The 69,621-nt window shown below is 42.0% G+C and overlaps 7 protein-coding genes across 8 annotated transcripts; 1 reads left to right on the forward strand and 6 right to left on the reverse strand.

Annotated features, from left to right (window-relative positions):
• Window positions 1-2,627: 2,627 nt before the first annotated feature.
• On the reverse strand, window positions 2,628-5,899 carry LOC133026325 (protein lifeguard 1-like). Its single transcript, XM_061093204.1, has 6 exons — window positions 5,596-5,899; window positions 5,014-5,129; window positions 4,669-4,869; window positions 3,885-4,013; window positions 3,402-3,545; window positions 2,628-2,777 (listed from the first exon to the last, which is right to left on the reverse strand). The coding sequence occupies exons 1-6, from the start codon at window positions 5,897-5,899 to the stop codon at window positions 2,628-2,630; spliced, it is 1,044 nt and encodes a 347-aa protein (XP_060949187.1).
• Window positions 5,900-9,505: 3,606 nt separating this feature from the next.
• On the reverse strand, window positions 9,506-19,807 carry grinaa (glutamate receptor, ionotropic, N-methyl D-aspartate-associated protein 1a (glutamate binding)). The gene is made up of 7 exons (XM_061092468.1): window positions 19,716-19,807; window positions 14,861-15,200; window positions 14,282-14,397; window positions 13,938-14,138; window positions 12,675-12,803; window positions 12,189-12,332; window positions 9,506-11,338 (listed from the first exon to the last, which is right to left on the reverse strand). The coding sequence occupies exons 2-7, from the start codon at window positions 15,162-15,164 to the stop codon at window positions 11,189-11,191; spliced, it is 1,044 nt and encodes a 347-aa protein (XP_060948451.1). The 5' UTR covers window positions 15,165-15,200; window positions 19,716-19,807; the 3' UTR covers window positions 9,506-11,188.
• An 846-nt stretch (window positions 19,808-20,653) lies between these two features.
• On the reverse strand, window positions 20,654-29,091 carry mapk15 (mitogen-activated protein kinase 15). 2 transcript variants are annotated; one of them, XM_061092718.1, is made up of 15 exons: window positions 28,182-28,244; window positions 27,645-27,700; window positions 26,795-26,893; window positions 26,536-26,565; window positions 25,521-25,611; window positions 25,021-25,151; window positions 24,380-24,543; window positions 24,126-24,265; window positions 23,986-24,043; window positions 23,262-23,399; window positions 22,961-23,066; window positions 22,474-22,795; window positions 22,117-22,241; window positions 21,805-21,957; window positions 20,654-21,635 (listed from the first exon to the last, which is right to left on the reverse strand). In XM_061092718.1, the coding sequence occupies exons 2-15, from the start codon at window positions 27,648-27,650 to the stop codon at window positions 21,441-21,443; spliced, it is 1,758 nt and encodes a 585-aa protein (XP_060948701.1). In that variant the 5' UTR covers window positions 27,651-27,700; window positions 28,182-28,244; the 3' UTR covers window positions 20,654-21,440. The 2 variants fall into 2 exon arrangements, with proteins under 2 accessions (XP_060948701.1, XP_060948700.1); XM_061092717.1 differs by lacking the exon at window positions 27,645-27,700 and having other exon boundaries at window positions 28,182-29,091.
• Window positions 29,092-29,963: 872 nt separating this feature from the next.
• vps28 (VPS28 subunit of ESCRT-I) lies at window positions 29,964-34,423 on the reverse strand. The gene is made up of 10 exons (XM_061093041.1): window positions 34,384-34,423; window positions 33,294-33,355; window positions 33,152-33,180; window positions 32,965-33,002; window positions 32,771-32,860; window positions 32,559-32,664; window positions 32,350-32,451; window positions 31,924-31,977; window positions 31,746-31,837; window positions 29,964-31,087 (listed from the first exon to the last, which is right to left on the reverse strand). The coding sequence occupies exons 2-10, from the start codon at window positions 33,331-33,333 to the stop codon at window positions 30,967-30,969; spliced, it is 672 nt and encodes a 223-aa protein (XP_060949024.1). The 5' UTR covers window positions 33,334-33,355; window positions 34,384-34,423; the 3' UTR covers window positions 29,964-30,966.
• A 259-nt stretch (window positions 34,424-34,682) lies between these two features.
• On the forward strand, window positions 34,683-37,599 carry LOC133026033 (aurora kinase A- and ninein-interacting protein). Its single transcript, XM_061092846.1, has 4 exons — window positions 34,683-34,785; window positions 35,122-35,235; window positions 35,502-35,661; window positions 35,801-37,599. The coding sequence occupies exons 2-4, from the start codon at window positions 35,143-35,145 to the stop codon at window positions 36,808-36,810; spliced, it is 1,263 nt and encodes a 420-aa protein (XP_060948829.1). The 5' UTR covers window positions 34,683-34,785; window positions 35,122-35,142; the 3' UTR covers window positions 36,811-37,599.
• On the reverse strand, window positions 37,365-56,109 carry cap2 (cyclase associated actin cytoskeleton regulatory protein 2). The gene is made up of 13 exons (XM_061092845.1): window positions 55,860-56,109; window positions 51,752-51,879; window positions 51,545-51,645; window positions 49,887-49,964; window positions 44,545-44,688; window positions 43,889-43,974; window positions 43,404-43,509; window positions 40,135-40,330; window positions 39,399-39,562; window positions 39,177-39,300; window positions 38,997-39,079; window positions 38,342-38,485; window positions 37,365-38,247 (listed from the first exon to the last, which is right to left on the reverse strand). Exons 2-13 carry the CDS (start codon window positions 51,867-51,869, stop codon window positions 38,164-38,166), a joined length of 1,428 nt encoding a protein of 475 aa, XP_060948828.1. The 5' UTR covers window positions 51,870-51,879; window positions 55,860-56,109; the 3' UTR covers window positions 37,365-38,163.
• A 2,729-nt stretch (window positions 56,110-58,838) lies between these two features.
• Window positions 58,839-68,480, reverse strand: rbm24a (RNA binding motif protein 24a). Its single transcript, XM_061092802.1, has 4 exons — window positions 68,041-68,480; window positions 66,667-66,790; window positions 66,271-66,325; window positions 58,839-60,666 (listed from the first exon to the last, which is right to left on the reverse strand). Exons 1-4 carry the CDS (start codon window positions 68,206-68,208, stop codon window positions 60,312-60,314), a joined length of 702 nt encoding a protein of 233 aa, XP_060948785.1. The 5' UTR covers window positions 68,209-68,480; the 3' UTR covers window positions 58,839-60,311.
• Between the last annotated feature and the right edge of the window lie 1,141 nt (window positions 68,481-69,621).

The following is a 69,621-nucleotide window of genomic DNA, read 5'->3' on the forward strand; positions in this document are numbered from 1 at the left end:
TGTCATTGAAGGAGCTCCGTGAACATTACAGTCCAACTTGCATATAAAGTACACACTTAAAACATCTCATGTTCATATTGCGTTCTGTGACCGATTTCACCAAATGATCACAAAGCCTGACCAGCCTGTCAAATGATGCCATGTTCCAGTAGATTAGTCCCTTTGATCAGTTCTACTTTGGACCTGTGTAACGAATGTGTGCATGCTAAACTGTGACCTATTTGTTTTTATCAAAGAAATTATAATAAAATCATCATCGTTCGTACACTGTTGCAGAATTTCAAAGTTATCGCCAGCAGAGGGCAGTGATGGGGAAACCTCTCTGTTGTCCTCGCCTCATCCTGTTGTCTTACCGACATCTTGTGGTACAAGCTGTGTACAGCACCCATGTTAAATTCCAACACTTCTCCAGTGTTGATATATTGGATAATGTTTGATAGTGTCAAATGCTGCCATTCAAAATCTATCTCGACAGCTGACCAACTACAATAGAAATCATTTAAAAACGTGTCCATTCAAACTTAAATACTTAAATACATGTATGACCTTCACCTGCAAGTAGCTCCAGATTCATCAGCTGAAGATTTTCCTGCTTTCATGATGGTGGACATGGTTTTTATGTAGTTCTACTCTGGTATTGAAAATAAAATTAAACCTGTTGCTTATTTTCACTAGAATGTTGTGTGTGTTTTTATTTCCTCTGGTGAGATTGTTTATAACTAGGGCTGTCAAAGTTAAAGCGTTAATCTGAGAATATTGTGGCCAAGATTAAAGCGATAAAATATTTAAACGCAGTTAACGCAACTTTGTTTACTTCCGGTGTGCGTAAACCCGGCATGACGTGTGCATGTTCGTGTGTGTAGGCCCACTTACTCTCTTCCTCTGATAATATTTTATGCATGTGGCCTAAGCTACTCCTCTCCCTGTCTTCTCTCATTTCATTTGTTTCTCTGCTCTCCCTTTCTTTTCGATGGGGCCTATACTCGATGTCTCCTACCCTCACTCTCGCTCTCATGTCATCTCTCTGTTTTGTTTGCATGTGTGCATGTTCATATGTGTAGGCCTACTTATACTTTCCCTTTGCCAATGTTTTCTGAGTGTAGACTACTCAGTACTCTGTCCCTCAGTTTGTGTCTGTGCTCTCCCTCTGACTGTCTTTTTCTTTGAGTGAGGCCTATATTCGACTCTATGCTCCCTCTCTCTCTCTCTCTCCATTTATGCTTCCACTCTGCTAATATTTTATTTTTTACTGTTTCCCCGTCCTGTGTGTGTGCATGTGTGTGAGAGTGATTGTTTTAAGGCCCTTATTAAAACATGCCTGCACCTTTTATTGCAGACATGTGACTGAACTACTGGGAGGAGAGCAGTATGTTTCCTGCTCAGTGGTCTTACCAGCCTTGTGCCACCTGTCCAGGGTGATGGAGTCATCTGATGATGATCCCATCTAAGTGGTGAAATTCATAGACACCTTTAGTGCAGACCTTGCCAATCGCAAAGAGAATACCAATCTGAAGATGCTGAAGATTGCGACACTGTGTGACCCCAGGTTTAAGGACTTGAAGCGCCTCCGGAAAGAGGTGAGGGGTGGGCTTTACTGTGCAACCTGATGCTGGAGGACAAAGGAGGGATGCGTTCTGGACCTGTAAGAGAGACAGAGGATCCAAAAAAGCAGAGGATGTCTTACTTCTTGTTGGCCTCCTCTGATACAGATTCAGAGGAAGAAGAGGAGGAGTCCATTGACAAAGCTCTGGATCATTACAGAGCGGAGCCAAAATTGCAGATGTGGGACTGTCCACTAAATTGATGGTCAGGAAGACTGCACACACATGAGAAGCTTGCAGGAATAGCAAAGAAACACCTGTCAACCCCAGCTACCACAGTGCCCTGTGAGTGGCTGTTCTCACTCTCAGGTCATAACGCCAGAAGAGGAGAGCAGAATTGGCTCCAGATAATGTTTGTCTGTCTCAGCAATTGGCTGAAAGTCAGAGATGATTAGGCAAAATTCAGTTAAAGTAGCAGAGATCTTCCTGTTTTAATTTTCATGTTTGCTGGCACTTTAAGTTTTGAATGTCAGTTCAGTTTACCAAGGCCACTTGTTATGCTGTTGTGTGTGTTGTTTGATGTTAAAGATGACAGTAACAATGGTGTCTCAATACACCTTTATTTGACTAATCTGGATGTTTCACTGAGGAAAGAAGCAGTGTTTTTGTTTCCAAGGACATTGGGCATATTCTCAGCTGGATTTTCTTTTTTTCCCCCACAATTTATCAAACATGATATTTAAATATATTTTATAGATTAATCGCGATTCAAAATGTGAGATTAATTAGTTAATTTTTTTTAATCTATTGACAGCCCTAGAAAAGACAGATCATCGCATTCTGTCATCAACAGCAATTTGTTAAATAGCGTCCGGCTCATCTGCCTTTTATGAGCAGCTGCATCTCCTCCACATCCCTGCTACCTCTTTCAAAGAAGTGAGTGTATGAGGTAAATTAGGAGTCAAATGGGGGGGAAAGTAAAAGGAGTAAAAAGAGATAAAAGGGCATGCATGTTAAAGACATTTCACAATGATGGGGAGGTGCTCTCTGTCTCCCTGCTTTCTTTTCTTCTTTAAAGATGCAGCCTCATTGACGGGAGTGTCCAAAGATAGCCAGGATGTAGAGGAAGATGTTCACGATGTCAGTGTAGAGGAGGACGGCAGCAAAGATGTACTCCTCTGGACTCAGGGCCATCTTCTTGTTGCCCAAGAGAAGCTGAGTGTCAACAGCCAAAAACTGCAGAGAGGAAGGAGGATGGAATCAGTCATTGCAATAGGTGTAGAAACCTTGGCTTTAAAATGAGGGACATAAAAGTTGTGTATATCTGCAATTATTTTAGATGCTGTAGTAACATATACCAAATATATCCATGTATTGTCATAATCTATGACCATTATACACAATCAAAAGCGACAGGACGAAAGTACCCTCATTATACAGTGTTATTCAAGATAACATTGTCACACAGTCCAGAGAATCTACAGAGTGGACGTGCCAAGGTTTTAAGAAAGGCGTAACACAACTACAACACTTTCTGCACCGTCATCCAGATACTATTAGTGGCACAGAACAGCATTAACAAAGACAGGCACATTTTGAGCGGGCCGTATCATAAGTGAACTAGGCTAAAACCAAGCATATAACTGGACAGTGGATGGTCACTGTGTGAAATAGAGGATGTTTTTTTAAACTGTTGTTGAACAGACTTTAAAAGATATTTTCAATGGAAAGTATAGCTAAAAAGTAGCTTGATTTCTGCTTTACTCTCCTAACATTCTGTCGATGTTATTATCTCTTATTGAGCAGATTAAACTTCTTCAAACTGATGATACATTATAAGTGTGATGTCGTATGACGTACGCAGGTGAAGAGCAGAGCCCCCAGTGAGGAATAGACGATGTGCAGGATCCTGTGGCGGATGAAGAAGCAGAGGATGCCGAAGAGCACCACCACGATCAGGCACACAAACAGCACACCATAACAGGAAGTGAAGTCATACTTGCTCTGTGGGAAAGAATAACAGAGGAAAATGTGCTCAGAAAAGACCAAGGAAAGTAAGGTATTGTAAAATATGAGCTATGATAAAACCAATAAGAGAAATCTGGATTACCCAAAGAAATGTTTTTCAAATGCAGCCTTAATAATTCATAAGAATCTAAGCTAGTGGTTTGAATACTTGTGAGTGTGATTGACTGGTCTGAGCATATCACTGTGAATAACTAATCAGAAGGATTTCTCACTGCTTCCCGTTTAACTCAAGTGACAAAGAACCAGGTTGTGATGTTTGGATCAGTGTAGACATTTAAAATATATTTATTCCAGTGGCAGTCTGTGTGTACTGACCTGTAGCGAGAACAGGACCACAGTAAAGCAGACCACTGCAGTGATGCCCACAGCCATGATGACAGTCTCTGTGTCGTAGAAGCTGGCGATCATACCCACCATGTAGGAGAGGCTCAGGGTCAGGAGGGACTGCAAGACACAGGAAGGAATGCAAATGAACACAACTCAAGATACACTTTCAATGAGTGAGATTATGTGCCAGAGTATACTGGATTAGAAAATAGTTGACATGATTACAATTATTATATTATAATATTATTTATGTACGAAGAGTACAATTTTTTCGGCTCTCCAGGAAGACAGTCTATTCCAGTGTTTACCAAAAAGTTACAAATATGTGTTTAAAACTGAGGGTTCCCTTTCTCACTTAGAAAAAAAAAACTGCAGGAGCAATACACAGGAACTAGAAACCATTGGAAGGTCCACAGGGACCTCAGTCTTAAGTAAGCCAAGGGAAATGTTTTTTACCAAAAATGTTCTGCTCGGGGGGGAAAGTATTTTCCAAAAAAATACAAGACGTTTAGGGCTAGGGCTTGCAGCTCTGAACATTTCTGATAATTCAAGTTCTCCAGTACTTTACTTCATTCACCACTCTTAAAAATCTGCAGCTGCATTTAGAGTTAAATTTGCAGAAGATAGGGGAGTACAGATGAGCCAACCTCTAAGTCCAGGCCTTAATGAGAATTTATACTGAAGAGGAAATCAGCAGGAATTGGAAAGAGTGTTATTGTTAGTATAGTCTTCTCCTTTACTGCCCCCTGCTGGAATGGTGTGAAGTTCTTACCAGTGCAATCAAGTTCCAGGGGTGCTTGCGGCGGAACTCTCCACAGCAACTGAGGACGATTATTAACACAAAGAAGATTGCGTAGGACACATACGCAATCATCGGATTCTGTTGCACAAAGGTCTTGGCTTCATCGACAAAGGTGCACACGGCAACAAATGAAAAAGTGACCATCAGCTGCACTGTGAGAACCATGAAGACCTGATGGGAGAAAGAAATTAGGCATATTTTAGAGTTGTAAAGTATATTTTGTTGGTATTTTGTAGTAACATCACATCACATATGGTATTTAGTCTTATATTAGATCCATTTAATCTCCTAGAAAAAGGAAGGTAAAGGACCTACCTTTCTGATGAAGGCCTGTCGGATGGTCTTATCTTCAAAGCCAGAGTTGGTGAACATCTCGTTGTCGTAGTAAGATGGAGCTACATCACCACGGTTACCAGGGCTGCCAGCAGGTACTGGTGAACAGTAACATGACAACAATTAGAGGTTAAAAAATAAAATAATCAACTGTTAAAACTTGGCTAAACAAGTGGATGGTTTTTCAGCACACTCCACAGGTGGTATTGATCATCTCATTAATTACTTAGTCAAATGTCATAAGTGTGATCTGAAGTGAAGCCAGATATTTTTTATTGTTGCCTGTGACAGCAACGCTATTTTTATATAATTGTGCTTTTAATGTGCAGATCAATCAATCAACAAACAGCTTTATAGAGCAAAGCGATGCAGTTATGTTTGAGCCCATTGAGGTTTATGTCCAATAAACTGAAAGTTGGTATATCAGGTATAGCTCCACAATTTGTCCATGACAAACTTTATGACTTGTGGCGTATTCATGTATCAAGTAACAAAGATTGGTTGACCTTATATATGGTAAAATTCTACTCATCAATGCCTCAAACCTTTAGTTGAACTACTCACCAGTTGGGTCTCCGGGAAAGCCTGGCTGTGGGGCTCCTTGCTGGTAAGGCCCCTTAGGGTAGAGTCCCTGTGGGTAGGGCATCTGAGGACAAGGCATCTGAGGGTAAGGACCTGGGGCAAAACCTGGGCCTGCCTGAGCGAAGCCTGGTTTCCCGTAGCCAGCTGCTGGTGGGTAAGGTTCCCCTGTGGCCTGGCTGTAGCTGGGAGGTGGCATGCTGAAACCTGGCTGAGGGGGTCCGTACACATTGTTATGAAGAGGGTTGGTCTCACCCATACCAGGGTATCCACTCTTGTCCTTGGACATGGTGTGAAGTAAGGCTCACTCTACAGTAAGAAAAATCTGTGAAAACAAGAGAAATATAATTATTCTTCAAAAGCAACATCCACAATAAACAACCATTTGACAAGTAAAGGGGATTTGTATCTGTATATATATCATCAATGCATAGTCTAAGAGGGAAGTCGACAAAGGAAAGGACAGCACAACATCTAGGCCAAACTGACAAAGACCCAAACGCTGCATCTGCCTGATACATATGTATATCTTTGTTTTTGAACGGGAAAATAAATCCACCCAACCGTTAATTCAGCGTGGACAATCGACTTCTTTAATTGCCTGAGTACAACCCAACTAGACCTCAGTGGCCTTTTGATAAGTTTATATTGACAAAACCTTTTGGACCAATAGTCACTACATAAAGTTAAAAACTTTCCTTTGGAATAAAACAAAAACATCCTTTGGTACATCAAAGAAAAAAACCTTCAGTTGGAACATCAAAGTACAAAGCCTTCCTTTGGAATAAAATAAAAAACCTTACTTTGAAACAAAGAACTATAAAACAAGAAAACTGGGAAAGGGAACATTTGTTGGCTTTTGTGGATTTCATGTGGATGTGCATTCTTCAGTGCACGTTATGAAAGGCAAGCTTTCACCGACCAATTAAAAAAATGAACTAAGAGAGGCAACGTTTATTTTTGACTGAAACATCTTTTACACAAATAGCCACTACAACACCAGTGATAGGCAGGCCCTCAGGGGATGATATGCAACAAGCTGTCATCCAGGCGTTGAAGACCTTACAGGTGGATCAGGAAGTGGCAGCAGAGAGTAGAATAACAAGAGGTATCATTTAGACAATGGTTTAATAAGTTAATGGAAATGCATAAAAGCAACAGTAATATGATGATAATCACTGTGATTAGGAAATAATAGAATGCGCTGACAAAATGAATGATTATGAAAGAGTTGTTTTGATGAGCATCATGTAGCTGTGACATCTATCATGTGAGAGATGCACATTTCTTAAATTACAACAACTGAGAATGAGGAAATGAGCTTAATGAAGACACACAGACATTTAGTGCATTTACACTATATTTGTGTGGCCATGCCTGATGGTTGATACCAGGTATTTACACTTTTCCTAAGGCTTAACCTGATCAATTTAATTATTGTCACAGGGCTGCATCTTCATTATCAATTAATTTGCTAATATATTCTATCAATCATTTATACTATGCAGATAGGCCTTAAATTTGTCTTTTACAAACTTGCATTAACAGCTGATGATCAACCAAACTGCCAATTGCTGCACAGCTCCGGTTTTGTCTCGGCACCGATTGAGTGACCACCGGAAACTACAGTTCAAGTACCAGCGTTAGCTTTTAGCTAAAACTTCTGACTTTTTCCACTAAGGTAACATAAATTGTTAAAAAAATAAGATGATAAGATACTGCCACTTACTAAACAGATATATTTCAGCAGTTACTATGAACATTTCTGCCTCTTCTGTCTCACTGTGTTGAGATATCTATGTTTTACCTATATCCTATGAATAATATCAGCTGCATAGTATATATAATCAATAATGCATAATACAAAGTATAAACTGTCACTGTAGCCTGTGTACACTGAAACAACATGTATATGATAGTTGGTTCTTCAAACACACTGTGTGCCAGAAAGGTGGAAACAGGAACTTAATTCCCAGACCATACTTTGAATAAGCTTATAGCTGCAACTGTAGCACACGAACATGTGTCAACCCGATAATAAAATACAGTTTGGGTAATGTTGTGATTATATCAAATGTCTTTTGCTTGCACGCTCATATTCGCTGCTTTAACACACACACAAACAGGATGTGGAATGAACTTATGGGAGCTGAAGTATCGCTCAACAGGGCAGAGGCCTGCGTTATCTAGGCAACTGTCAAACTGCTATTGCTTGCATAGATGAGTGGTGTCCGTTAAAGGTTTCCCTCCACTAGCAGGTATTTTCAAATGCTTCATATCTACACAGAAAAGACGTTGTTGAACTTTCATTCCGGGGTTTGCATGTAGGTAGTGTTGCCACATCTCAAACACCCATTGGAGGACTCAAACCTTCCCACCTCTGAGGTGCACGTCTTCTATTGGACTAAAACCTTTCCTCATGCCAGGTGTACGTCTTCAATTGGACTCAAACCACCCTCATGCCAAATGTACTTCTCCCATCTCAGGCCACACCCAGTTTCTCTCTATATAATGTGTTGTAATTTGTCACTCTGGGCTTCTTCAGACATGATCCAGAGAACCTGGTGACGTGTCCGGCAGAACCCCAGACACTCTCTGTAAGTATTGTTCTTATACAATAAATGTAGTACTGTGAAACTTTTGAACATGGAACTTGTCTTAATTATTAACCTTTCCCATTTGAACCTCGAATTCACGAACACGACGCTGTCCGGTCCAGACGGGACCGGGCTCGATAACTGTTACCGCGTTTTCTCAAGTTCATCTTAGATAGGTGATGCTACGGAGCTGAGTTTTGAAAACTGCATCACCTAAGATTTCTTTGTCATTTTAAATGGATGTGAATCAGCTACAGTCTTTGATTTGTAGCTCAAGATAAATTAAAGACAACTAACCTGAAAATGTGCTCATGTTTATCCACCTGTTTTCCTGACCTGACTCAGCGACTTCACTTCCTACTTCACCCTGAGCTGTGGCAGAAGGGAGGCGGGCAAGAGGAAGCAACGGTTGGCGCCAACAGTTTCTAACGTGCAAACGCACCACAGCAGCAGAATAAGAGACTAATATATATTTATTTAAAGTTGTAAAAGTTACTAGTTACAGATAAAAACTGTAACTGCAGCTTATAGAGAATTAATTATTGCTTCCAAATGCGTTATAAACAGATATGGATCTAAGTCAGTATGTCATTCATTTTTACTGCTGGAAACCTAATGAAGAAAATATAAAAAGGATGTTTTTTCTGAGTTGAAAGGATCATCGACTTGTTCTTTCAGCTTTTACTTTCCGTTTAATTTATTTTGGAGCCATTAAATCTTCTATGTTAAAGTTTGCTTATGACATGTACGGAATTATCCACCACAATTTAAACCTGACTAGTACAGGATTTTGAAAATGTTATCTTCATTAAAGAGAGAAAAGAAGAAGAACAGAGAACACTTAGGTTTAATTAATGCAGTCTAACACCACAGTTCTCCATTGTGAAAGAAGCGATTATTCATCTGTATGATTGCTATGGAGGCTGTAGTTTGTGGAGTGGTTGACTGGTTGGTTGACTTAATTCACGACTCGTGTTTGACTGCATTAGTTTGACCTGGGTGTTCCTAATAACATGACAACTGAGAAATAAAGACTTTAATTTAGACATGGGTTATTTGTACCTGACATCTTATGCAAGAGTGCAGATACTCCTGAATCAACTAAAGTATATATTATTTCCAATTTATAGATGCTCTGATTAAGTCTTCTAATAATAACCATCAAAAGCACAGCCCTCAAAAGAGCTCTGGATGTTATATATCATTTCTCTGATGTGCACTTTCCTGTTCACCAACACAAAGTTAACACCTTGACATTGCATCTGCTGTGATGAAAGTCCAATAGCTGTGTTAAGGAATGTGGTTCAATTTTGATTTAATGCAAATATACAATGCAAACAGACCTACAAAGCCCAAAACTTACTTTTATCTATACACATCAATTCACTAAGGGGTTGTATATACACACATACACGTTAGTTAGATACAAACACAAGATTTAAAAAAAAGAAAAGTCTAACAGGGCTGTCAAACAACAGTGTCTCTGTAATACCTGTACAGTGTGCATCATCAGCACATGCAAACGGGAGGAAAGAGTCATGCAATTGGTGAAAATTCCAAACAGAAGTTACAGAATTAAAAATCTTCATGTTAAATAAATCATTCAAGTTGTGTGTGTTTGTGTGTAGGAGTCGTTTGGCTTCCAGTGCATATTGATTCCTTTAGCCTGCTGCACTTTGTATGTTCTGCAACCAGAATGCTATGGTTCCACAATAAACTAAAGCACAGTCACATTTTAGTGTTTTGTTTTTCCTTAACACCACTTATAGCTACTTCAAAGCAACCCTGCCATCTATTTCAAGCTTAATAAATAGAAAAGATATAAATACCATTTCCTACAAGCTCGGTGTCCATCGACTTCATATTAGCTGTTTTAGAATATCAGAAGCGCTGAAACCTGGATTAGCTTGGTATAAAAGTGGCCAGACATTCCAGCACTTCAAAATTTCACATTTGCAAGGAGAAAAAATAAATATATAACACCAAAATGTCACTTCACACTGATGAACAGACAAGAGGGAGTTTGTGAGAACAGGAAAGAATATAAGTGAACATCTCAGCTTCGAAAGTAGAGTTTTCCTTCCTTTTGAAAAGATAATAACATAATTTACTTCCTTAATGTTAATCTATGTTCATGTTTGTCGGATACATCCAACACCGATCTTCGTTCTAAGCCATTGTCAAGTTTTAAGTAACTATAATGGGTCAGCAAACTTCTGAGACCGGCTCACACGTTTCCCTAAAAGCAGCACATCCATATTAATCGCCCCAGAATGCCTTTCAGTGGCAGGGGCAGAGTGGCATCACATACAGTAATACACGCAACTATTTACAGCCGTGAAAAGCAAGCTAGAGATATTCCTCTGGTCTGGTTAGAGAATCGTAACAGAGCTTTAGTTGTGTTTCCAGTGTTGCCATGCAGAGTTACTTTACACCAGCAGTTTCGAAAAGGGAGAGATACTTTTGGGGAAACAGACAGATTGAATGAAGAGGTATTTCTAGCACTGATTTCCACTCTTCAGGCAAAAACGTTTCGCACTGGTATTGAAGGTTACAGACGCCTTCCCCACTCTCTCTCTCCACCCTGTTTTATCTCTGTTTAATGCCGAGCACTCACAGGATAACAAGTATTCTGCTGTGGTGAAGGGGTTGTGTGGGACTGACATAGACACTATGTTGTGTTAGTGAAAGCAGTTAGTTGGAGCAAGCAATGATCTCTAACTTGAGGAAAAGACAGATCATCGCATTCTGTCATCAACGGCAATTTGATAAATAGCGTCCTGCTCATCTGCCTTTTATGAGCAGCTGCATCTCCTCCACAGCCCTGCTACCTCTTTCAAAGAAGTGAGTGTATGAGGGAAATTAGGAGTCAAATGGGGGGAAAAGTAAAAGGAGTCAGAGATAAAAGGGCATGTTAAAGACATTTCACAATGATGGGGAGGTGCTCTCTGTCTCCCTGCTTTCTTTTCTTCTTTTAAGGCTCATTCACGGGAGCGTCCCACTATAGCCAGGATGTAGAGGAAGATGTTGATGATGTCAGTGTAGAGGTTGAGGGCAGCAAAGATGTACTCCTCTGGACTCAGGGCCATCTTCTTGTTGCCCAGGAGAAGCTGAGTGTCAACAGCCAAAAACTGCAGAGAGGAAGGAGGATGGAATCAGTCATTTCAATAGGTTTAGAAACCTTGAATCTAAAATGAGGGACATAAAAGTTCTGTATATCTGCAATTATTTTAGATGCTGTAGTAACATATACCAAATATATCCAGGTATTGTCATAATCTATGAACCGTTTAACACAATCAAAAGCGACACGACAAAAGTACCCTCATTATACAGTGTTATTCAAGATAACATTGTCACACAGTGCAGCACCCAGAGAATCTACAGAGTGGAAGTGCCAAGGTTTGAAGAAAGGCGTAACACAACTACAACCACACTTTCTGCACTGAAAAATGATTTTAAACGATATAGACGACATATTTTATATGATATAAATGATCAAATATGCATCCTATACTTTGTATTCCCCTTCTGTTGTCCTGAAGTTTTAATTTTCCCAATTTTCCAGATTTTCCCAATCACACAATTAAATGTCCCCCTTTGCCCATCCACTACAGCCACAGCAGATAGACTGAGAGAGCAAGAGAGGGTTGGGGGGGCTATGAAGACATCATCATTTACCCCCAAACCCCTACATTGAACGGGTTACATACTACAACAAGTGGAGAAAGCAGAATCGGGGGCTGACCGCTGCTCAGAGATGCGTGTCCCATTTGAACAGCCAGGCGCCTGCACGCTTGAGAATGGCGCTGCGCAGCGCCATTTTTTTGCCATCTGAACTTTTAGCTACTTTCAATGGAAAGTAGCTAAAAAGTAGCTGATTGTTGCTTTACTCTTCTAACATTCTGTCGATGTTATTATCCCTTATTGAGCAGATTGAACTTCTCCAAACTGATGACACATTATAAGTGTGATACGTACGCAGGTGAAGAGCAGAGCCCCCAGTGAGGAATAGACAATGTGCAGGATCCTGTGGCGGATGAAGATGCAGAGGATGGAGAAGAGCAGCAGCACGATCAGGCACACAAACAGCACACCCCGACAGGAAGTGAAGTCATACTTGCTCTGTGGGAAAGAACAACAGAGGAAAACTGGCTCAGAAAAGACCAAGGAAAGTAAAGCATTGTAAAATATGAGCCATGATAAAACCAATAAGAGAAATCTGGATTACCAAAAGAAATGTTCTTCAAATGCAGCCTTAACAATTCATAAGAATCTAATCTAGTAGTTTGAATACTTGTGAGTGTGATTGACTGGTCTGAGCATATCACTGTGAATAACTAATCAGAAGGATTTCTAACTCCTGCTTCCCGTTTAACTCAAGTGACAAAGAACCAGGCTGTGATGTTTGGATCAGTGTAGACATTTAAAATATATTTATTCCAGTGGCAGTCTGTGTGTACTGACCTGTAGAGAGAACAGGACCACAGTAAAGCAGACCACTGCAGTGATGCCCACAGCCATGATGACAGTCTCTGTGTCGTAGAAGCTGGCGATCATACCCACCATGTAGGAGAGGCTCAGGGTCAGGATGGACTGCAAGACACAGGAAGGAATGCAAATGAACACGACTCAATATACACTTTCAATGTGTAAGATCATGTGCCAGAGAATATTGGATCAGAAAGTAGTTGACATGATTACAATTATTATATTATAATATTATTTATGTACGAAGAGTACAATTTTTTGTCTCTCCAGGAAGACAGTCTATTCCAGTGTTTACCAAAAAAGTTACAAATATGTGTTTAAAACTGAGGGTTCCCTTTCTCACTTAGATAAAAACTGTCCCCCCCCCCCCATGGCTCTTGAATAGTGCTCCTGCTTAAATGTTATATGCAACTAGCACTGATTAGTAATATCTCAACTGCTGCATATCTTTCATCATATTTTATTGGGTGTCATAGCTACTTGTCTCTTTAAAAATGCTTGCAGTACATTATACATGCCTGAGACTTGATGCCCACCTGAGGAGAAAATTACTTCTCTTTACAGGACGTAGGTGAGACAAAGATCTACTTGGCTGAGGTGCAAACTGTTGTCACAGCTCTGAACCTCAAGTATGGCGTAATTACAAGAAATGACCCACTCAAGTTAGTAGTCTATGCAGCACACGTAACTCTGTTGATGCAATTCTATTTAAGTCATTCATCATCTGTCTTAATGGCAGTTTTGGTTTTACACTAACATGCCAATCTTAAACCCCCTGTCTTTACAGATTCATGGTTGAGTGCCACTACAGCAAAGATGGTGACACTCAGCAGTCACTGGCCATTGTTGGTTACATGGTCAAGACCCCATTGTCCACGTTGCCATCAACAGTCATTGCCTTTGGCTTGTATAGTGTTCAGTTAAGAGTTGCAACAGGTCGGTATTCATTTGTTACAAAACCAAATGCAATTATCTTTGCTGGACTGCAGTAAAAGTTTGATTGCCCGTCCTAACAGATAGTGTGTAGTCGAGTTACTTGCCCCCTTACAACCAACTCTTGCGCCTGCTCCTTGGCAAACCGGTGTATCTTGAACTGCGCCTGAATACTCCATTACCAAAGGCCGTAATTCTTGTCAACTACTGTCTAGCGTACCCTTTCTAAGTAAGTATGACTGAGCCCACTGCATTTTATAGTCTTCTCCTTTACTGCCCCCTGCTGGAATGGTGTGAAGTTCTTACCAGTGCAATCAAGTTCCAGGGGTGCTTGCGGCGGAACTCTCCACAGCAACTGAGGACGATTAATGACACAAAGAAGATTGCATAGGACACATAGTATGTCCACGGATTCTGTCGCACAAAGGTCTTGGCTTCATCGACAAAGGTGAACACGGCAACAAAAGAAAAAGTGACTGACAGCTGCACCGTGAGAACCATGAAGACCTGATGGGAGAAAGAAATCAGGCACATTTTAGAGATAGAAAGTATATTTTGTTGGTATTTGTAGTAACATCACATCACATATGGTATTTAGTCTTATATTAGATCCATTTAATCTCCAAGAATAAGGAAGGTAAAGGACCTACCTTTCTGATGAAGGCCTGTCGGATGGTCTTATCTTCAAAGCCAGAGTTGGTGAACTCCTCGTTGTCGTAGTAAGATGGAGGAACATCTCCATGGTAACCAGGGCTGCCAGCAGGTACTGGTGAACAGTTACATGACAACAATTAGAGGTTAAAAATTGAAATAATCAACTGTTAAAAACTTGATTAATGATTAATACCACACTCCACGTGTGGTATTCATCATCTCATTAATTACTTAGTCAGATGTGTTAAGTGTGATCTAAAGTGAAGCCAGATATTTATATTGTTGCCTGTGACAGCAACACTATTTTCATATAAATGTGCATTTAATGTGCAGATCAATCAATCAACAAACAGCTTCCAGGTGGGAACTGAGACAGCTTTATAGAGCAAAGCGATGCAGTTATGTTTGAGCCCATTGAGGTTTATGTCCAATAAACTGAAAGTCGGTATATCAGGCATAGCTCCTCAAACTTTATGACTTGTGGCGTATTCATGTATCAAATAACAAAGATTGGTTGACCTTATGTGGTAAAATTCTACTCATTAATGCCTCAAACCTTTAGTTGAACTACTCACCATTGGGGTCGCCGGGAAAGCCTGGCTGTGGGGCTCCTTGCTGGTAAGGCCCCTCAGGGTAGGGTCCCTGTGGGTAGGGCATCTGAGGATAAGGCATCTGAGGGTAAGGACCTGGGGCAAAACCTGGGCCTGCCTGAGCGAAGCCTGGCTGCCCGTAGCCAGCTGCTGGTGGGTAAGGTCCCCCTGGGGCCTGGGTGTAGTTGGGAGGGGGCATGCCGAAACCTGGCTGAGGGGGTCCGTACACATTGTTATGAAGAGGGTTGGTCTCACCCATACCAGGGTATCCACTCTTGTCCTTGGACATGGTGTGGGGTAAGGCTCACTCTACAGTCAGAAAAATCTGTGAAAACAAGAGAAATATAATTAACAATTAAAGAAGATTTGATTTTCTGCTCATTCATTTATTAATAATTTAGTATTAATTCATTGATTAAACATTTCAGCTCCAATGTCTATTTTAATTAGCAAGGCGAGGTAGGTATTTGGTAGCTTCAATGAATCAGCCCCTGAAGGTTTTAGGTGACTCCTCTAAGAATCATTTTTAAATTACTGTGTTATTCTCAAATTTATATGACAATAACATTATTATGAATTAACCTGATGTGAGTAGAAACCAAAACAAGAAATCACAGAAGACAATCACTCCAGTATAAAACTGTCAGTTGAAGAAATGCACTTAGCTGGAAAGAAACATGGAGCCGGGACGGTGCAAGAGAAACAAGGAGACCAACGGACCAGTACAGACAGTGTTACCATGGACGCAGGTGGTGTCTTGGTAACCAAATGTATTATTAATCTGCTTTGTTTCAGAATGAGACCTGACATACTAGCCATTAACGATGTGTCCCTCCCCACACTAGGCCCTAGTATAACCCAGGTTAACAGGTTTCTGTGCTATTTTCATTACAATCTACATAATGCTAACAATGCAGCTAATCACAGAATGCAAAATTAAACAGAAACCTCTAAGCAACAGATGTCAGAATCAGAAGGTTTTTTAGTGTTTTCTATACTATTTGGGAAGGTTTAATATGAAGGGTTAGTCCAGTCCCCAGAGGAAAACAAGTTGAGCAGGAAGGCAGCCAGACACTATTCCCCTAATTGCTGAATTCAAGAGAAGAGCTGGAGTTGGCTTCGGACTGACTCTTCAGACATGCAAACACACTCCGTCCTCAAAATGCTTCTTTCCAGACACTGCCACTGTTTGTCATATTAAACTCTATCCCTCTCCTCCCACACTGAATTACACACGGTGAGCATTATGCAACACACGTCAGATATCAGCATGTGTCCTCATGATCCCTGACTGATAATCACGGGGACGGTGCAGGAAGAGACTGCAGAAAAAACATGGCGCACGCTTGGCTCTACTTGATAATGACAGTCTCCATTAAGATCATAACAGATTACAACAATTGTCTGAAATCCTTCCTGGCTTTCCGGACAGCAACAGTGGTTGTGTAAGCGAGGGGGGTTGTTCTAAAGGCTTTTTATTTGCTTGTGTCCCACAAGATGTCTGTTAAGTGAACAAAGTTGAGCCCAAGCGTCCTTAAAAGATAATGTGATATGCAACGTGGAGCATGTGATCCACACCCTGTCCAATGTCCATGTAAAGCATTTAAAATACTAAATCAGGAGTTGAAAGAATCTGCCATTCATGTTAGGCCTGGTCAACTGGGCTGAAACCACATGAATTGCTATCACACAGACACACACAAAATAAATAAACTTCTCCATATCTGAAACTAATATTTTTTTGTTTTTCATGATTTGATTAATTGTCTAGCCTTAAGTCCAAGGTGATCACATCAGAGTGTTTGTTTTACACAACAATTGACTGCTAATCATGGTCAATTAATGATAAGAAAATACAAACAAAAGCAACATGGTTTAAATGCAATGAATGATAGATAGTTTATATGATGATTTCACTGATCCATGTAGCTTTAAGTACTAAAGAAAGAAGCTGGTTTAATGAAACCAGGGGCTGAAATAAAAGTAAAAGTAAAAAAGGTTTAGGCTCATCGGTGAAAGGCATTACAAGTTACTGTCCTCTCTGTCACCCATTCATTTCTCAAGTGCACAGGGTCAATTCCACCGCCACAATAGTTTCACTTCCATGTCTGAGAAGCTGTGAGATTGTTTGTACAGCTTTACAGAATTACGTGGGAGATTTCAAATCCTCTTGGGAGAGACGCCAGACACTGTGGAATAAAGAAAGTGACACTATCTCTGGCTTCTGCTGATAGCTATCACTGGGAGAATTAGGTTAAAGGGAGGGATTCAGTTGGCTGGCCAGAGAGCCGCGTTAACACAATCAGGCTAGCACAAAACCAACATGCTATGCGCATGCCTGAACAACACCAGGAAACGGTGACAAAAAAGAACTACCACACAATACAGAGGGGCCTACACAGAGGTCAACATGTCACCATATGTGGCGCCAAAACAATCAGCATGTGATAAGTTGTGTTCTTTGATGGAGGATGTATGAAGAATCCCACTTGTTTCAAAGATGGAGTTTTCAACTGTCTCTAAAAGCAGCAACACAGTTTTGCAACCTGTAGGGAGAACTGTTCCCGTAGGTTGCTACTCTCACACACAGACACACACACACACACACACCCACAAACAAACAAACACTGCAGTAAACACAGAACCAATAATATAAATCCAAACTCCATAAAGCACTTAGAGGGTAATAACAAAATCTAGTGTCTTGATTTAAATTCGACCACCAGGCAGCTAAAATCCTTGGCTGTGTGGCTGTCAGCCTATCTACACTCCAATGCAGCAATGTGGCTGGATATTGTCATCATGCCACCCCGTGTCAGCAGCATCTCTGGCTGTGTCAACCTGCAGCCGCCTCACCTTGGGACAGATGGCTGCACTTTGTGTAAAGTACGACAAAAACACGGCTGCCACAGTGAATGATATGAAGAAAAAACACATTCGGGTACAGTGAGTTCTCATTGTTATTTTGTGTGTCCTTCTCTCCTCCCATGTGACAACAATATACTGCCGTAGCGAAGCCATAGCTCTAACAAATCTATTTTATCATGAGCTCAGAGCTGAAATCGCGTAATCCCTATGTCAAAGCAGTTGGCAAAATAGCTCATCTTCACTGTATGGTTCTTGTCAGCATTCTCACTTCACACACTCACACCCATTTGATTCCATTTTCAGGAAAATCCTGGACTTCTGTATCTATATTATAAGGAGATAAAATTAATCTGCTCCGGCTGGGAGCTGTTGTGAGGAACACAGAGGCTGTTTGTCTGAGATAATACAAGACATGATTGGGTATCTGGCCTTAGCTTCACTCAACACGTTTTAAAAAAGAGAACTAAACTTTCGACCTGTAAATAGGAACCATTTATGGAAGAGTTAGTTAAGACAATAGTGGATCTCGACTATAAACAGCAAAGGACAGTTCTGGACTAGTGAAGACAGTTTATATTTGGGGATGTGTTGATTATTCCTGGGGATGGCCTTACACCAGGCTAGCATTAACAAATACAAATTTAAAATAGACATATTTCAAAGGAAATGTCATGATAATGGCTAAAATATATCAATTGAACTTTTGTTATATTGCTCTTGATAAGAAATGATTTTGCGATATTTATTGTTACCTCTGCCAATCAGTGTTTGTTTGTTGGTGAGAAGAATTTCACAAAAAACAACTGAACTTTTTTCCATGGGTCCCGGAGAAACCAAATCAATTCAAATCAGGGGGCGGATCTGTTTTTTGTATTTTTTAAACTTACTTAAGTTCTGGTTCTTTAGTGGCAACATAGGGTGTCTTTCAACTCTTTCCCTTAATTTCTCCTCAGAAAACAATCCCATGGATAATAAAGAACGATAAGGCTTGTGCAGGGGACTGATATTTATGAGTGTGTGCAGTTTGGTGTGGATCCAAATGAAAATCCAGACCCAGCGAGTTTAAGTGTGGTGGTATGGGGACTGTTGGGCCTTTGCGGAGTTACATGCTCTACTGAGTGCCTTTAAAATTGTTGTTTAATCCTCAAGACCTAACTTTGAGTCAATAACACTTTTTTCAACCATCAGGCAAAGACCGGAGACATATCATCCTCAGCATGGTGATTATCCCTTTCATATCTGAGGGCCACAGGCAAGGGCCCTCGTTAAACAAATATTGCAAATCAATGACTACAACTGCTGCATGTACCGTTTATTAAACATTAATTATCAGTACAGATGGATCACACTGTGGATGAGAAGGCAATCCGGGCCTCCATGACAGGAGCTATATTCGTTGCTTGTGCAGAACACGAAACCAAAACAGAAACTCGATCCCGTTATAAACACCGAGCCCCGCTGTCACGTTGGACCTGCAGCGGGCAGCTCCATCTCTAGGCCTCGGCGGGACAGGTGGTGGGGGGGTGCGACACCGCAATCTTCTGCTCCATCAAACTCACACAACACCACCGCCATTGCTGCAGAACATGGATCAACCCGACATCGATCGGGACCTGGATGCCCAGAAGCAGCTCGCTGGCTCGCCATGATGCTTCCACTGAGCTTTCACTGGGTTTTCCTTCAGGACGCTGAGCTTCTCTCGCTTCTCTCCCCCAGCTGTCATCTCCCCATCAGAGCCTCACTCGTTCACTGACGTGTTTACACATTGAGAGGTTTCACAGTTTTCTCATCGCTGTCTGTCCCGCTCATGTGAGGTGAGGGCTGGAGACAGATGCAGATGCTGGACGTCCGCGGCTAGCCCAGTTAGCTTCAGCTAGCCGCGCTGCTAGCACATCCAACGCAATAACAACAACAGTTTTCCCACTAACACAAACATCCCTGATATATTCTGTGTAGACTCGTTCACTCTCACCTTTAACGTGTTTATTGGAGAGTCGCTGTCGTCACACACCGTCTCCTCCTCCTCCTCCGGCTGATCTGAAAGCGAACGTAACGGGGACGACGGAGACGATGGGGCCTCTGACGTCACCGCACGACGTGGCCACGTGACGTGTGGGAACCTCCGGAGGTCACATGACCCAATTTATTTAGGTAATGACTCTGGATTTTCTTGAATAACGGTGACATGTGAGAGTTACACACGCAGTCACTTTTCGGGTGAAACACAACAAGGGGAAGTTCCACACAGACCAGTATCACACGGTACATACCAGTTCACACGGTACATACCAGTTCACATGGTACATACCAGTTCACATGGTACATACCAGTTCCAGTCATGTGGTATGTTATCATGGGTGTAAAGTACATTACCTCGGTGGTGTAATCATCAAAACTCATCTGTATAACTTCACTTGAAACCCATTACATCATCCTGTCAGTAGCTCCAGCTAAAACCTCTTCAGAATTGCTGTTAGTCTTTGAATTCCTTTAAGCATGACACAAATAAAATGTATCATCATTATTATTAAATAGTAACGTATCCTCTAAACTCTTCTTTTAGTCTGGCTGATAATCTTGTTATTGCCAATCAATATTTGACTATATCTATGTCTTTTTTTTAACTTTAGCTCCTTTGACAGTTGTTGTTTTTTAAGTATTCTTCTATGTCTTTTACTCTTTTTGTCTCTTTTTACATCATAAAATAAACAAAATTTACTTTGTTGTTCCGTTATATGTTTTTTGTATGTGAAACAGTGCCCATCTGAGGACACAAGATACATTCCTTAAAGTACATTCTGACAATTAAGTGTAATCTTATCTTATCTAAAGCATTTGGCTGTTGTTTTCAATGTGCTGTATAAATATATCTATCCAGTATCTCCTGTAAAGAACAATGATTACAGACACTTTTTGAAAAATAATTACAGCAAAACGTTGTATTTTCTTCCTTCCTCTCAAAGGAATCATCTCCCAATACTTCAGATTGACAAAACTGTTTCTGAAGAAGCTGAACTGGCTCCATGTTGACAAACCACATGAGTAAAAAGCTGCTTACACATTGTTGCATCAGTATTAACACTCAGTGCAGAGCTGCAGCAGGAGTACCATTGTTTTAGTAGTAGCATAGTAGATACATACTTTTTTCTTTAATATATATATATATATATATATATATATATATATATATACACACACATGGTCTCATGTGTATATATACACACCATGTGTGTATATATACACATGGTTTCTTTTACAGTCAGGTAGACCAGGCAATATTTCAACTGATACTGTGTTAAAGTTGTGCTTGTTCATTTGTATCAATGAAATCATCAGAAGACACTCATGGAAATTATTCCCTCAGGGTCTTATAAGAAAAGCTGCTGGGTCAAACAATTTATAAAATGACTGGAATTTGCATAATTCAAATTTACTCCTGGTACAGTTTGATAAATGTAGCATGAAGTCACAGTGGATTGTACAAATATGTATTCACTGTCACAGACAGAGAATGAAAATCCATGCTTCCATGGTTACACGCACAGTACACAAGATGTGTTTGACCTAATAACAGTTTCTCCTTACAACATTTCTTCCAGTTTACCTCACGCCTCTATCATCCTATTACAAGACAGACTGTGTTGTGTGTTTAGACACGTGCCCCCCAGGTTCTATGTGACCACTGACACGACAGCAGTCACTTTTTGGAAGGACGACTTCGAAGCAGATTGTCCAGCTCAGTCTTATTGATCGTACCATAGGCCTGGGAATAACTACCAAGCTTGGCTCGAGGGTCACCGGCAGCTGCCACGTTACAGTGAGTCTGGAATACTTTCTTGCTGAACCGAGCGGGGGGACGAGCCTCATGAACCTGAGGGTTGGAGCGTTGGTTCTGCATGGGAATAAAAAGAAAGTTAGAATTTTTATAACAGCCATTCCATGTAAATGTTCCATTTTAAAATAAATATCTTTAAAATCTATATTTCATGCATGCAAATAGCCTGAAACTGCATCCTGACATTGAGTCATATTTTACTTGTCCTAAGGTGCAGAGAACTGACCAGACGTGCCGATGTGACTGATAGCCCGGAGGTCAAAGGTGACTCATCCTTACGCACCAGCAGGTTGTTCTGCGTTTGGTTGAGCGTCAAGGAGAAGGAACGATTATGAGCCACAGGGGCTGAGCGACCACGCTGGAGAATCTGGTCCATGGACTAAAGAAGATGGAGAAGAGACAGCGTGAGGTTCAAAGTGAGTCACGGGGGAGCCAAGGATCAAAATTAAAAAGGGTGTAAAAATAACAATAGCCAAGATTTCATCACAGCAATATAACACAAATATGAACATAGAGGGAACAGCTGTCTGGTGCTTACTGCGTTAGCGCCCTCTGTTGGTGATGCTGTTGAACTCTCATTACTGGTCTGTCCCAAAGGTTTCCTACTGGCTGCAGTGGAGTGCTGGTACTGCGGAGGAGCAGCCGGACTCCTAACATAACCATCTGAATGCGGAGAAGAAGAGGTTTGAGCTTTCAACATGAGAAAATTACAGATTTATGTCAAGACCATGCAGCTGCACTGGTCTGCATTGACACCTGAGCAACCTTGTTAAATACAAAGCTGCATAACTTCCAAAATGCTATATTTATATATTTTACAGTTAAAATTAAAACAAAAAGAGCTCTGCAGTTTGACACCAAGCCATGTGTGGAACCTATGGAAATACAGACTTACTTGGGGCATGTGTGATGGGATTATATGTTGGTTTCCCTAAGGCTGGGCTTGATAATGGACTCTCCTCCGCAGCCGGCTGGGTGGATACATTCACCGGTTCGGGTTTGGCAACGGCCGCTTCCGAAGGCACTTGTTTTTCTTCATCAGACTTTTCATGCGGTGGTTTCCTCTCATTGTCGCCATGACCATCTCCATTCACTGCCACCGGGGCCTTCTCCACTTTATCATTCACACCGGGCCTCTCCCTGCTACTGACACACTCTCTGTCCTTCGGCTGGATCAGTCTCAACATCCCCTGATTGGTTCTCCTCTCCACCATCATCTGCAGATAGAGACGAAGAAAACACAGAATCAGCGGGAACATACAACTGACTAATGAGTTTTATCGCAGTAAACCTAACGTTATGTGATCTACTGTGTTAAAATCAGTTAAATCTTAATACTTCCTGATCATTATCATGATGATCATTATTGACTCATGTCCTACCTCATAAAGTTTGTTGCGGTACTGACCCACAGATAATTGTACGCCATCGTCCACTGGCAGCACTACATCGTAGTAAAAAGCTGGCTCCTTCGTTGGATTATGGAACCTCAGGGACAGAAAACAGTTAATGATTAATAAAAGCACGTAATGGTAATACAAGTGACATAGTCCTGATACAAAACAGGCAAAATTCTTAAATAACAAATCAGAGATTAGAATAAAAGACATCTCTACAATACTCTGGAAAACCTGACCACAGTTACTGGTCCATGAATCAGTCTGAATGCGTGCTCCTTGGTACCTGGCTACATATGGGTGTTGGAGCGCTTGCTCTGCAGTCAGTCGCTTGTCTGGGTTGAAAACTAACAAACCCCTCAGCAGGTCCAGAGCATCAGGAGGTGCAGACGGCTGGAGAAGATCCTCTAGAGAAACCTGTGGTCTGGCAAAGAAAGGAGAAGTGTGATTTACATAGAAAAGATCTAAATAAAAAAGCAATTTACAATATACAAACACAACATCTTATGCAAAGATCTGAAAAACAGCAAAGCATGCAAGAACAGGATTTGACCCTTCATGCCATCTCAAATATCTCTTATACAACAAATAACAAATGTATCCTTTGCAACAATATGGCCTTTTTAAGCTGCCCTTGCTTTGTTTATGATTTTGCTTTGTCACTGTTACGTCACTGCATCTCTGCACTGATCTGTTCCTGCACCGTGAGCATGTAATGAGCCCCAGCACCTCCCCAGTGGAGGGGAAGTCATCTGTTATAGTCACTCCTCCTTTAATTCCGTCACTCCTCCTTTAATTCCCCTTGCAACAGGAGTGACAAGGTCAGAAAGAGGCCAAGCATGAACTGTACACAGTCTGCATTCATGTATGAATAAAAAAATTTAATAGAAATGCAATATCTGTGTTGGTTACTTACAGTAGATGAGCAGATTAACACAACCTTATAAACAAAAACATATGCTATGTACAGTAAAACATGAACTACACAATATAAATTTATATTTTCTTACTTCAGTAACATTCTCTGAATGACAGAGGATCCATATTCAGACTTGATTGCGAGAACATCTGAAAAATAAAAAAGTTGATAATTAATCTAAAGTAAAAGGAAACTGTTAATCATTTCAATTAATTTAACTTTGAGGTTCACCTTCTGGGCTTGGGTGGGGTATGGCAATCATGATCTTCTCTATCTGGTTGATGGTGGATGTCCCAGGAAACAGGGCTTTTCCCAGCAGCATCTCTCCCAGAATACAGCCGAGGCTCCACATGTCCACACCTTTAGTGTACCTTTGGACGAGACGTACTCCTGTTACAGCCTCCAAACAAGCACTGTGTTCCTGGAATCATGATGCCACGCTGAAGATGTGGTTACTGTCAGCAGATGCTCAGAACATTCGATACCTTGTGGACCCCAGCAGGATCTCAGGGGCTCTGTACCACCGCGTCGCCACGTACTCCGTCAGCGCAGGATTCCCACTGTCCTCCTGGATCTGGTTGAGTGATCTGGCCAGGCCGAAATCACACAGCTTGACCACACAGTCAGTGTCCAGCAGCACGTTGGACGGCTGTGTGGGAAACACAGGCAAGAGAAACAATCTTCACAAGGACAATAATAGTTCGATTTTCACATATCAATCCAAAGGTCATTTAAGCAAGGTAGAAAAACCGAAGTTATACAAGGAGTGAAAAGAATAAGAGACATTTTTGGGGTGCCATGTAACAATCGTTGTATAACATGTATATAGATTATAAATGTATTTACATAAAGACTGTACCTACACTGTAACACTGTAACATTTTCTTGAATTTGTGTCTGTATGTACAAAATACATGATTTATTTTAAATAGTTTCCTCCACCACAGACTTTTTTTGTGTGACTGTATGTCTGTTTGTTTGGGTTCATTGGGTGGATCCAGGGATAGGCACATGTTGGGAACTGATATTTATGAGTGTGAGCAATTTGGTGCAGTCTGATTGAATTTAACTGGTGGTTAATATGTAGTATTCCTAAATAGTATATTTGAGAGAGGCAGTAGCAAACCTTTTGGTCTCGGTGGATAACGTTTCCTGAATGCAGGTATTTAACTCCCTTGAAGAGCTGGTACATCACATAACGTTTATGGATGTCCTTCAGGAGGTTGCCTTTCTTAATCACTGCATGCAGGTCAGAATCTGGATCAGAGCAGAGAGCACATGTGATTGTCAATATGGTGGCCACAGCAATATCACCACATGATTGGAGTGCAAGTAATCACACACTCAGAGCCACCCAGGAAACAAGATGTTAGAGTGAAACAGTGGAGGTCTGTGCTGTGACGCTGGTGCACGCTCATGGATTAAGCTGCAGGGAGGGGGAGGCAAATGTGTGGACTCAGCAGTAAGAGGGCGCAGGCGGCCGAGGGAAGCAAGAGGCACACACACACACCTCTGCATTTTTTCAGTGCCAAGTAAAACTGAAGCACCACTGCAGCCCTCACCATCAGCGCCAATTAGTTGTGTGTCAAAACTGAGCAGCTCCGCATGCCGAGCAATAATACTCACCCATATATTCAAAAATTAGATAAATGTCTTTGTCGTTTTGCGCTCGGATGACATTTAGAAGTTTGACAATGTTGGGATGATCACCAAACTCCTGCATAAAGAAAAGAGAGTTTAAGCCAGGGAAACAACAGAGAAGGTACTGTGCACTGTGGCTACTGTTTGACCTATAATAACTGGCAGGTATTGGCTCAGGGTCGGGTGAATAACAGGGACAGATTCAACAGAGGTTAGATAACAGTCGCTCCAAAACCCAAAGCTGGAGTTTCACTGGAAGATGACGGCGGCAGATTACGGGGCAGTGGCACACGTATGTAGGTCAGCAGATAAAGAGTGAGACAGGAATATGTAACCCAAGAAAGTAAAAGCACAGTGAGTTTCTGTGACCTGTGTCTAATAGCTGTCTGCAAAGCAAGGCTCATTAGGGATAATAACAAAGCTGAAGCCGAATGAAAAAACTGTTTTTTTTTAATTTTCGATACTGACGCAGCAGCGAGCAAAAGCAGCAAAAGCCTTACACATCACATGTGAATCTTGATGAATGTTTTAATTGATACAATTTTTATGGCCGAAGATTTCAACGAATGGACTTTGGCCTTTTTTGCCTATTTTTCTATTCATTCTTTTTTTTTTCTTTTCTATTTACTTATTAACAACATGATGAAACCCTCAAGAATGAATAGCTGTGCTGTGTCCTAGGAGGAAGGCCATGGTCCGACTGCTGCAGGAGTAATAAGTACAGCAATTAACATATAAATACTGTAATGAATAATAGGAGTATAAAGAGCATTTCCTAGTAGCTATGTGGGCTTTTTCTTTGTAATTAATTTGAAGGTTTTATGGCAAATTACTGATGGAGCTCATTCACTGACAATTCCTGATTGTCATGAGAAGTTTGTCTCTCATACTTTGTACAGTTAAAACATGCAGAATAAATTATGGAGAAGGTAGAGAGTGGGAATGATATTATTAATCAGTCAGTCTTAAACTAAGGAAATTATCAGATTTGTATCATTACCTGAAGGAACATGATTTCTCTGAATGTCCGCTGCAAAACAAAAAGAACACATCAGTCATATTAGGAATATTAAAAACAACCTGCAGCAATGAACTCTGCAGACCAAACGCTTCTGTTCCATGTAATCATTAAGCAACCACCTCTTTTTATTGAGGCAGGTGAGTACGCTTATTCATACAAGGTGGCTGTACAGTAAATACGATCAAAGTTTATAGATAACAATAATATTAGTTGGTCTTGTAGATCAGCGAGTACACACCTGGGCATCAGTCCTGTTTCTGAAGGCATCAAAGATCTTTTTCACAGCCACGATCTCTCCGCTCTGTCTGTCGACTGCCTTCCATACGATGCCATAGGCCTGAGACAGACACAAAATACTAATGAACAACATGAGGTCACTTGTTCACCCTGCAGGAGGGCATGCGCTTATATTCCGAAGATCTCGAAGGTACCTCTTAACACATTGGTATTTTTAGTTTATTATCAGGAATATTTTGGCTTTATTTCTGGATAATGGGAGAAAGTGGAAACACGTCATCCATCTTAACAAGTTCTGTACCAAGTTTAACAAACAGCAGGATGTAAACCAGGCAAACCTAACTAAGGTCATAAGAGCAGTGTATGTTTGTTATTTCAAATAATCTGTGAGGCCTTTTTGACATGGATATATATATTTATATATATAAATATATACTGTTTGAAAAGAATCTTAGGATGTGACCTCTGTGCGTTGTCTATAGTGAAAGGAGACAGTGGGAAGTCAAGCATCAGAGCATCAGAGAATACTGTTATTGTAACGACACAAGGAGAATTCTGTCATCAGGGGCAGTGGGTCCGATTTAAAGAAACACTGGTTCCTCTCTGTCAACACAACAGAGAGGAGAAACGGGCTAGAAACAAAACAACAGAACAATTTAAAAGCAATCGTCTCCTGTGAAGCCACTTTATGACGTTCTACAGTCGTTTGGCACCAAGCATCGCTGCAGAGGATGCAACCGCCCCATCTGTCAACTGTGAACAGGTCGAACAGCTGTGTAACCTGAGTCACGGTAGCCCTCAGGTACGCCTGGTGAGCCAATATGACCTGTCTACGTGGCAGCAGCTCCCACCTGCATGTTTAGAAACCCCAGCTCCAATTTGTATGGTCTCTGTGGATGAGGAGAGGCTGTGGAAAGAAAAACCAGGCTGTTTTTAGCCATGCACGCTGTGATTGTGCTGGGAGAGAGGAAAACAAAAGAGGTTGGGGACTCTGAAGGGAGCAAGTGTCCTCACACACACACGTCAGCTGATCTGCAGAGAGAAGAGTTTGTCCTGCCAGAGTAAATAAACCCCTTTGCTTGCAACACTGGTTTTAACTGCGGACCTTAAGTCTGGAGTATGTCAGGAATTTATTTTTGAGGCTGTAGCACAGCAGAGGTCTGAGCATGACTGCGCAGGTAGAAATGTAAAGTGTGAAGCTAAATGTGGGGTTTGCAACAGTTGATGTAAGCCTGAAAACTGAAATGTAACCGAGATTGATTGACAACTTTAAAAAACAACATGTTTTGTGCATGTATGAGAGAGATATTCATTTTGTTAAGTTATGAATCATTTAGATCAGTGACATTCAATATTCAACGTTTTAAGTAGTTATACATTTCACTCACCCCCTTCCCAAGTCTCTTCTTGATGTCATACTTCTGAGAAATGTGCTCCTCCAGCTCAGACACGTTTGCTGATTCATATTTTTTACTCATTTTTCCAGCAGGTCCTACTTGTCCTCATGCAGAAGTCTCCACCATTCTCTCTGATTCTACTGACAGGCTCTATATAGGGATCGACAGACTTTGACTGTCACACGACTGGTTTGGTCAATCAGAGTGGAGTCAGGAAGCAGCAGGTTAGTTTCCCACCTCCGTCTCCCTGGTGGAATGTGTCCAGACTGAGATGTCAGTTTGGAGTCTTTCTCTCTGTTATGAGTCCAGCTGAGATGTGAGTTTGGAGTCTTCCTCCCTGAGATGTAAGTTTGGAGTCTTCCTCTCTGTACAGCTGAGATGTAAGTTTGGAGTGTTCCTCTCTAAGATGCAAGTTTGGAGTCTTCCTCTCTGTTATGAGTCCAGCTGAAATGTGAGTTTGGAGTCTTCCTCTCTGTCCAGCTGAGATATAAGTTTGGAGTCTTCTTCTTTAAGATGCAAGTTTGGAGTCTTCCTCTCTGTCCAGCTGAGATGCAAGTTTGGAGTCTTCCTCTCTGTCCAGCTGAGATGCAAGTTTGGAGTATTCCTCTCTGAGATGTAAGTTTGGAGTCTTCCTCTCTGTACAGCTGAGATGTAAGTTTGGAGTCTTCCTCTCTAAGATGCAAGTTTGGAGTCTTCCTCTCTGTGATGAGTCCAGCTGAAATGTGAGTTTGGAGTCTTCCTCTCTGTCCAGCTGAGATGCAAGTTTGGAGTCTTCCTCTCTGTTATGAGTCCAGCTGTGATGTAAGTTTGGAGTCTTCCTCACTGAGATGTGAGTTTGGAGTCTTCCTCTCTGTCCAGCTGAGATGTAAGTTTGGAGTCTTCGTCGCTGCTGCTGACAAACAAACCCACCACCCGAGGAGTTTTGTCCTTTTCTGTCGTCTTGGTAACGAATACGCTTGCTGCCTGCCTCTTAAAGGAGCCGCAGGACAAACGCAGGCGGAAGTTATGGAGGTTACCACGGTTCTGTGAGTTCCTGGATGACAGTCAGTGTCAGTGGATGGAGGGGGTTTCTTCTCCCTATCTTTATTCAAGAGGAGCAGACTTATGGATTTCTCCTCGCACTCACATTGGTTCTTTGGTCATGTGAAATGTCTGCTCTCTAATCTCTCCTCTTTTTTTTGTGCAGGTTAAAAGTCTGTCAAAAGTCCCCAACCTAATAGATTGCCATGTATAGTGATTCAAAAATCTGAATGTGAAATCCACAAGTCCTGCTCTCAAACTGAAAACCTACGCTCTTGAATAAAGATATGGAAAGAAACTCCAGAGCAGAAACCAATATGGCTCCGCTATATCCAGAACTAAAGGAGTAGGCGCCAGGGCAGTTATCAAACCTTCCAACCCAATAGAGATAGGAGGTCTGTCTGGAAACCAAATCCTCCATGGCCACTGAGAGCCCCACCAGGAGGACGCTGTGATTTGACACTCTTACCATGTAAAGTGTGGGTATTATGTTCTGGATTTGAGGGAAATCATTAAGATTACCCCTCAATGGGTCATGCTTTCCGAGGTGAACAGATCCACACATGCCTCTTCAAATATATGCCAAGTCCTCTGTAAATCCCAGGACTCCCCAGATATTAATAAAAACCTCAACACTGGAAAAGATTATCTAAAAAACAAGCATGTTGTGATTGATAAAGAGTGGAGGATGTAGGTTTTCTCCATTCGGAACATTTTCAACTTATTCACACAAAACAGACACAAAGACGGAAGTAGACTTTTCAATTTTATTTCTAAAAAGATCTTACATGCTTTTATTTAAAAATCAAAACTATTATTTACAATGATAAATCTTAATAAATATGTTCTCCCTACTGGTGTTTGAGGGTTGAAACATATTTAGTAAGCAAAATACGGAGGGGGTGTGTCCACCTCTCTTTTGCCCACTTCATGTGGCCAAACCCTCACTTCTAAAGGAAATATGGATTAGGCATGTTAACAGAAGACAAACTGTAGACAAATAAAGAGAAAACATTTCCTTTCAATATAATGATTAATTTAGAGTGCAGTCTAATAATGTTTCCCAACAACTATTTCAGCTCCATTTGATCAGTTGACCTTTAACTCTTGTCAGCTATTTTTCTGTTTTTTTTTACAAACTATTGAAGAATTTTACATTTACACAAAAATGTCTCCCAGCGATTGATAGTGGAAACATTTAGGGTACCAAAAAGAAAAATATATATATTTATCTTTCCAATAATAAAGGCTTTGGCTGTTGTAACCTTTTCTTCATGTGCGTAATTTGCCCAATATAGTTGATTCATGCCTCTGTGTTGGTGCTCTGCAAAACCCAAGTATAAAATTATACCCTTTCTTTTTAATCTACAGTACAAAGTTAGAAGTAAACAGTTTTGTCAAAATCAGAATCAAACAGCCAGTGTTAAAGGATTTATCAGACATGTTTGGATAGAAAACAGGCCAATGGGGGATCTCAAAGCACAGGCAGAGTCCAGTGGTGGAGGCTGCAGGCTGCAGGCAGCGCTAAGTACCACAAACAGTGGTGGTGGTGGATATACACAACATAAATAACGACAAAGGGAACAAATGTGAAGACAGAAAGGAAATATATGGAGAATCAGACGAGAGAAAACCTGTTCCCAGACAAATCCTCTCCTTACCAATAACCATAAGGAGATAAAGTAGAGATTATTTTAACTTAGTGGGTTTTAAAGTCAGAATTTCAGACACATGGTTCCAGGGTGGGAAGCTGTTTTTAGGAGGAGTGGAGGAAGCGGTTGAAGGCATTGTAGGCCGACTCCAGGTCAAACAGCATCTGGCGCACCTGGTTATCATCCAATTCGTCTGAGGCCGACATGCTGCTGAGGGTGGTCAACCTGACGAGATAAGATCAAGAAAGATGACAATTAAGACAAAACGTATATCGTATTGATCCCAGTGGAGATGAATTGTGGTTTTAAAATGCAGATTTGTCTTGAAGCGGTGTAAGTGAAAATTACACTACCTTTCATGATACTTTAAGTAAAAGTTCTAATAATAATAATAAACGTGATAGAGTAGAATGTAAATCTATCACTGCCAATAGAAGCTCTGCTCCAACATAAATAAATATGAATAAAGTTTTCTTTTGTTGTGATGGTTGCACACTAGAAATTCCCAGAGGTCTGACACTGCTCAGCTGAACAATCAAAGGTGAACTCAGACTACGACTCACACTCACCTGTAAAATCTAATGGAATGTTTTGGCCACTCCCTTTCCTATTATGAAGTAAACATTTCCCAACAATGGAGAACAAGAGCACAGATAACTATGACCTCAGCAATTAACATAAAGTCAAATTAACACCTAATGTAAAGTTTTGACAACAACAGGACTTTATAAACTTTCCAAATGAACTACACGTGTCAGAGCTGTTGGACTAGTAAGTATATGCGTGTCACAGTGACTAAATTTACATACAGTAGCAAAGCACCCTGCACTGAATTTGCATTAAGCTTTACAACATAAATACTGGGGTGTCCATTCTAACTGACCAAAGGCTGACTTTGTCCTTAGCCTCTGAGTCTGGAGGCATGTTGCTCATTCTGTTCATGGTTTCCATCAGCTCCCTCAGGTCTGGCTGGATCTGGACCAAAGGAATAAGAAGTGTCAGGTATCCACTTAAGTAACCTGTATGGTAAGTCTGCCAACAGTCTGAAGGTTTTCATTTACCTCATCCATGGCCCTGATCTCCAGTCTCAGCTTGTCCATCACAGTGATGAAGAGCTAAAGGTTGGAAAACATGAGAGAAAGTGAACAACAAACTCAACATATTTTCAAACGAAGACAAGTCAGCAAAAAGAAGAAATGTTTTTTACTGTCAACAACAAAAACAGGGCTCACAACCTTTGCTGGTACCACACTATCTGTCCTCTGATTTTATTTGTTTGTCTGATTGTATGAGCTGAGTTAAAAGTTGGCAGTGGTCAGAGATGGCAACCGACAAGAGGATGAGCCAAATTAAATGAAAGCACTTCAGCTACTCTCTGATCAATTTGAACCCAATAAATCATTCAACCAAAGACAGGACTGGAACAATTCATCTAAAACAAGACTCTAACAGACTGTTTGATATGATGGAAGAAAGAGAGGACGTACAGAGACAATGTCTGCAATGCAGCGGTTCAGATTGCCCTTGTCATCTTTGATGGTGATTGGCCGATCCTCCTTAATCCTTTCCATGGCGAGTGGGCAGTCGAGCTAAGGAACAACATGACAAGATCCGTATTCAGGTAACATCAGATAAATAAAATCCATCTAAAAATATTGGGCAAATGGGTCAAACGTGATCTGCAATCAGAACTCACTCTGTACTTCCTGCAGAAGTCGTCGATGGTGCCCACGTCAGATCCCTGCACTTGTTTGAACGCAGCTTTATACTGAACCAAGAGTCTGGAACAGGAAGCTGTGTACCTGAAACAGAAACATACACACAACAATTAAAAACATATTATCAAAGTCATGAGTGGTACTCTGTTCAACTTGTAAAAACACCATATTAAAAATACGTATAACTTACTCATTAGGTGTGACACAGTCTTTGATGTAAGCCTTCTCCAAGGCCTGCAGGGTCTTGACGACAGCAAACAACTCTGCCATGTTATCAAACCTTTAGGAACAAGGTTAATAAAGAAGCGTTACAAAACTGGCAACATGAACCCCTGGGTAACACTGTGTTCAAACAAAACAACTGGAAATGTATTTCACACTTACTTCTCTCGTTCCCTTGCATTTTTGTATAATTTAACTTCCTGAAAAAACATGATTTGAGGTTAAAGACTTTCTCTGGCTTACAAGTAGAATATCAAAAGTATTTAATGAACCCAATCAAACATTTCTTGAAGAAACAACAACCTTATAAATGGTAGGATTGATAAGAATAAACAAATTATAGTTTTACCTCATATAACTCAGGTTTGTTGGCCGGAGCTGAGGGAAAAAAAATAATTACATGTTTTGAGAAACATTTATTGTTGAAAATTTGATGCTTCTAAAATCTGATAACCTAAATTGAAGCTAGCAACCTTATTTGAATGTCTTACCTCCTCCAACAACTCCTGACACTGGTATCCCGTGGAACATGATGCTGATGTGTCAGATTTATCTGCAAAAACAATAATGTAACTATTTGTCAAATAACGGATAAATTATTTTGACCAAAAACAACCAGTCAAATCTGCATCAACTGCAAAACAAGTCTTCATCTAGGACAGTCAAACACTCAACCATGTATGAATGAGTTTTCCAAAGTGGTTAATTAAACTTAGCTTGAGCTGGGGGGACTATCACTATTATTTAATGTCAACAAGATACAAGAAGAGCAGAGTTAGATGGCTTACAGTATGTTCTTGGTATTATAGATTATTTCTAACACCTTTGGGTCCGACTGATATCAAAAAAAGGTACAGCCAGTCAATGTCACCCCCAAAAGTTCAAACTTCATGAGCCCATATCTAACTTATTTGTGATCTGAGGGAGAATTTAGGTTCCATGGGTATCTCACATGACCAAATCAGCATAAAACAAATTCCAACAGGTCCAATAGTCTGATAGATTTAGTCAATCATAAGCGAAAAGTCCAGATAGTCCTCAGTTTGTTTGTCATTCGAGAAGATGTATCACTGTTTTCTGTATATTACAAGCAATATAAAGAGATCATGTCGGACTTCAGGAAGTCATAATGTGCAGGTTTGACAGTTCAGTCAGTTAGACCACACATTAATCGATTAGTTAAGAAAGTAATCGTCAGAATAATCAATATTGAAAATAAGTATCAGTTATGGCCTCACTCAACCCACAGTTGTAAAGGTGCAAATCACATATTCCTTAATCGCTGTCATTCACCCAAATAAACAGATCCACTGAGGATTTGAGTAAAACCCACCAGCTACACACAGATTACCGGTTTCTAGTGTCCTGTTTTGTCGAACTAGCCCGAAGTTAGCTTCAGATGCTAGCTCGTAAGCATTTCCTTTGTGATTTAGAGTAGCTCGGACCCACAGTTAGCTTCTTGTGGACAACAGACTCTGTACTAGCGAATGTAAGTGATGGAGGAGTTAGTAAACCCGTTCAAAATTTATGTTACTTCAGTATCAGTGATTAATAAGAGGAATAAAAAGACACTTAGCTCACCCCTTCGACAGACTGCTGTGACGCGATGTAAACACACCCTCGTGCAAGGACCCCGGCACACGTCAAAATATTAGGTGTTCACACTGCCTGACTAGAAATCCACACTTTAAAAAGAAATAACATTATTGCGTTGAAGGGAATTAGTTTATTTTAAGGCAATTTGAATGTAATGTTTTTGAAGAAGATTTTACAGTAAATATGAATTTTTAAAAAGGTTTTAACATATTTTATGTTTTTTACACAGTCAAACGTCAGCGGCAGCCCGTCGTGAAGGCGCCAGACTCAAACAGAGAGAAACACGGACGAGTTTCAAAGCGACCAGAGAAGATCAGAGTTATAAAGAGTTAAACAGAGTTATAAAGGTTCACAGGGAAGCTGAAAACCTCCACTTGCCACGTTCAGGTCAGTTCCAGTGTCTTATGGTTTCATTAATGTGGGAAACCGAAGTAATGGCGTGATGTTTGATCGTTGAACACCACCTAGCTACTTGTGACGTTAGCTAACTGAGAGCTAGCACCGGTCTTGCAACTGAGAACTATTATGTTTTGAAAGTGTGAATTAATAAGTTGGAGAAGTCGCTAAAATATGTTATGAAATTAGTAACTTTAATAACGTCCAAACAGTCTCAACAGCTATAACAGAAACGTGTTATTGCTCCTGATAAATCCTGGAGTGACCGTTTTCATATGATTGTATAGTTAATTTAATTCACTTTCTCTGTTATTTAATTCACTATAGAGCTTTCATTCGCTCCCCACCATGAAGACCTCCAGGCCAGCTCTGCAGACCACTACCCAAGAGGAGTGTGGGGTTTGGCTGGACACTGTGCAACTCAAAGGAAAAGCCAAACAGGTAAAAATGTGTAAGCTGCTGTAGAGATTCTGCTCAGACCTGGTATTAACATTCGGAAGGTGTATTTCATTATCCCACAGTAAAGCAGTGAATTACTTTGTTTAACTACTTGTACACAGTATATGTTTATAGAGCGCGCAATAGCCCTCGTATAGGCTACACTATATAACTATTTACAAGTAACATTATCAAAATTCTGTCATGCTATTATTACTCCTCAGTGTTTTAGTGAGACCATATTTCATTCTGCTCATCTTTCATTTCAGAAACGTCTCACCCGACGTCCCATTTCTAAACTGCTGAACCCCTTTGCTGAAGGTAGTGGATATAGTTTGGCTGTGGCTCTCAACTTCACCCAGACTAAAATGGAAATGCCCAAAACCAAGCAGAGCTCCATATCAGCCTTCTTCACACGTCAACCCATAGGTAAGTCGTCAAAACGGCTGGAATCAGTCTGTGAAGAAAATTGTCAGAAGGTGGTAAAGCTGAAGTAGACTGTTGACTTGCTTATAATTTACATTTGCTTTGTGACAACTGAATGTTTGCTTATTCCCTCTACCAAAAGTTCCCAATGAGAAGTCGACTTCTGAGGAACCAAACATGGATCCGGTGCAGATCTTCTCCTCAGCATCAACCTCAACTACTCCTGTTGTATCAGGGACGAAACGAAAACGAGGAACACATCTTGTAAACTCTGAGCCTGGTGTGGATCAGGGATGGGAAAGTGAAAATGTGACCGAGCCGCAGGCAACACTGTGGCTGGAGCAAGATAAAACACCTCAGAACTTGAACTGTCAGTCTGAGGAAGAGCAGCCTGAGGAGTTGAACCCACCTCAGAGTAAGAGGAGGTTCACTGACACCTCCTCATTACCAGAGGACAGTCAGCCTCTCCCACAGGCATGGAGTCAGGACCCACTGCTCACCTTCAGCCAATACTCTGACAGTGAATCTAACCTGTCTAATCGGACAAATACAACAGGAGAGAATGTTGATGACTGTTTCCTAAACAGTCTTCAAAGTGAGGACGACTCTGGATTTCGGATGGATCTGAAGGGGAAAACCTCCACTCAAAAATCCTTGAAATATTTATACTCTTCTCAGTTGGAGGATGAGAAAGAAAACAGCAGGTATTTGTTTTCTAAGTCCCCATGTAAGCGCTCACCTTTCTCTCAGATTGACCCTGTTTCAAATAATGAATGGACGGAACCAAAAACTGCATCACCTCAAAAACACATCAAAGATCAACTGTGGAATAAAGCTGAGGATGATGAGAGCAGCATCTCACAGTTCAAGTGGACAAAACCAAGAAGTGCACCCTTTAAAAAACCAGCAGAAAAGCAGCAAAGCAGAGAAGCTGATGAGGACAGTCTGGCCATGTTGTTTACCCAGGACTCTGAGGGCTTCAGGGTGATAGCACATAGAGGTCTGCAAGTCAGGAGTCCGCTCAAAGATCCGAGTAACTTCAGCACTGGGGTTGTGAGAACTAGTTCTTACAAGTTTTTGGCGGAGGAGGACCAGGAAGATGAGATGCTCTTTACTCAAGACTCTCAGGGAAATAGGGTGATTAAACACTGATGACAGCATTTGAAACACCAGGAGTCTTACTGTATGTGGATATAATACTTTCAAAAAGACTTTTCATATTTGTTCCATCTCCAATGTGTAAAACAAGAACATCTGAAAGTTTCGAGACGGTTCTCTCTGATTCTCCTCTCATTTCATCTTTAGATCTTTTGTATTTCCTGTAAGTTTCCCCCTGTTTATCATGTTGAAATTGGTTTCTGCGGTACTATGTGTATTTTATTTTTTGGTCTCTATGACACTGAGATGTCCCACAAGGTGCAACTTCTTTTAGCAATTAAAAAATACAATCTCGAGAAATTGCGGTGGCACTGCTGACTTGAAGACCTTGAAGAAATTAAATACAATTAATATTTATTTTATTTGGTCATTATAATTATATTCATTCTTGAGTTATGGAATGTGCGCAGTAAGGTAAAAATGTTATATGTTGTAGCGTGTAGAAAAATCAACGAATCATCAATGGCAGAATAATGAGAAACTGTAATGATAAAGAAAATGGAAGCGGGTAGAAGAACATCCAATCAATAACATAAACAAGCCAGAAGTGGGAGTTTTGATTTTATTTGAAAAATGATCCACAATTACATCAAATCGTCTCCATGTAAATTAAACATTTTGAGAATCACTAGTGGTGGACATCTTCCCTATGCTGACGCCATATACTACGTCTTAGTACAAAATAGAGTGGTGCACACAGATTATAATAAAGTGTAAACGCTACTGTCTGTATTTTAAAGGCACACAAGAAATTAGAAGCTTATTACTTGTTTTTTAATTTGTTTAGACCAGTTGAACATTTATTTTAGATTATTTTTTCATTTCTGGATGTTACTCTGCACCAGTGAAACCTATGGCTTTAATGCAAAATACACTGAACACTGTTCCATATAACTTCACTTAATGAAGCACTGACTTGACGACTGCGTGTTATACATTTAAAGTGGATATTAAAATACACATAGACATAGTCCCATGTTTGACTTGGTCTATGAAAGTTGTTCATGTTACACACTCTAGCTCAGTCCTGTTGACTAACGTTATTGCTGCTGTGGTCTAATCTGTAGTTTAGCTCTTATACAATAAAACAGCCATGTGTGTTGATACAGTGCAGTCAGGTATATTTAAGGTATAGTGATATTGTGATGATTTCACCAGTTACTTATTTATCACAATCAACAGCTTCAAAGTGCGATAGAAGTATTTCATGAAGTAACGATTACAGCGACAGCGATTATACCGATAGTGTATGTTACAGTGCCAGCGAAGTTCACTAGATTCACAGGGACGGACAGATACGTGTACATTTATTTAATTTGATGGTGGTGAAGATGATGGAGCATCAGATCAGCCTGCGATCTCAGTGGGCTCTGTCACCAGTTTGGAGCTGCTCCAAACGGTCTTGAACTGCTCCGGCACTGGAAACTCCCTCTGTGGAACAACCGAGAAGGAGAAGAACTTCAAATTAAAATACACACTCAAAGGTGAATAGTCCCGCCGCTCGTTCTTTATCTCAGACACTTACATAATCGTCATCTCCTGTAGGAATCAGGATGTTCATCTCAGAGCTCTTGGCGCTGACGATTTCACAGTTCAGGGAGTCCTTGCTCAGGTACACCTGGCAGCCCTCCGTCTTGTTGATGGAAATGGTCGGGACTGTTCCCAACACCTGCAACAGAGAGAGGAGTCTCAGCTGTACTGTATCTGGTATAAACTGTCAAATCTGTAATAAAAGAGTTGTTATGTAAAATGTTCAGGCTCCATCTTTAATATTCTCTGCCAATATATTGCCTCTGCCAAGGAGGTTATGTTTTCATTGGCCTTTGTTTGTCTCTTAGCAGGATTACGCAAGAAATGAGGTGGAAGGGTTTGGGCCAGAGAAGAGCCCATGTAAGTTTGGAGCAGATTCAATTAAGAATCTAAGAATAAAAAATTGCAAGATAGAATATTTTGTATTTTAAACTTTTTCTGGGAATTTCTCGACAGATCGGGCACATGTACAGTTCTCGTATCTACAAACAGGCGAAATCATTCAAGCAGATTGTGTGAAAATTATGTGTACGTGGTATTTGTTTCCGATCTCAATACATTTATATGCAATATTTTGATGAAGTGGTCCCTCAGCCTTTTGGTGGTACACGCTCTCCAGGCACCCTTCTAGTTACAAATGCTCCACTCACCTGTATCTGGATTGAATTGGAGTTGATGATTTCCACAATCCCAACCACATTCTCAAAAACTAGACCCAGCTTCTTGCAGTTGTCTGAGGAAACAAAACACGTGGACTGATGAGAATTATAGTGAGAGATTATGAATATAAACTCACCAACATTTTCTCCGTTTGTTTGGAGGAATCTCACCTATGATGATGGAGTTAATTTTGCCCTTAACCTGCAGGGTGGAGTTATTGCAACCGAATACGTAGGCCACTTGTTTCAGCTCCGTCTCCTCAATCACCAGGTCGTGTTTCTGCTCAAAGTTCTCCTGCAACAACAGATTCAATTAAAAATCGGTGGCGTAATATTTCAAATGTGAATAAAGGGTATAAAAACCCTGAAAGATGATGTTAACATGTCACGCACCACCCTCCATTTCTTCCCCTCCAGCTCCAGGAGCGGGAGTCTTTTCTGGACGGCTGCTTTCGATGAGGCCGCAGCCCCCGAGGATTTTGTTTTGGTCGGTGAAGCTTGAGAGCGCAGATTTGGGTTCTTGTGGGTCTTCTGGTCTTCTGACACACGCTTCAGACCTACAGACATAGAGAAGATATGTATTCACATACAGGAACATATATGGGATTTTAAGAAAGTCTAACATCCCCCAACTCTACCTCACTTATCCGAGGAATTTTCAACCAAACCAAACCACTACTTTTTCTGAATATTTGAAAAATTCTTTAAAGGTTCCATTAAATATTTTGTAAACTTAATCTCCCTACGATATTCTTAGCCCATTTTAAGTAAACTTGACTTGTTAAGTATGGTGCCTAAAGATATTTATTCCAACACATTTCGGAATCATTCTTAAAAAAACATGAATTTAAAGTTGTGTAAGTGAAACCTCACAAGTTCCCATAGATATTATCGAGGATATGACCTTTGTGTGGCTACAGCATATTGTAAAACCATGTTTACAGCATTTCTTGCTGACAAATACTATCTATGTTTAATTGTATGGTCACATTTATACCATCACTACGACATTAGTTAGTTTACCTGCACAGATACATGAAAGTAGTTTTATATCAAACACTATTTAAGTGAAAAAAGTGACATCCTCTGTTCTTATGCTCTTAATTTCCAGTTCCTGAAGTGAACTGACCTTTGGTGATGTCCATGCCCTGGTTGAGCTGAGCAAACAGAGCCGAGTGCGGTGCCGCCCCATTCCCCACCTGAGGCTGGGGGTCCTCGTCCATGAAGACCGGAGGTGGGCCGGGGGGAGGAGGGGGAGGTGGCGGGTGGCAGGGAGCACTGGGGGTCTTGGGGGAGTCAAGGAAAGAGGGAGGAGCAATGGGGCCCTGGGGCAGGAAGAAAAAGAAAGATCCAACAATAATGTGGTGTGTGAGTCTTTCATGCAACACACACAGAAAACACAGAGGCAACAGGTGTTCTGAGGATAACAGCTGCAGGTGTACACACGTCCAGCAGGGGGAGTATTGCTTTGGGAATGTGGGAAAGCTGCGGTGGGCAGTGATGATGCTGTTTTACTCAGGACTTAGTGGTGTTAGCGTGTGTGACTGAGAACAAGGAGAATACGAGAGAGGTTTGAAAACATTCCCAGATGATGGGGGGGAACTTTTACTTTACTTAATGTTGTTAAAATCCATCTTATTCCTGCCAGCAGCACACAAACTGTATTTATTCTGTGCCTCGGTGATGATAACACTGAATGAAATATTTATGTATAATGGAAACTGGCAGGATGGATGTCTTTATACATTATTCCATGCACATATTTCATGAGTTTGGATACACAAGGATCTGTAGTTGATCTCAACAATGAGCTGAAACCATGAATTGATCATGAATGAATTGCTTTTTACTAAAATATCCTCTGGATTCAGTTTCGCACACTCTCATACACACACACACACACACACAAACACACACCTATCACAGGGGATCAGAGGATTGAAATGTCACTTCAAACACTATGATTCCATCTGAGGCTACTTGACCTCGGACACGAGGCACATGTGTAGTACACATCATGGATGAACAATGCAGACCTGTTACACTAAACAGCTCAGCACATACCACTGGATTAACTGTGTGTGTGTGTGTGTGTGTGTGTGTGTGTGTGTGTGTGTGTGTGTGTGTGTGTGTGTGTGTGTGTGTGTGTGTGTTGGTGTGTGTCTGGATGTGTATGCCTGTAAACATTTCTGACTGCTTCTTTGTTTTCATGTGTGCATTTGTGTGCAGGTAGAAAAAGCACCTAAATATCCTTTTTGTTGAGGCGTCGTCTTTAAAAAATGGATTGTATTTGTCGATTCTTTTGTCGATCATAAATAACAACATCTTATATCGCTGGCTACTGTTTCATTTAAAATCCTTATACATTCAAACTGTAAGAGTAACACTCAAAAAACATTTCCCACGGCTTTGGTCCTGATCTGAAATGATTGATCGAATAGTAAATAATGAACAAAAAACGCAGAAGTCTCTGTTTCAAAAGTCTCTGTATTCACAACCATTCAAACATTTGAATACTCAATTACACTTGTTGTTGAAATGAGACGTTTAACGGGGGTTTCTCCGAATCTGATTGTTTTTAAATTTGGTAAAGTTTAACGAAATATTTCACGTCTTTTTTAGCGTCTGCTCTGAGGAACTAATGTAATCTGGTAGTTTTTGTGTGTGAATCCACCTCCATATGTCAGCCTGAGCATGTCATAGTATGAGCGTGTCGCTAACCCCCCCCCTCGAGCAGCAGATGACGGCTGTGCTTGCTGGGGACCAGCCCTGCAGTTTGGGTTACGGCCCAAACTGCGTGTGTACACAGGCTCTTTGTCGGGGGGGTTCCTCTGTGAAGAAAACCTCCATTCAGGCAAACCCTGAGGACCACCTGTTAGCGCCACACACTCCCATCCTTGTACGCACATGTGCACTGTGTCGCTCAGACACACTGCAGGGGCGACAGCTGACACACACGCAGTCACTGCTGGCTCTCAAGTTTCTGCAGAAAACACACATGGGAGCACAGTTGTTCACCATTATTCACAGTTCCGGCTTTAATCATTTGATGTCGAGTTCAGCAGGTCGAACGTTTTTGGGGGGAGATGTGCAAAGATTGATTGCACTGATGTGTGTGGGGAAAGTTAATACACAGCCAGAGGACAATAGGCTTACATCAGCATAAAGCCTGGAAAACAACAGTCAGGCTCTAACAAAATGTCCTCTAGAGGATCACGTTTCAATTGTTTAATCCTTTCACACTCATTTTTGAATTTGGTGATGTGTGTGGAACTATTTATTCCTGAACAAGCACAAGCACATTTGGAGAAAGCCTAGTGGGCTGATTTCCCCATAGACTGTATGAAGATGGACAACATGTACTTTCCCAAAAGAGCCAAAACATCTCGATTGTCACCTGGTGGATGGCTGCAGTATACGTCCTAAACCCCACCTCCTCCATTTCAGTGGATGGGACATGTGCCAAACTAATAAATACATGTCAAACGGTAAAAAAAAAGTCCCAAAGATGGTTTCTGTCATTTAAGGTAACTCAGATCACACGGACATATAAGTGTGAATATTTTGGCTCCATTTTCAGAAAATGGGAGGAAGTGGAAAGACGTCGTCTATCTTTATATTCAGTCTATGGTTTTCCCCCGTTTCTATTCTTTATGCCGAGTTGAACTTACCTGCTACTGCCTGTAGTTTCACATTGAGTACACGGACATTGAGGTATCAATCTTCTCGTCTAACTCTCAACAGGAGAGCAAATAAACGTTCCTAAAGTGATCACCTACTCCTTTAAGAAAGAAACTGCAGCACAAGCTTCTCAGCCAGGTTCCACCGAGCGAATAAAGACGAGAGAAAGACTCTCGTAACTGACAGGAGGAGGAGGTCAAGTGTGCGCCGATGGGATTTGGTTTCGAGTCGTCCTCGTAATCTCTGGGATCCGGCGAGTGTGAGAGCAGAGACATCCATAAACAGAAGTGAGTGTGGAAGTGACAGGGGCTTCGTGAGGCCTGGGGGGTGCAGCCACCGAGGAGAAGCTCGCTCATTCATTCATGCTCTCTGCAGCGGTTTATGTAACCGCTCGCTCCATAACTAAAAATGGAAGTGCACGCAAAAAGTTCATTTGAGCTCTGATATAAAAATATCACGGCCTGTGAATGGAAACTCAATGGAAACACAGCTAAGATAATAAACAAGTGGCTTTAGGAGCGATTTCTTGTTTTCAGGCTGATGTGTTAACATTTAGAGAAGATGAACGCTGAAGGACCAAATGCAACGTGTTCAGCCTTATTCTTTAAGGAGAATGTGTTGTTAAATTGTAAAACTAATTTAGTATTAATGATAAATTTAAGTGTTTGATTTGAACAATAAATTTAACACAAAAAATATATACGCCTCTGTACTCACGATCTTGCTCCACTCCAGGCCTGTGGTGTGGTGCTGCTTGATGAACGACTGCATCTCGGTCCAGATCGACAGGTAGGAGCGCACCCAGTCAACATGGCGTCTGTCGCTGGGGGGGAGCCGGGGGAGGGTTGATGGTGGGAGGAGGTGGGGGAAACAAATACATAATATTCAGATGAAAGGAGGAAGGAGGAAGACGAGGGAGGCAGTCAAGCAGGAGGAAGGCATTCTGAGTGCTGGTGTGACATTAACAGGGGACTGATATCTTTGAATTTGTTGGGCCTTAGTGGAAGTGGGAGCTCTACTAATCTAGTTTTAAATTTTTTCCACAATATCACACTGTGGAACGTGAAAATGCTGTTTTGAATTTGTCAAGGTTTACATTGTCAGAATAGAGACTGCTCTGGTTCATCTAAAAAAAACCCCCGAACAAAACAGATATCACCTTCATGACATTTGCATCATGGTGCTGGTGAAGATGTACTAACGTTTCTTTGTAGTCCTTCAGAACTCTGTTGGTGTAGAAGGTGGCGGCGTCGTTCATCTCCTTCACGTAGGGACCCGGCTTCTGACACTGAGAGAGACGAGAGAGAAAGATCTTATCTCAACGTCAGTGTGACACGACCCCTGTGAGGCCGAAACTGTCCATCATTGACCTTTGGTGAAAAGTATCTGTTTATCATTCGACTTTGCATTTGGGGTAAAACAAACAGAGGAGAATCTCGTACTTAAAGGTCTGAGTCGGACATGTTTAATAAGCCCTGTGTGGAAGAGCTCCTGACAGCGACATACACTGACCAGAGCCAGAGCCAGAGCTTCTATTTAAGAAGTGAAGAGGAGGGATTATGTTCTTTATCTAAATGATATTCATCCAAGAAGTTAGCGGGAGAGTATTGGAGGAGGGAGAGAGAGGAACAGACACTGAGTGTGTAAGGGAGGAAAAAACTCCACAAGTCGAGTTTATCTATAGCTCTGACTCTCTTGTGTTAAATGTATAATATTTAATGTTTAGTTGTGGTTAGTTGCACATTTGAATCCAACTTAAATCTGGGTGACTGACAGGGACATTCACGTTGTAACAACGTGTATTATCCTGAATGTTCTGTCTTTTTGTTCACCAGGGGTTAATTATATTATTCCTCACCACAGCGACCCAGCCCAGCGCCGGGATGCTCTCGCTGACGGCTGACACGTGGTTAAAGAAGCTGCTGCCGCGGTTACGTTCCCTGAAGTTCTGGATCTCCTGGATGTGCTCGGAAATTGGCTTCATCAGGTCGTGCAGCTCCATCTGGGAAAGAAGGAAGGAGTCAGGAAGAGGAGGATGCAGGAGACGAGGAAGAGATGCCGGTGACAGAGGATGGAACAGGTGAGGGAGGGAGACTCGAGACTGGGAGAGTGAGTCCTACAAACATCATGTTACATTTAAACCAAATCATAAATAAACCAGATGGCAAGAGAAGCACAGGAATCCTTCTTTTGCCTCTTTTGAATACATAATACCCAGATGCTTGAGATACCCTGCATCGTTTACCCTGCTCCCAGCTCCATGCAACCAGTAATTCCTAAACAAGGATACGGGACAGTAACTAATTTTATTAGCTGGAGCCTTTTTCCACTGGATCTTCCAGATCAGTACAGCTCAGCCCCCAGCTCACCCCCCCCCCCATCACTTTGTCCCTGCAAACATTCCTCGGTTCATGGGGAGATCCCTCTGGCCTTGTAAGGCATACCGCTCCGCCAGTGTTTACAGTTTACCTATCACACATATACTCTCACACACGCACACACACCCACGAACGCACGCACACAGACTAACACACACAATTAATGCAGGAACAGGATGTTTCATTGGAGAATTGTTGCAGCAGCCTTCTGTGTTCTGATCTCCAGTGAACTGGATGCTATGTGAAACATTTACAGACAATGAGCCTGTGACAAAATAGTTTCTTTATTCAAATCGGAACATTTTTGTGTATTTCTTTGTAAAATATACCTAGTCTGAAAAATGCATAATACGTCTGCTTCTGTAATTGCTTGTTTGCAAAGACGCAGAAGAAACTTTCAATTTCAACAAATTCTTCCCTCAATCAGATGCACATGATCTCCATAAGCTGGGATAGACGGGCCTTTCTCTGCTTGTCCAGCTGCTTTATTATTACTAAATCCAGCTAATGTCTATGAGGTCGTGTGTGTGTATCCCCCCCATCCAGAACAGATTCACCTCACTACGGTCAATAGGGATGTACTGTCTGTTCTGGGTATGAATATAGGAACTGGGCATCGTCTTTCTCTCAGCTTTCTCCATCTTAATTAAATTTTCATCTATAATTTCTGTTTTTGTGCACTTACTCAAATTATCACGCAATTATTAATTTAATATAATACAGAGGTATTAGCAGGAAATCTACTGCAAAGGTTAGGCACAACTGCCCATTTACATTGTATATATCATTATATGTAGTTAAATAAAAAGCTTTAATGACTCCTTCAGATACAAACTGCACCACCCTTCGGTTGTTTGCCCCCACCAACTGGTGCACATTTTATCTACATAGTTATATTAGGTCACTGTGACCTTTGACCCGTCAAATCAGTTAATCTTTGAGTCCGGGTGACTTTTGTGTATTCTGTGAGTCAGTGCCGGGGTAGAGTGTGGACTTCCCCCCCATTCAGTCGAGCTACGCAGATAGAAATAAGACAGAGAATGACTGGAGGGTGCACAGAGGACTTATTTAAAAAAGGAAAACCTAGCCCATATTCCCACATGCTCGATAACTGAAACATTCTGGCAATTAGCAGAGTTGGCATCAAGTCAGAGCTGCAGCCAAGCTTCTATTTTCCACAGAAGACCCTTCTGTAATTTTGGGAGTTTCCGAGGAACTATTTACATTGATGATTTTGTTTGAGGGTACAGAAGTTCCTGAGAACAGATACATCGACGACTGTTCTAAAGAACGATGGTGTTACACTGAGCAGCTGTGAGATGGTTCCTGTGCTGGTGAGACTCTATGACTACCTCATCAATTGTATCATCAGGAAACTAAATCCAGCAGCTCCATTCCCAGACTGTTACTGCGCAGACTCTGGCTCTAAATGCACAAGATGGCGCCGTTCATAAAAGTTCATGAACGCAGACAGAAAGAGAACAAGCCTACAAAGAGATCAAAAGTGGCGGATCTGTTTTTTTTTGGATGGGCAGTGAATGAGCTCAGCGTGTTACAACAGCACATCAGTGTCTGAGGCCTTGACTTCATATACGAGCAGTGGATCAAAGTTTGAGAGAGGAGAGGGCGACAATGGAGCTGCAGGAGGGGTTTTAACACAATGTGGACACACACACGCACACGCACACACACAAACACACACACACACATACACAAACACGCACACACTCACACACACTGAGGTAATGGTCCAATCTGAGGTCACATGAGAGTGAGAGAGCAAAAAAAGTAAGGGTCTCTTGATTTCTCCTTGTCTCACACTCTATCTAACTCTTACACACACACACACACACACACACAGACACGCACGCACACACACACACAGGCACACACACAGACACTGACAACAGGCTCAAATATAGAACATGCCCATAAAAAGTCAGAGAGCACAACAGTGCTACGCTGGAGAGAAAGGCCAGAAGTTTGAGAGCTGTGTGTGTGCGTGTGTGTGTGTGTGTGTGTGTGTGTGTGTGTGTGTGTGTGTGTGTGTGTGTGTGTGTGTGTGTAGAGAGAGAAAGGGGGGGGAGGGTGCACTGGCAAGAGTCAAATACACTTTTCTTCCTCTGAACCCCTGATTGAGGACTACAAATATAGACATGAATGAGGAAGGTCAGCAGACGTGTGTGTGATGGTTTGTACCGAGGATTTGTGTGTGTGGGGGATATTCTGTGTATGTGTATGTGTATTCATAGGTTTGTGTGTCATGTTGACTGTGTGTGGAAGGATGATGTCCTCAGCTTGCCTCAGACATCATAATTTCTCTGAGGCGTTTTTTGCTCTGCGAGAATCTGAAAAGTGACTCTCGGCTTTTTCATCCATGAACTCGTCGAAATTGCTTCACATGACTGGACTGGAAAGTATGTTGATTGTTTTGTTAGCAGTCGTTAGCGATCATTTTGTTAAGACTTTGACAGGGCTAATGCAGAATTCAACGTCATATCAAAGTGACTGTAATCAGCAGTGAACTCTCTCTGGTTCAACCTCAGCTACTGCCAGGGTGCATGCAGAGGTGAAATAGCTTTTACAGCCTGTGACTGCATCTACACCAGATCCCAAGTTGTACTAAGTAAGTGTTCGTGTTAACACCAGGATGTAACCATGACAGAAAAAACACATTTTCTGAAAGTGCTGATCAATAAAAGTTTGTTGTGCAACAAAACTGCTTCTAAATATGGATATCTGAGGACAGCCTCAGTTCACCCTTTAATGCAGGACTGACTCGTGTTGTGTAGCTGCTTTCACACATGCACTGAACTCCAAGGAAGAGGCTGAGGATTATCGTGGGACTCTCTCCGCCTGGCCTCCTCGTATAAAGTCTGTATAAAGTCAGGAGAATTAAACATGTGAAACACGGCAGGGGATTCATCGCATGCTGATGGGGGTTGTCTGCTGCACCCGTCTGCTCCACCTCTCGCCTTAATAATGCGGAGGATTTGTTGCTGCTGTGAACGTGGAGAGAAACTCCCATTGTGTTGTGCATGTGTGTCCGTGAATTGGGTGAAAAGTCCGGACCCAATACTCCGGACTTTACCCTCAGTTCATGTCTGTGAGCGACCTTTGTTTTGGAGGCTTCAAATGAAACGCTGCCCATTCACTTTGGATGGGGTGACGTTTGGAAGGCGGCAATGGAGGCATCAGGAAAAGTCCCATGATGCTACTGGGCTCTCCCAACAACAGCCAGACGACAGCCATTCACTACCCAACATCTTTATTAGTAATCAGACAGAACAAACATGAATCCAGTCTCATATCTACACCTTCATGTCTTTACACTGTTGAAGAAAGCCGGAGTGTCTGTGAGGCTAACCGCTGTGCTGCCTGACATTGACACGTTCTGAGTTTTTTTTCCCACAGCTCTGACCCTTTGGTGCAAAGACCTACTGATTAAATATTATTATGACTGTAAGGTCTGTGGCTGTGTGATGCAAAGCTTTCATGGCACTGTCTTATCTGATCTGTGCTGTTGCAGAACTTAACAAATCTAAACTGGAGACAAACGTTTTTGTTTTTAAATCTCAAGTGAAATGTGTTGGGGAGCAAAGTGACGTAGACAAATCAAGATATTTTCCAAGTTTATCTTTTGGAATTACCCAGTTAAGGCATATTACAGCTCCACTTCTCTCACACTCCTCTCCTGGGCCAGCAGCCCCCCCCCCTCTCGCTCTCTATCTATCTCTCTCTCTGTAAAGCCCTCGCTCTTCCCTTGTTTGCATTTCTGACAATCACTGAACGCTCTTTTCACCGTTTCTCCACCAATGACCTGACAGACAGGGAGTAATCACTTCCTGGTGGGCTCTCTGGGCCCTGTAACACTCACACACACACACACACACGCACACACACACACACACACACACACAAAACACAAACAGAAGGCCAATGGGATGATATCATATCAGCTCTCCTCTCTCTCTTTCTCTCTCACACACACACACATGCACGCACACAGCTCTCTCTCCCACCCTCTTTTCTCTCTATACGTGAACATGTTGGGAATGTGTTGTATTAGCGTTTTCTTAGTCAAAGAGCAGAGTAATCCCTCTGTGAACAGGCCGGCCTGCTGGGGAACACAGGAGGGGAGGACACACACTGACCCACTGGACTCTGATACTGTTCTTCTCGCTGCTAAGCTGCTGTTACTTGTGCAACATCTGATGCACTTTGTATTTGAATTCCACAATAATCACACATGTGGTTCATCCACTGCAACCGCCTGTACTGATTTGTTTGTTGCAATGTTTCTCAGTCAGCACAAACAGCGTCAGCCAGTGATGATGTAAAAGTTAAACTCTTAATAACCTTAACTGTTGCCTGCAACTGGCAACCGAGTTCACGTACCGCATAGTTTTCTGGGGTCGTTTTGTGCTTTTATTAAAGGGAGACTACAATCAAGAGAGATAACAGGAAATGACAACAGAGACAGTTGGCGATTGACATGTATCAGAGGTCTCCACCCAGCCCCAGACCATGGATGCTGCAGTTCATGGTCAGCTCCTTCAAACATAATGTCACCAGGGTGTTAACTCTATTGTTTTACAGTCCAGACTTTAGAGTTAAAGGAATAACAAGCACATTGGCATGAGATTAGGGAAATGGCTCCAAGATCCTTTTGTAAATCCCAAATACCTTAAAAAGTAGCTGGTTGCTCTTCAGCATTTTACTTTTATGAACCAATACATTTAAATACTGTAAATGTTTTTTTGCAAAGATTATCTCAAGGTCACAGCGTACCTAACCATCAATGGGTTTCTATGGCAATTACCTTTGCAGGTTGCTGGTGTGTGGCAGCCATTTTGAGGAAAGTTTTCATAGTCTGCAGGGCATCGTGCACCATCTCCGCCTGTCAATCATCAAGAGTCAGACACAGATAGATTAGGATGATAATAAACGTAGCATCACACATTTCATGGGTGTTATATGGTGCCTGTTGAATTTGGCTGCAGTTCCCTGAAAAGAAAAGATTTCCCTCTTTTGCCAGTTTATTATTTTCCAATAAAACTACAGCCGGTAAATCTGTCTGTGCTGCACATACAAAAGCGAGTATACAAAACAAACACACACTGAGTGTTTGGGTAAGACCCAGCCAGCCGTGTCCTGTGCATGCTTCTGTGTCAGTGTGTGCGTGTGTGTGTGTTTGTGTGCGTGTGTGTGTGTGTGTGAGACCTCCAGTTGTGGGCCAAGGGAACCACCAGGGAGGCTTTGTCCATAAAAGGAGCTCTACAAACTTAAAGAAACCACCTCTGGCTCTCACTCACATACTCGTGCAGTGATGGGACACAGGCATAGAAAGCGTCTTTCGAAGTACAGACAGAGAACTACAAGCTTTCTTTCTTTTCTTTTTTTCACATTTCGGGGGGGAATTTCTGTCCGTCTGTCTTTACCCCTCGGTTTTGAAGCCCTCCCTGTTGTGTTGGATTTATTCCAGCGATAAAACACAGCTATATTTGCCAGCTGGCTTGACACAAAACACACAATCCCTCTGGGAGTGCGGGTCATTACCAAATAGGAAAAGGTGCTCGACTAGCAACTTGATAGATGAATGTAAAGTCAAAGTTCAGTCATACTCCCATCCTTGGCTTTGTAGAGGACAGGAAACCTTTGCTATCACACACACACACACGCACACACTCACTGCCTTGTTTCTACGTTTACACCAAAGTCCTTGATTTCTTTCCAAAGCTGAACATATCTAAGTAAGATCCTGTTTGTTTAAAAATCTACGTCTCAGGAAATAGTTGGCAGAGAGAGAAAGTGCACAAGCGCACTCTACCTTTGCAGAAGAGATCAAATGAGCGCAGATTCTTACAAATCTGAGTTTGTTTAGAAATTAGAATATGTAGAATACTTAATGGATTTTCAAAGTCTTGCAAAATCTGGACTATCACAAGGGCTTCATGGAGCAGAAATAAGAACAACCAGACCCTTTCATCTGGCGCTCTGTTTGTCTGCATGTCTTGAGAATCATTTGTCCTATTGGTTCCACACTTGGCCTGTGTACTGCTAAGGGCCCAGTGACGTGCAGTGTCGGATTTGGTGCGATTTGGACAAGTGATCCTTTCTATTATAATGGGCACTGCACTAGTGTTTTAAAAAAAGTTAAAGTTAAATTCCAACAAAGTGGTATTCATCTTTTTTTAAGTTGTATCGTTCCTTCGAAATTGGTATGAGTCCCCCGTTCAATAGTAACTGTCATGAGCAATAGACCGACCCCCCCCCGCTGCTGCACTGTAACTGCAGATCACTACGACAGCAGCTGTGGCGACATCTGTCTCCAACAGCCGCTGCAGCATCTGTGTGTAAGTGTGTGTTGCTCTATGAAGTGTGTGTGGACAGGTGTGTGTCTACAAGGGATTCATCCATCACAAGATGACAGTTGTGTGGCAAGGAAAGCTTTTGTCATACACACACGAAATCACTCACATGTTTCTCCACCTCGCTCCCGATGGCTCGGCTCTTGCTCAGGTAGTCTGACACTGGACCGCTGAGCAGCAGGTTGAAGGCGTCCACACTCTGAGACGGGCCTAAGAACACAGAGATATCACTGCTTATTTGCTTGTTTTATGCTTGTGTGTGTGTGTGTGACCCCCCCCTTCAACCCTCTGAGTCAATGGTTAGTTTCAGACTTGCCTTCGTCAATGCCGTTGACGCAGTTCCCATTCGCCATGCCACTGGTCCCGTGCACGTTGACGGACATCTGCTCCAGACGATTCACAGCTCTCTCCAGCCGCAGCATCAAACCTTCCATAGTGACAAACCTGGACAAACAAAAGGGGTTTTTCAGTTTTGTGATTTTGATTAAATCATTTGGTCCTGAAAGATCACGACTGAATCCGCAGGAGGGGAACGTGGGATTCACTTTGAAACGTTCTCACTCTGCTGCTTCTTGTTTTCATAAAGCTGGACCATATCAGCAGCAGAGTCAAACTGAATATACAACTAAATATCCAGAGTGGGAAGGTTTTCATGAACACTGTCTCTGTGTGAGCCGTCTGCCACAGTCACAACATCTGAACCAATCACACTATTGGATTAGAAGAGGTAGAGACTGGGGCCGGGATGAGAGGAATGTCAGAGAGTTATTTAAAACAATTAAAAAAAAGTGTGAAAGGATCCTGGGAAAATACTTTATATAGAACACAGTAATTTTATCGACGCTGTAGATGAGACACAGACAGTTCTCTGTGTCCCGGGTTGTACATCAACCAGGAGATCCACTGATATTTAACTGTTTTCTTACATTTAGGAGCCTTTTAAAGGACTTTGTTAACCCCAGGTAAAAGGGACCTGCGGGGGGGGGGGGGGGGGGGCCCTACATCGAACCAACCCCCCAAAGAAGTACATGATACATGAAGGAAGTTCTAGTCCTCAACCAAACCTTTTTAACAGAAGGTAAGTGACATTGGGCCTCATCAGTGAGTTATTGAACTCTGCTACTGTCGGCGGTGATGGAACTTCACAAAGCATTGAACTACAGGTCCAGGTTTATCACTTTTTTGGGACCCCTGGAAACATTTCCGTTGTCGTTTTTGCTATTTGTACTACGTTAAGCTCTGTCGGCCACCGTACAAAAGCAACTGTATAACCTCCACGAACACACACACAATCCTAGTTTAGTTGATATGTGGAACAAGTCTAGAAGTGTGACCTAATGCCAGTGAAATACATTGAAGGAAACAGCACAGAGCACACAGATTTAACGCTTACCAGCCATACGCCTCACCATGAGGCAACACAGGCCTGTTTCCAATATTAATTAGTCAGCCGAGTGGAATTCAATCCAGGGAGCTGCTGCATGATTACACAAACTACTGCTAGGTAACACACTCTTCCTATTCAGGCACCTGCTACCTGTGTATCCAACACACAGCCCAACAGCTTGGATTAAAGATTTTTACAGGATGATGTTTAAAAAAACACCAGGAAGCTCTGGATCTCTGTGGCAGTGAGTAAACTCCGTATAGCCTGGATGGTGTCTCCTGTCTGTAATCTTTTAAAAATGATGTCCAGTAATTACGTGTTCCGAGCAGCCGACATGTCCTGATGGGCGTCAGCGGCTCATCTCTCTGGAGAAATCTCTCAGCAGTGCCAGATGCCTATCCCACCACTCAGCTGCTATTTCTGATCTCGTGCTCGCACCAGCTCTTAAAGGCAAGACCTGGAACCTGCAGGGCTGCGAGTGTGCTGATAACAAGAGATGGACCAACAATGTCAACTCTGCCACAGGAAATGTACGTGGACTGAGTGGAGTCAGAGTTTATTATGATGAGTTAGTTGTTTGTAATAACATCATTCATACAGGATTCATAGCTCATTTGTTTTATACATCTGTGTCAAATGTTTCAGCTGCTTCATTTTTAATTACAAGATATAAAAACACAACAGGATATCTTCTTATAACTCATAAACAAAAACCAGATGAAAATAATTAATGTAAGAGCCTTTGACAAACAACTGAGGAACATATGTATCAGATGGCTTATAAACTACAGAGTGAAAAGCTTGTGAGTCTGACTATAACATTTATCACAGCAAGCTGCCTTAAATGGCTCATAATGCTCTTTATTTTTGATCAATAAAGAATCCGTTATTCATAATTTACCAGGCTATTAATGACAACTTATATACTCTTTACAATTGAGGGTTACTTAATAGAGAGTGATATTCTGTGGTGCTGTGTGGTGCTTTGAAAATGTAATTTTATCAGAGCTGGAAAAGATTAGTTGATCTATCGATAAGTTGAACCACAGAAAAGTAATCTGCGAACGATAGATAATGATTCAAGCTCCCTTTACAACATTATATGCCAGCTTGGACTCTAAGAAATCACGATGGACAGTTTTCATCTGACAATGTTTGATAAACAGAATCATTAATCAATTAATTGAGAAAATAAATCTATACAGAAAAGCACTATGGTTACTCTTACAAACATTAAACCGAGGCCTTTGAATCAACTACTGTTTTTATCCAAAGTCTAAAACACTTCACTTAATCACTGTCTCGCTCAATAACAAACTTAATCTTTGTTTAAAATCCATGACACAGAAGCAGCCGCGGCAGCTGCATAAATTTTATTATAAAGCAGCCAAAATCGATGGCGATGTCTTTGTATTGCCATGGAGATTTCCATATTCATATAGACTTGATTCATCCACCATAGGAACTGAATGGGCAGCAGCTGGTGTGAGTTAAAGCCGGCTTGTTGCATCAGAAATACATAACTGTCGCATTAAAGTCTCAGGAATCGTTCATCTTTTTAAAAATGTCTTCAGTACTGTTGATGGTGACTGTCGCCTCCACGACACAAGAACATTCCTCAGTCTGTTCCTCCAGACAGGTGGGCCACAGCATCTGCCACACAAAGACCCCCGACCAACAGCTGAGAGGACCCACATGTCGCGGCAGAGTGGAAAAATATTACTGACTTCATCCTGACCTGCTCATGTCTACTGAACCCTGTGGCCTGGTATCTGATCTTTGGGGCTATATTGGGCTACAGCCCAGAGTCGGCTGCTATGGGCCGACTGTACTGTATGATATCCAAACACAGGTCTCCATGTGCTGCACTGTAATCTAGGAGCTTGGATAAAGGAACTCTCAGTACATAAATGCTTCATAAGATGAGTTATTGGTAAATGAACTGTACTTATATAGAGATTTTAAGTCTTGATGACCTCTCAAAGTGCTTTATGTTACAGTTTTTGCCATTCATCCATTCATACAGTGCATCTATGTGCAGCACTTGTTCTTTCACAATAACATACTTGTGACACAGCTGTCAGTACCTTGCCCAAGGACCCTGGAATTGAACCGCCAACCTTCTTGGACGACCTGCTCTAACTCCTGAGCCACAGTTGTTGGTTATGATCTCATAAACATGGTGTGGGATCTTGGTTTTGATTTAAAGATGTAGTCATTGTGTTGTTTCTGATTGTGGTTAATATTCAATAAAGAAAAGTCATGAAATCAGCTTTTAAGACAGAGCATTCCTTTTTTAGGTATGAGAAGCCTAGTAGCTTCTTTTTTTTGTAGCTTTTTTGGGGCACTTTGATCATATCACATGATCTTCCTCAGCAAATTGGTACATTCAAATTAATCTCAGAGCATTTGAGGACTTCCTGTCCATTTTGTTTTATGGTTTATTAGAAAGTAAAAGCTGATTTATTACCCTAAGCCAATGTGGTACAGGAGAAAGCTCCAGAAGCTACTAAATGGACATGAAGGCGTAATATCGATTTGTAAACTGGTATTTGGTAAACAAATTTACTTTGAAACCCCAAAAAGAGCCCACAATCAATAATCTATAATGCATAGCATCAATGGGTTGTTTGAATCTCATGATGGGTCATTACAGGTGTCTCATCCCACAGGGGGGTCTCAGGCCAAACACGTTCACGCCACAGTAATTTCACCTCCCCTCCTCACTTGTGATGCTTCATGGTGAGAAGCCACAAGCACCGTTACTCCAGAGAGAGAGAGAAGGTTTAGAGGCAAAAGAAAAACAGCATCAAACCAACACAGCGGAACCGGCGCGTAAACCCCCCCCCCCCCCGTGCCAGACCTGTCAGAAGAACGCACTGACGCACAAGCAGGAAGCCGGTGAAGATGACTTTGTTTGGACATTTTCTGCGCACAAACATCTCTGTGACACAGCACCACTGCAGCAGCGTACCCCTCCGCGCCCCGAAACACAACATTCAGCCCAAAAGAGCAGCTCGGTTCTGGGACATCTTACCTCCCTGTCCTCCTGGTCCGCAGATAATCTCTGGTGGGGATGTTTCTGTGTGTGCGGTCCTCTCCTGCCGCCCTGTCCCGTCACTCAGCTGCTCACAGCACCGGCACAGATCCGGGTTGTGTCCTAAAGAAGCACCACTGTGAACCTGAGAGCCGTAGCGCGCACGGATCCGGGGAGTGACTCGGTGCCGCAGTGGCTCCTCCGGGGCGCACGGACACTTTACTCCGCAGGCAACATGGCTGCTTCACAGAGCCCCACTAAAAATAGACGAGTGATGGACGCGGGGGCAAAAGACATGTGCACACGTGTTCCTTCTGAGGGAAAATAGACCTTGCCATGCACCTTCATCATCATCATCCTCATTAGGCCAAGTGTGGTCCATTTAAATCTGACACCACTCTCCCTGAAGGGAATTTACACCTGACTCAATAGCAACTGCTGATGTACTGTAGGTGTGACACCATGAAGCCTAAATGAGTCAATGTGAATCAATATCAATCAATCGATTTCAAAAGTTGGGTCCAAATTGCTGCAGAGACCAAAATATTCTGACTTCAAATCCCTATGTAGGCCAAGCTCCAAAAACACCAGATCCTTCCCATGATGCAACTTGATTGCATCCTGGACCTCGGTCACACGCACACACACACTAATGCAGAATCGTGGGCCAAAGGTCACCAAAGGTTAACTCCACTTGAAGCCTCAGGAAGCAAATGTTTGATTTGCCTCCTCGCTCACGCTGTTGAAGAAATCCGCCCATGAGCGTTCATTCATTATTTTGAGATGGTTACTGCTGCGGCTAACCACGTCGTCATGAGATGATTAGCCAGATTAGCTTAATTCACACGGCCCAAATGTCCCCCAAAATGAGCAAGTTAGATTAATCATTAACGTATCATTAATTCGTAGAATGGAACAAAAAATCATATATTTATATGAATACAAATTTAAACTGCTTGTCGGGTCTTAAAATCTTCTTTTACAGTGGCAGTTTTAACGTGCTATTATTTTTCTGGCCTGCATCCCTATGATGGTCAAGTTAAAAATAATTTCATATATTTCAGTAGCATTCACTTTTGTGCCTAAAAGTTAATATACACCTACTGTCTTTCTTTTTGTCATTGCTGCTGGAAAACTCCTCATATCTCCAACAGGGACTTTCAGCTCACACGTCCATGATTGTTTTTCCCCTTGATTTCGTTTTTTATTTGCAATCAGACACATATAACTTGGAAATACCATTAGACCACAAACTTCCAGTGGGTAAGGCTTTGGCTTTTTCTTATAAATTTGTAGTTTTCATAAATAAGCTGCATCCTGATGCTCCTCATGACACATTAACTGATCCTGATGTGCAAAAGTGATGGAATTCGCCTTTGATAAGGCTTTGAAGTGCTTTAATCACTATAATTAAAGGGTTTTTTAACTCTTGATCCACTTAAAGGTATTTTGTACAACCTGGCCACCCAAAAGTTGATCTTATTATCTTATGATACAATGAGCACATAAATCGATTCGCTAAAATCAACTCAAAATACTGAGTCCCCTGTTCAAGTCTTATCACAACAGTGTCACAGGCCTGTGTCAATGTCGCAATTAAAAAAAAACACTACCCTAGATTTCTTATGTCATGAGTTTGGATGGGTGGTGATTTCACCTATAAGGCCTTGCTGCCTCCATGCTGTGTCATGGTCACCCACCTACGGTGTCCCGTTTCATCTGGGACCAAAAATAATCCCTGGAGCTGAGCAGAAGAAGACAGACCCACTGGGGCAAAGTCATTTTAACATGACTTATTGATTAGAGAGGATGAATCATTGATAGACATTGAGTCCTGAGAGACTTAATCATGCGTCATTCGGACCCATGCAAACTGTCAGAGGTGTGACTGTCTTGTGAGAGCTAGTTTTCAAGTAAAGGGCCCTGAAAGATGAGAGAGGAGGAGCACCCGGTGTGTGATGTGTTTGACGCCTTGCATCCATGGCCAAAGACAAACACCGATGCACATAGACACAAAGGAAATGTATAGAAATATATAAAAAGATGACCTCGTGAATGTGTCCAGGAAACATCTGCATGAGGACGTGTGTATGGAGTGTGTTTGAATTCAAGTAACTTTCATTATTGACTTCAAGGAAAAGAACAGTCACCACGCTTTGTTAAATATAGAACATTTTATTCAGATGTTTGACTAAATGGTGTTGAAATTCTGAATTCCTAATATCAACAGGACCTTTGCATTTAAATAGTAAAACTTTACATGCCTTCATCCAGTGACAAGGAAAAGCTTTCTTAAAAAGTTTTTTTGTCATTTATTTTTCATATTTCCCTTGTAAGAAATAGTTCAAGTATAAAAATTCCCAACAGTGTAAAATAGCCCATCTCGGTGAATATTAAGGCAAAAAGAAGCACGGCTACTGGAACCTTGACGACGTCTATACATTCTAGTGGAGAAAGCAGCATTTTCGCTTGTTTTTGTCAAAATTATAATTTTTTTTTCCTTTCGTCTAAACACAGAAGAGTACAATGTGCATGCAAACAGGCCTGCATTTTAAATAAAGTTCTTCCATACAAAAGGCATTAAGCTAATATTTAATGTCATGTTCTAAAGAATCAGAAAAAGATAGAAAATAAAAGTACAGTGCACATAACAGTATCTTAAATAAGTCCTACATCAACATTTCTGGTTGAGTATGTTAATAATAATTATAATAATAATAATATTACTAAAACTAATCAATAACTTATATATGCCTTGAGATGAGTACATGATCATATTATTAATACAGTACCGCCACTAAGTGTCTACTCTGAGAGCGTCAACATCGTCAACCCTCAAAAATAAATATCTTAAATAGTAGATTTATCGCTTCTTTTTCAGTTTTTCTTTTCTCTTAAATAGCAGAAGAAGAAAAAAACTTAAGGCACACAGACTAACATAACGTCCAAGAGTAATCCCCCCCCCCCCCCCTCGTCCTCTCCTCCTCCACCTGGTTGTTCTTGACAATGAGGCAGGCCAGTTGTTGTGGGGGTTTTGGTGAAAAGTGTGTGTACCTGACACCGGGCGGCGGCAGCACAGAGAAGGAAGTGCTGACGGCTGCAGGGCTGAATGGCAGGGGGGGGCGAGGGGGGCTCTGCTGTGGGGTTCTGTGTCGGGTGGAGGGGTGGAGGGGTGTAAAGTTGGTTCCCAAATGGGCTCCGGCCGGGGGATTAAAATGTGACAGCTCAACAAACGAGCACAAGTGATGCGTTCTTTCCAGAGTGATCCGTCTGTGTGGCGCTGGAGCGGCGGCTCTGTCCACCCCCACCAGCAGCTGCTCGCTCTCCCTCTTCCTTTCTTTCCTTTCTTTCTCTTTTTCTTTCTCTCCATCCATCCCGGAGCCAGAGAGAAACACCACTGTGCCGTCTTTGTCTTTTTCGACTGCTATGTGTGCAACTCTCGGAGTACGTGTGAGTGAAACATGTGGAAAAAAGCGACTGATTTTGTGTTTCTCATTGTCCGAAGCCGCTGTCGACCTCTCTCTCCTGTTGTCAGTGCCTTTGTTTGGTTTGCCAGGTCCCCTGTTAGTCCAAGAGTCAAGTCAGAGTTGAAGACTTTTTCAGTTTTTTGTGTCTTTTCTTTGTTTTTTTTGTCTCCTGGTGATTTGTTTGCTTTGCATAGATCAGGAGGTCGAGACACAGAGTAAAAAAAAGGGACATTCAGCATCAGGAAGATAAAAAGATAGTTCTTCAAATGTGTGACACAACATGTTACGACTCCTAGACTTCCTGACAGAGGTCATCACATAATAATAGCTAACACGTTGGAAACGGTTCCATTTCCCTGATTATCAGAAAATATTAACTCCAAAAAATACACTTGAAAAGACAAAAAGAACAAGAAGCCCTCAATGTGTAATAATAACAGTAATAAATATAAATGTTATGAGGGCGTCAAATATCCAAGAGAACAGTTTCCTACACTCACGTTAAAGACAGCAATAGGACTTTAAGGCTTAGTTGAACACCTATACCAACCACAGGGATTAGTTCCTGCATTTCTTCTATAGAAATAAGTACTCTACTACAATGATAATTGTAATGATAATAGTAATAATAGGCATAGTAATAACAACAACATAAAAGTAAATCACCTTCCATTATTTGTTCTGCATATTTTTTTCATTTTCTAATTTTTTTTGGTTGAAGCACAGCAAGTTGGAACATTAGCGTATAAAGTTCCCACCTCACCATCATCATCACCATCATCATCATCATCACTACCACCACCCTCATCATAACCACCATCATCTCCATCACCACCTTTTTAAACCAACTCTGCCTCTGAGTCGCTGACACGTCTGCCCTTAGAGCCACTTCCTCTTCCTTCCTCCTTCGCTCCGTCTCCTGACCCGTCAGCTGTGGCTGGGGGCGGGCCTCCTCTCGCTGCATGTCCAGTGGTCGCAATGGCTGCTATTGCATGCGGTCGGCTTGCAGCTGCTGAGGCTGATACTGACCAAAGGCAGCGGCTGCAGCGGCGGCCGAGCCCGGGGCGGCGGTGGCTAAAGGCTGCTGGACTGCGTAGCCGTAGCCGGCGGTGGCAACGTAGCCTGCGGCTGCAGGGGATGCGGCATAGGGATACTGCTCGTATGCCGCAGCAGCAGCTGCGGCACTGGCAGCCGCAGCAGAATACTGCGCGTAGGCGGCTCCGGTGTAGTCAATGTAGGGTGAGGAAGCTGTGGCAGGCGCAGTGGCGGTGGGCTGCACATGAGGGATGACCACACTAGGCTGCACGAAGGCCTGAGGGTACATGTAGTGAGCCGGGATGCTGTGGGACAAACACATACGTTAGGATTTCATTTGATTCAACACACACCCCAAACCTGAGAATAAGACCCCCCAACAAACACCCTTAAACCCAAATCCATCACACTGCGGCCAAGCGCCCTCCCTCCACCCAGCCCAAGTCCAATCCAACAGTCAAGAACACCAGGGAAAGGCCTGCTAGTAGGGATTAGAACAATATAGGGTTGCCAAAATAGAAATCTCTGTGAAAACAAAACTGGAAGGTGATGTAAACTTTGATCACCCAGAGGCTGCTAATTGAACCTTTCAAATGTTCTGAGAGATCCACATCTGTATGATCACATTGAGAAAGTAGTGATATCATCTTCTTTATGAGCTACAACAAGGGAAACAGATTCAGTGTTGACTGTTTGGGTCAGTTTGTGCAGTGGAGACAGATCCACAGAGAAGAGGAGGGAGGCCAGATGAAGTTTGGGATGTGTAACCTGTCGCCCATCAGCGGGTCACATGTGGATTTGGACGTGGTGCCGTCCTGTCCGGCTGCTGGAGCGAGGGGCTGGAGCTTACAGTGCTGGGGGCTGGGCGGGCGGTGGGGCGCAGACAGAGGAGATGAGCCCAGGGGAAGCATTGTGAGAATGTCACTGCCACTTTGACAGCTGGACAGTTTTCAAAAAGGGACGCTGCTGGCCATTTCCCCCTCTGTATCAGGACAAAGAGCCGAGGGGGAGGCAGTGGGGGGGGGGTTGAGGCTCAGTCCGCACCCAGAGGGATGTTACAATTAAATAAACAATTATGAACAATGAGCACATTCTACCCTCCATGACATAGCCTTATCCTTGCGCCCTCCCCAAACAGATTGTTTAAGGTCTGGAAGCTCGATTGGACGGGAGCTTTTGACTGCAGAGGGATAAAAAATGAAAGCTTTACTCTCGTGAGAATTTGAGTGTTCGATTTAGCGAACAAAAAGTCCTCCCTCCACGTAAAAGAGAAAATAAAGTCAATTTGAGAAGCACCAGCCTTGACAAACCAATGGAAACTATTTGTTATCTGTCGCCCAAGACTCAAAAACATGTCTGAACGATGAAGAATCAAGGAAACCACGTGATTCTGCGAGAGTAAACATCAGGTGGTCACTTTTGGAGGTCTGGATCGGGAGAGAAGAGGAAGAGGAAGGTTGGGGAAAATGTTGAAGAGCGACAGGCGGGATCTATCGTGGCAACCCTATTGTCAGCACGCCATTATCCAATCCACATCTCAACCCAAAACAAGTGGGGCCAGAGAGAAAAACAGGAAAAACAGAACAACAGCGAGGAGTAACAGAGGAGGAAATATGTAAAAAGAAAAATGCCACTTTTACTAAACTGAGTACAAAAAGGATGACAACGAGGGAACACCGCAATCACTCAACTGGAAAGACAGAAGAAGGAAAAGGGAAAGGGTTCAAATGAGGGAGAGGGCATGTGGTGATTTGGTGTGGCTTTTACTTAAGGGTCTGATGGTGGCACTGCCTCAGCACACACACATGCATACACACACACACACACACACACACACACACACACATGCATACACACACATGCATACACACACACACACACACTGGATTGAATATTTGTATTATGGTTTTCTCGGATGTGAAAATCCTCAGAAGCATCATTTTTTAATCATCATGTGACGCCGCACGTCTTCTTTGAAATCCACACTAATGAGACTCAGCAGGGTGAGGCAGGTTTCCAAGACGATTTCACTGGATGACATCTCTAAACTGGCTGAGGAAGGACTACAACACACACACACATACACACACACACACACACACACACACACACACACACACACAAACACACTGCGTTGCATGCAGAGACTTTCACAGGCTGTTATCTGGAATGAGATCACTGAATTATTCACTTCCAGCAACAAGGAGGAGAATCCTCAAACTGAAAGGCTGATGACACACTAATGTCTGATGGGGCCAGTGTTAACCTGAAAGGTCAAACAGCGACACACAGGATGCACAATGTTGTGTCACAGACTAACACCTTTTCTCACACATATCCAAAATGTATCTCTGTAAAGATACAGATACTACACGTGAATGTGCAGAATCTGGGGGATTGGAAGTCTTTCTGATTTGACCAATCATGTTTGAGCAGGCTTTACATATTAGCCCAGAATAGCCTAGAAACTAGCTGCCTGTGGATTGTTCAACATGTTTTATGGTTTTCATTCAGACATTTCAGTCTCATGGAATTAAAGAAACAATTTACATTCCCTCAAACTTTCAGCTGCATAATTTTCCTGAGCAGCAACTGTACATGATTGACTGTCGAGGCTGTGTTACCATGTTTTAAATGTGTAACACTTTAAAAAGACGTCCAGTGGCATGTGAACATGAAATCATACTCCCGACACTGTGCATATCTTGGTTGAACCTTTGCTTGTCTCTGATTTCTCAACACCAATGTCCTACACCAACAGCATGCACACGCACACATACATGCATGCACACAATGAGGGTTTTGCCAATGGGAAGCAAAGCTCTGGATGACGCTTCTGATGTGGCCCGCTATGACAAACCATCTTTTCCTTGGAGATGAATAAAATGCATAATATCACATTAAGTTCTTTCTGAAGCCACACACTGTGTTCTACTGAGTTAGTGTCTTTACAGGAATGCCATGTTCATGTTCACGCAACCCAGAGGTCGTTAAAGTTCATGGCTAAATAAAGTTTCTCTTCCACAGTGCATGCCGTCCACTAAGGGAAGGGACACGAGTACAAACGTGCTACGGGGTGAGCGGGTCTAAGTAAAAACCTGTCCTGCTTTGATAGAGTCGCTCATGAGACTTTTATTATGATGACGGAGTCACAGATGGATCCGGTGTCTAGTTTCACTTTTAAATACAGCAGGTCCTGATTCATCATCCTCACATAGAAGGTAACTTGAAAAGATAGAAGATATATCTTATATATTTGGGCCTATCAAATATATGGATGTTTTTGCTTGTAAAATTACTTACATGACTGATTATTAATGTTTTTTTTCCCCATCAACAAATTGACTTATCAGGATTCCTCGTGGCTCTCTCTGAGGTTTCTATCTTTTTTCCAAGTTATAAGTTTCGGTCAATAGGAGTTAAGGGCAGAGGATGTTGTTAGGCCCAATGAGGCAAATTCTGCTTTGTGAATATGGGCGATACAAATAACATTTTATTGATTTTTTACAATTTCTGTCCTTGCTCTCAAAAGCTGTCCTGAACTTATTCCAATCTGTCCTCAATTCAGCCTATTGTTTTTTACTGGGTTATTAAATGTATCAGTAATTCATCTTTATATATACCTAAAATTAAACCATATATTTGATAGACATGGTTCTGGTTCAGATGAGATGGATTGTTTATGTGTAAGAACATTTATTTGGGCCCTGAAACATCCACTCTGAGCCAGTTTAAATGGCGCCTACTCTGCTTTTACATGACAGGGACAGATATCTCTGCACCCTAACCGGACCCCCCCCCCACCAGCAATGCACAGACACACACATACACACACACACAACGTTGAGCTTCATGCGACTGCAGCATCAGCATTCGGGGCTTTGTGTGGCACAATGGGTGCGCTTGTTTTCCTTAACACCACAAGCCCATGTGACGAAAGCTCGCTGGGAGAGAAAAAGAGAGAGAGAGAGAGAGAGAGAGAGAGAGAGAGAGAGAGAGAGAGAGAGAGAGAGAGAGAGAGAGAGATCCAGACATTTGTTTGTGTCACATTGGAGACTTTGGTGCGCTGAGCTGAGCTGAAAATGAGCGTGCATGTGAACAGACAAAGACACACACACACACACACACACACGAAGCGCACATTCTAAATGATAGCCGTCTCATTCATTTGCAAGACATCCACATTTCTGGTGGTACTACATGACCACAAGTCTCCGATATTTGTGTGGTGAACAGAGGAGAGAGACAGAGAGAGTTGTACTGAGTTGACAGAACGAGACGTGTTGAATTTGTCTCTCGTACATTGTGTATTGTGTTAATGTGAAAAACTGTCAGAAACATCAGGAAAATGCTGTAGGCAGGCAGGCAGGAACACACACACACACACAAACACACACACACACAGGCAGTGATGGGTTCTGTTATTCTGAGGGTAAAGGAGGTATAAGTGGTGACAGTGAAGGGGTAAAGAAAAGTGAAAAGAAAAGAAATTCCACATAGAAAATTCACCACTCACTCCAACAAGACAGCCAAAATAACACACACGGGAAACAACACATCCCATTAAGCAAGACAAGTCAACCACAAGTTAAAAGTTATAAGTAATAAATATTAAAAAAACTTTGCTCTTTCTTGGCAAAGTTAACACGCTTCCACAAAAAAGAAAAAGAACACCCCAAAAATCCAATCCTTTTTTTTTGTTGTAAGAAAGCACACTGTTGGGCTGACAACACCACTTCATAACTGCACACAAAGCTCTAGGCTCTATTCAAATAAAATAAAAAGTCAAATGAAACCCACGTACATGCATCTATAATCACCATTGTCAGAGCTTGTTTGTGTGTGTTTGAGTCTACAGGTAATTCCTTTTCTCTGATCTGTGACTATGTTCGCAGAACTATTCCACAAACCAGCAGCACAGTTAGCTTAACCGAGAGCGAGCCTGTCGGACCAGAGAAAGATAGATAACATTGAGTCAGGCTGGAAGTTTCCATCAGTGTCCACTCAGCACACACACACGCACACACACACATTCTTGTACTTATATCTGTGTGAGGACACTCTTTGGCATAGTGCATTCCGAAGCCCCTAACCCTAACTACCCCAACAAAATGCCTAACCCAGTGGAGCCACACATTTGTGTTTTGGTGGGGTTCCACTGTGTTCATTTGGGGATTAGGTCTGGGGTTGAACAAACTTATATATGCACATATCTTTACACCAAAACAATTATAAAATCAATGGATGGAGGAAGGTGGTGCTTCTTGGTTGCCTTGCTCTGAGCCGTCTCCCCCGGTTGGGGTGCACGGAGGTGGGAGAAGGGAGACTTGAACCTTTCATACACAATTTCAACAACATCCCTAAATGGACTTTCCGAGTCAATCGGCCTTTGCACAAAAATGACTTTGCCTACCCCCAACCCTAATTCGAAACCTAATCTTAACCATCACAACTAATTGCCTAACATAAACCTAATTCTAAACCTAACCTTTAAACCAAGTCTTAACCCTCAAACATAGTCCATTGAAAAAGGACCAGGTAAAATGTTCTCATTCTGTTAGGTCTATGCTTAAAATGGTCCTCACAAAAGTATAAGTACAAGTGCACACTCACACTCACTCACACACACACTAACACACAAATTTCCACTAACAGGCAAATCTAGAAAAGGCAGTTTGACTTGCTGTCTTGGTAAACAGTGATACAGAAACACGCTACATATACGACTTAACGTCCACCTTTAATTATCAGCGATTATTAATACTGGAGGAAAAAACAAGCATCAGACCAATAGTATAAATTATCACACATAGAAAAGATGAAACCAGAACATGTTTGAATTACTTTCAAATTGTGTCTCTACACGATCAAAGAGCAGCTCTACAGTCTTTAGTCCTGTGAATACTTACCCATAAGGCCTTTGGATGAACGCAGGGTGGATTTGGGGAACTCCAAAGGTGAAACCTGCAAAACAGAGGGAATAGAAACAACATGTCACTAAAATGTTCCTCAATCGATAAACGTCACAACCACCAAACATGTTTCTACATCTGCAGAAAGCTATACCTGAAAAACAAACAAGCCCTCAGGTTAAAATCTAAAAGGATTGACTTGATTTTATTGCTCGCTGCTTTGCTAATAAAACCAACAACACGCTCACTGATCCCAAACACATGGTGCTTGCTGTGCTGATGTTCCAACAGCTTTTGAGGTCAACATTAAATAAACATATCTGCCAATGTCATGTTGAATTCTGGCTGAACAACTTCCTATTTCTTTAGCGATCCTCTTTGGGGAGTTTTTACCTGGCTGCATCACTCTGGGCTTGGCTCCCAGATAGGCCAAGTTGACATTGGCCTTCCTGCCATCAATGATCGGGTTTGGGTCCTTGCAGGCCCGGTCTGCAGCCGAGCGATCCGCCATCGTCACCTGGCAGGGAAAGGACACACATACACACACAGGATGGAAAAAATAAAGATTATTCAGGTTAAGTATTTAAAGAAAGGTTGATATTTTCGCTTCCTGCAGATTCTTCTGAAGCAACAGGTTGCCATGGCAGCAGTGAATATGGCAATGAATAAAGACTGAAGCCTCCTAAAGTAACGTGACATGCGTTTGTGTGTTTAAAACAGAGGTAGATAACATTATGTCTATGAGGGTGTGTTCAACTTCTGCGATCTCTCAGTGTCTGTGTGTGCGAGAGTGTGTGTGCGTGTGTGTGTGGCCATCATTAACACCAGTTAGTGTCTGGCAGTGCTCACACAATCCATCACCCTCATGTGGATGTGTTGAAACTATCAGCAGTGGGAGCCTGACTGAGACTGAACATGGCTCCAGTGTCGCTCCACTTACAAACTTTATTGCTCCACTCAGAGAGAGTTTCACTGTTCACTTTCTACCCCACTCTCTCTACTTCTTTTGACACACTTCTGCACCTGAAGTCACTGAAACATCTTGACAAAAGCATGTATGGGAGGAATAATGACGAAATGATGATGTAACGACAATTGCTAAGAGATTATTTAACCTCAGGCTTGGTTCCAACCTACCGTTTGGTTCACATCTGGTCGTGACTTTACACTTATGCCTAATTCAGTTCTCGAATATGCTCAAATGATCTTTGAAAAGGACAAATCTCTGAATAATCTCGCTACATTAATATTGGTGCACAAGTAGAGGTATAAAAGTGTCGCTAACAGAAAGAGACTGGCAGAGCTGCTGGTATTTTACGCCTCTGCATGCGTCTGAAATAGTTTCATGACAAGTTGGAGCAGAAATATTTCCCCAGCGTTGTAGACAGTCTCGGAAATGAGATGATGAAACTCTGGAGAAAACTGCCTCTGTAATATCAACAACACACAAGCGTGAGGTTTTTCTGGAGCTGTCAGTGGAACGAGGGCCAGCTCACTTCCACTCCACGGTAGTGTCAGGGGCGCATACCAGTCGGTGGGTGCGAGATTACGACAGAAGAGGATGACAAATTTAAAACTGTGCCGTGCTGATCAAAACCATAAACATCCCATGACTGCAGATATGCGAATGATAGTTATAAAGAAGTGAGGGGGACAGACACCGACGCGCGGTTTTGCCAAAGACGCGCGGTGCTGGAGGCACCCTGTGCGTAAAATGTGTAACAATTTGGTTTAAGCACAACAAACTTGTTCTGAAGTTATACTCACGAATCCATAACCCCTCGACTTGCCGGTCTGCCTGTCGGTGATGACCACAGCCTCTTCGATCTCCCCGAACACCTCGAAATATTTCCTGAGACTTGAATCCGTGGTGTGGTAGGGAAGACCACCGACAAAAATCTTCGTGTAGGTCGTGTCCTTTTGCGTGGTGTGCATCGTTAGTGCAAAGAAATACAATAAATAAGAAACAGGTAAAAAAATCAAATGTATAGTGCAATGTCTCCTTATCAGCAAATCTTTGGATGAAGGGAAGAGAAGCGAGAGATCAGCCTGGCTCTGTAACTTTTTTTGTATATATCAGAAGAGAAAACGAAACGAAGAACAAGGCACAGATGAAGAAGCGTGGAGGTAGATTTATCTTCCGAGAGTAATGTGGAGCGGACCTTCCCCCAAAGAGACCATCAGGTGTTTTCAGCTCTTCTTGGTAACTCTGCTGTCTAACTAAATAGCTGTGGGACCCATTCCTAAAAGCGCTTTGCTCCAAACTCCACCCAACTTTCAGTCCATCTCTGCCCGCCCACCGGCGCGCACAAACAGCTGGGGAGCCTGAACCAGTGTGACACACACACACACACACACACACACACACACACACACACGCACACACACACACACACACACACACACACACACAGTCTCTCACTGGAGGAAGGGAAGAAAGACAAGTTTTTACTAAAATAAGTTTAATTCAAGCATCAGGGAGCAAGAAAGCCTGAATCTGATGTGGTGGAGCCTGAGAAGAGCAGGAATGTGAGGTTCATGTGGAAACATTATCACTGAATATGTTGAGAATTTCCCCGATTAGCCCATAAATACAAATCTGATGATTATTCATAGGCTGCCAATTAAATTGAGGATCAAATTAAAGATTAATTTAATAACTTTAAAATCTCAGCATGGTCTGGCCCTCGGTAATACAGAGCTACTAACTATATATACTCCTACTATAGTTCCCAAGTCAAGGCTGGTAACTGAGGCTGACCATGCATTATTTTGCCATCTGGGTGTTAAGCCTCCACAATTGACAGCAGGGTTCCCGCTCACATATCTGTTTTAAAATAATTGCTCAAAACATGTTTTACAGTAAAGCCTTTTAATGTCTTATTTTGAACAGCATTTGTAAAACACTTTATACCCTAACTGTTTATAAATGATAAATGCAGCAGAACCAAAGTTTGTTATTCATTATTATTAATTATATTACTCATAGTCTTTCTCTCTTTGCTGAGAGAAAATGTCGATCCGAAGTGCACTGTTGAAAAAGGCTTGTCCCTCGTGTCTGTAGGCCTGCATGGATTAGGTCTCCTATACAAACAGCCGGTCAGGGACTGAACACAGCCCCAGGGACGGACACATTACAGCAGCAGCAGACAGACAGGTGCAGCACTGGGACTCTGCTGGAAGGATCAGCCTTCACATGTGGGGGGATGAAAAAAAGTTTCTGTGTCCATGCAGACAGCATGAAGCATCAAGTGTGGATGCTATAGGCTCCCTTGTTTTTACTTCATGCATGGCTCCAACTGTGTCCAGTGTTACAATCAATCTACATCATATCTAAAAATCATATCT

Source organism: Limanda limanda, chromosome 19, assembly GCF_963576545.1.
Source record: "Limanda limanda chromosome 19, fLimLim1.1, whole genome shotgun sequence".
Classification (NCBI taxonomy): Eukaryota; Metazoa; Chordata; class Actinopteri; order Pleuronectiformes; family Pleuronectidae; genus Limanda; species Limanda limanda.

Bases quoted from the DNA above. Each gene is read 5' to 3' on its own strand.
- LOC133026325 (XM_061093204.1), bottom strand. From the start codon at position 5,899: ATGTCCAAGGACAAGAGTGGATACCCTGGTATGGGTGAGACCAACCCT. The intron at 4,870-5,013 runs GTAGGTCCTTTA...TTCTCCCATCAG, and splicing joins GACAGGCCTTCATCAGAAAG to GTCTTCATGGTTCTCACAGT. The intron at 3,546-3,884 runs GTCAGTACACAC...TCTTTCCCACAG, and splicing joins TGGTCCTGTTCTCGCTACAG to AGCAAGTATGACTTCACTTC.
- grinaa (XM_061092468.1), bottom strand. From the start codon at position 15,164: ATGTCCAAGGACAAGAGTGGATACCCTGGTATGGGTGAGACCAACCCT. The intron at 12,804-13,937 runs GTAAGAACTTCA...TGTGTCTTGCAG, and splicing joins CCTGGAACTTGATTGCACTG to TCCATCCTGACCCTGAGCCT. The intron at 12,333-12,674 runs GTCAGTACACAC...TCTTTCCCACAG, and splicing joins TGGTCCTGTTCTCTCTACAG to AGCAAGTATGACTTCACTTC.
- mapk15 (XM_061092717.1), bottom strand. From the start codon at position 28,271: ATGAGTAAAAAATATGAATCAGCAAACGTGTCTGAGCTGGAGGAGCAC. The intron at 23,067-23,261 runs GTACCAAGGAGC...TCTGTCCCTGAG, and splicing joins CAACACCCATATGTAGCCAG to GTTCCATAATCCAACGAAGG. The intron at 21,958-22,116 runs GTAAGCACCAGA...CATCTTCTTTAG, and splicing joins CAACAGAGGGCGCTAACGCA to TCCATGGACCAGATTCTCCA.
- vps28 (XM_061093041.1), bottom strand. From the start codon at position 33,333: ATGTTCCACGGGATACCAGTGTCAGGAGTTGTTGGAGGAG. The intron at 32,861-32,964 runs GTAAGTGTGAAA...TTGTTCCTAAAG, and splicing joins AATGCAAGGGAACGAGAGAA to GTTTGATAACATGGCAGAGT. The intron at 32,452-32,558 runs GTGAGTTCTGAT...GTTGTTCCTTAG, and splicing joins ACTTCTGCAGGAAGTACAGA to CTCGACTGCCCACTCGCCAT.
- LOC133026033 (XM_061092846.1), top strand. From the start codon at position 35,143: ATGAAGACCTCCAGGCCAGCTCTGCAGACCACTACCCAAGAGGAGTGT. The intron at 35,236-35,501 runs GTAAAAATGTGT...CTTTCATTTCAG, and splicing joins TCAAAGGAAAAGCCAAACAG to AAACGTCTCACCCGACGTCC. The intron at 35,662-35,800 runs GTAAGTCGTCAA...CTCTACCAAAAG, and splicing joins CTTCACACGTCAACCCATAG to TTCCCAATGAGAAGTCGACT.
- cap2 (XM_061092845.1), bottom strand. From the start codon at position 51,869: ATGGAAGGTTTGATGCTGCGGCTGGAGAGAGCTGTGAATCGTCTGGAG. The intron at 49,965-51,544 runs GTGAGTGATTTC...GATGATTGACAG, and splicing joins GGAGCGAGGTGGAGAAACAT to GCGGAGATGGTGCACGATGC. The intron at 38,248-38,341 runs GTAAGTGTCTGA...GTTGTTCCACAG, and splicing joins CTACAGGAGATGACGATTAT to AGGGAGTTTCCAGTGCCGGA.
- rbm24a (XM_061092802.1), bottom strand. From the start codon at position 68,208: ATGCACACCACGCAAAAGGACACGACCTACACGAAGATTTTTGTCGGT. The intron at 66,326-66,666 runs GTAAAAACTCCC...TCTGTTTTGCAG, and splicing joins GCCCAGAGTGATGCAGCCAG to GTTTCACCTTTGGAGTTCCC. The intron at 60,667-66,270 runs GTAAGTATTCAC...TTTGTCCCACAG, and splicing joins TTCATCCAAAGGCCTTATGG to CATCCCGGCTCACTACATGT.